Source organism: Podarcis bocagei (genome assembly GCF_964188305.1).
Source record: "Podarcis bocagei genome assembly, chromosome: 5".
NCBI lineage: Eukaryota > Metazoa > Chordata > Lepidosauria > Squamata > Lacertidae > Podarcis > Podarcis bocagei.
This window is the reverse complement of record NC_138129.1, coordinates 55,771,430-55,842,808: the sequence shown is the minus strand read 5'-3', so window position 1 is coordinate 55,842,808 and position 71,379 is coordinate 55,771,430. Positions and strand designations below refer to the sequence as shown.

At 44.1% G+C, this 71,379-nt stretch overlaps 3 protein-coding genes across 5 annotated transcripts in view; all 3 read left to right on the top strand.

Moving 5' to 3' along the window:
* Nucleotides 1-11,240, top strand: part of PDZK1IP1 (PDZK1 interacting protein 1) — an 11,593-nt gene extending 353 nt beyond the window's left edge. Inside the window, exons 2-4 of the mRNA XM_081193262.1 lie at nt 7,035-7,143; nt 8,231-8,341; nt 9,974-11,240. Of these exons, the coding sequence (XP_081049388.1) occupies nt 7,035-7,143; nt 8,231-8,341; nt 9,974-10,082 (329 nt within the window). The 3' untranslated portion in view covers nt 10,083-11,240. The remainder of the gene's footprint in view (nt 1-7,034; nt 7,144-8,230; nt 8,342-9,973) is intronic.
* A 17,992-nt stretch (nt 11,241-29,232) lies between these two features.
* On the top strand, nt 29,233-43,849 carry LOC308586519 (cytochrome P450 4A2-like). 3 transcript variants are annotated; one of them, XM_081193204.1, is made up of 12 exons: nt 29,233-29,449; nt 30,057-30,201; nt 31,781-31,825; nt 33,744-33,871; nt 34,842-34,972; nt 35,064-35,218; nt 37,259-37,365; nt 37,946-38,136; nt 38,859-38,992; nt 40,149-40,213; nt 41,478-41,560; nt 42,000-43,849. In XM_081193204.1, the coding sequence occupies exons 1-12, from the start codon at nt 29,264-29,266 to the stop codon at nt 42,046-42,048; spliced, it is 1,419 nt and encodes a 472-aa protein (XP_081049330.1). In that variant the 5' UTR covers nt 29,233-29,263; the 3' UTR covers nt 42,049-43,849. The 3 variants fall into 3 exon arrangements, with proteins under 3 accessions (XP_081049330.1, XP_081049328.1, XP_081049329.1); XM_081193202.1 differs by having other exon boundaries at nt 41,917-43,849; XM_081193203.1 differs by having other exon boundaries at nt 29,299-29,449; nt 29,990-30,201; nt 41,917-43,849.
* A 5,199-nt stretch (nt 43,850-49,048) lies between these two features.
* Nucleotides 49,049-71,155, top strand: LOC308586520 (cytochrome P450 4B1-like). Its single transcript, XM_081193205.1, has 12 exons — nt 49,049-49,264; nt 50,529-50,670; nt 52,312-52,356; nt 58,047-58,174; nt 58,732-58,862; nt 59,035-59,189; nt 59,600-59,706; nt 60,751-60,941; nt 66,134-66,267; nt 67,806-67,870; nt 69,494-69,576; nt 70,892-71,155. The coding sequence occupies exons 1-12, from the start codon at nt 49,079-49,081 to the stop codon at nt 71,058-71,060; spliced, it is 1,536 nt and encodes a 511-aa protein (XP_081049331.1). The 5' UTR covers nt 49,049-49,078; the 3' UTR covers nt 71,061-71,155.
* Nucleotides 71,156-71,379: the final 224 nt, after the last annotated feature.

Here is a 71,379-nt window from a genome sequence, read left to right as displayed (position 1 = left end):
TTAATGCTAGTCGTGTTTATTTGGACAAAATCTTCCATTGCTACATTCACTGGCCTGCTTTATTTCCTCCTTCATCATAGGCTTTTGATTTTTTTAAAAAAATCTGAATGTGCATAGCTGTCTCTTCACCCATATTCCCCTCATCTCATCTCTTTCCATCTCTTTCACCCATCCTTCTCCTTGGCTGTAGAAAAATAGAATTTGCAGAGTTTTCTTCCCTTCCTTTAGTTTACCACTGAATTTCCACAGCCAGCCTCCACTCCATTGGAGTTTGGGGAAGCTGCTAGGGCACAACAGACCATGACTTCTGGGCAGGCATGAGCTAAGATGTCTCTGTTAAGTAAACCAAAAGGAACTGTGGTTGTCCAGCATGAACTAATGAAGTAACGCTGGAGCATTCAGACAGCCTTATGTCCCTGGGCATGGTCTGAGGAGGGCACATGATGCAGCCACCTGCTGAACATAAGCAGCAGTTGCGGCCAGTGTCATGGGGGGCAGAGCTGCAAAGCCACCCTCCCAACACTGGGCTCACTATAGCTGGGCTGGGGTGGAGCAGGGTGATGGCGAGGTCAGAGCTGCTGCAGCACAGCATTGGGAGTGCCAGATTAGTTCCACTGCCATTTTTGTTTGGTCACTTGCTCTGTGCATTTGACAAGCAAGCGGAATCTCCAGGGGGTGAGGCTGCTTTGTGACACAGGTGAACAATACACCACCAATGCTTGTCTTCTTCACCCATGCCTGACCTCCCTAACACCTTTGAATGGCAGCACCCTTCATGTTAAGTGCAAAATTAATATGGGAGGATTTTTTTTTAAAACCCAAAACCTGCAGGAAGAGCATTCCCAACATCAACGCAGGCAGACTTCTGTCCACTTCTATTTTGCACTGCTGAGTGGAATGTAAGGATCCCTGCAAATACTTCTGAGGAAAAAAAATCTGCAGATATATTCCACCTGACCATGAAAGCTCTCTTCTTTCCAGCTCTGATGCATGTGTGGGCTCCTTTGGGAGGAAAGGTGGGATACAGAATTAATCAACAAATAAATGCATATGCAAATCAAGAAGGATGCCACACACTATGAAAGATGTAAGTCAGAAACATCAACTGCAATTATGTATGAAAACGTTTTGCTGACGCCATGTGCTGTCCAATGAAACAGCTAGAATGAAGCTGTGGAGTAAGACAACTTGCACTGAACACAGCCAGGCTGCAGTCTTTGTGCAGGATGTGTCCAAGCAGCAGTTTCTCATGCAGCTGGCTGGCTGTGTGGTTGAGCTACAAACTGGAAAGGCAGGGCGTTTTCCTGCTACAAAGAACTGCAAGATTGCACAGGTTGTGGCTCATTAGTACTTCCACAATCTAATAGTCAGACTGTTGCCCATGCTGGTCTTGACAGGGCTTCTAAAGTCCTCTTTGGCTGGGAGGAATTTGGCACAGAATTTGGCGGGTCTGCAGGTGCTAAAGCAGCACATCACATAGCTTTGTTTATTGCACTTTTTCACCTACCTTCATCATGAAGGAGGTATTTGCATTCTTTGCCTTGTAAATGCTGTTTCATTGAGTAGGTGGGCTGACAGGGCTGACACTGCCAACCCTTAAAAGGACTATTTACCTGTGTGCACTAATCAAGTAGAAGGCAGGTAGCTGCAGAGCCCACACTGCAGGGCACATGTCATTCTCTGGTTTGCAACTCCGAAAGTTTTTCATTTTTGCTAGAGTTGTGCTAAATTTACAAAAGGTTCTTTTAAAAAATAAATAAATGAGACAGTCTATCACAGATGGCATTTCATTCTTCCCTCCCTCTCTCCCTCCCTTGCCACACCCCATGCCTGCTCGAAGTCAATTTCTGTGACTTTTTAATTGTATGATCCATTCCAGTTAGGGATCACAGTGTGACATGATGACACCATGGTGCCACATAGACAATCAGCTTTAGCTACAGGACAGTGTCACTGAGAGCAAATGGATCCCTCTCATTGTCCTTACTCAGAAGGGGGCAGGGGATGTTTTCTTGTTGCACAGATTGCTTGGGAACACCCCCTGCCCTGCTCTACCACAATGCCAGTTTCATTCATAGCATCACCAGGAAAGCACACAGCAAATTTTCACTTTCTAATCAGACCTAGTTGCACATAACTAGTTGGGGAAAATGAGGGTGGGCAGACCCATGTAGATGCCTATGCAGATGCACATCTAAACGTGTTCTCCATCAGCATTCTGGTCTGCTGCACATGTCTAGGCGAGAGAAAGGAATTCTTGATTTGCTTTGCCAATGGTGGCATGTTCCTCATCTTTCTAGGCAGCCACCCCTCGCAGATAGCTTGCCACCCTTTCCCAAAAATATGTGGGAAATGGCCAAAAAATGGACCTGATTCACAATAAACTTTCATAAAAGCACCCCTTATTTCTGTTCTATATTTCCCCCTGCCCAGGAAATCTTTTGCTATTGTAAACCATGAGACCTAATTCCCTCCCTGGTTTCTGTTTTCCTCATGTTTGTCTGCTGCTACCTTGGGACATTGTGGGAAAAGTAAATGGTGGGTGGGGGCAGGGGCAGGTTATCCAGGACTGGCATCAGTAGCGAGTGCTGCAAGGAAACAGCTGCCCAAGGATACCAGGTGTTGATACTAACTTGGTGCTGTCTGCCAGTCACATAGCTGTTAAACGTATACGGGCTCTGCTAGAAGCTGGCAATCCTGCCACTGCTTCCCTTTAGGTGCATTTACTCAAAACCCAGCTGTTGTCCTACAAGCACCTCTGACACAGTGCACCTTTTCCTTTCCTGTTGAACATTATCTGGACATTAATGGATGATCTGTTAGAACTGTTGGGAGACAAAACAAGAGGGTAGGATTTCTATAGGATGGTGGTGAATGACGAATACCTCCAATGCCCTTTGATTTAATTCCAGTTCTATAATTCTGCATAAGGTGGCCAGATGCCAAGGAGAAGAGCTTTCTTTATTGCAGTGCATGTGTCAGTCAAAGGGCAGAATGATGTTCTTCTACTTTCTAAAGGAAGGCAAGATGTAAAATGGCAGGAGAGACCTTTGGACTGTCTTTCATCAGCTGCTGTAGTCCAGCATTAACCAAGGGAGAACACCAGTCCTCACGTAGCCCTGTTTGGAGCTTTGAACCTCCTCCCATGGAGAATTCCACAGATGTTTGAGGACTACTGAGAAACTAGGCTCCTGGAATCTGATTTCAAACATGGGAGGGGAGGCCTTTGCCACTTCAGAAGGTATTGACTTAACTGAGCATTCAAAGCTCAGCGGTTCCAAACTGAGGAGAGTCAAGTGAGTTCTGTAAGGAGATGTTTGCAAATTTTAGTTTCAGCTGAACATTCTAGTCTGGGAACATTGGCCCCACTTTTGACAGGCCTATTGTGTACCAAGTCACCATCCTCCTCTTTGGAACAACCTAACAATTAGTGACAGATTACAGCATGAGGAGAACACAGTCTGATTTCTATTCAGGGTGAGGCAAAGGTTGGGCATTTTCTGTTCCAGGAAAGTGGTTTTGAGAGGGCAGCAAAACACGAATGGGCTGGGACAGGTAGTCATAAGAAGCTTGTGAAAGGGCCACCTGCCCTCTTAGAGAAGAAAGTGTTTGTCAACACTGTCAGGGCCGGGGTTTTACCATAACACGGAATGCAAAGCACTTCCTTTTGGCAGAAAATTCTAGAGGAGGGATTACTTCCCTACCTCTGATCTTTTTATTTTCCTTCTGTGGCTGAATGGCTGCTTACCTGGGATATTGTAGTTGTACACTGGCGCCATTTGCATGAGCAATCATGGGGTGGAAATCAACTTTGAGCTATGATGAATGTTCCAACTGTGTAAGCATTGCAGCTTGCCAGGCTGAATGATCTGCCCTCTCTTTCCCCCCGTGTGCTATTCTGGGAGATTCTCCCAACACCCTTTAGCCAATTTCGGGGGGCACACATAGGGAAGAGGGGACAAGCCTGTTGCTCAAGCAGGCCTTCTGATCATGGGGCTCGTTAGATCAGTGTTTCCCAACCTTTTTTGGGCAAAGGCACACTTGTTTCATGAAAAAAATCTCGAGGCACACCACCATGCCAGATGGGGAAAGGTCACTTTTTACTTATGTAAAAAAAATTAAAAAAATAGTAACAGCATAGAAGGTAATGGTTAGGCTAGCATCCCTCTTCCAAATATGCTAGGTTTTTATGTGCAGGGACTGTTCTACATGGGAAGGGGAAAGGAAAGTTAATAGAAGGAAAGGCGGGTGGGAGAGAAAGAGAAAGAAAGAGGGAAGGAAGGAAGGGGGGAAGAGAAGTGGAAAAGAGGGAGACCGAGGCGGGGGAGGGCCAGCCCAGGCTGGGAGCCGCGCCATGGTCCGGGGGCGGAAGGCGGACCGTGGCTCCTAGGATGTGGAAAGGGGATGGCGGCGCAGGGGGAGGAGACCCGCACGGCTAGGGCAGCGCGCAGGGGGAGGGGAGCGGGCCGGAGGCGGGGGAGGGGGGCCGCGATCCTGCGCGCCGCGAACATGGCCTCCTTCCCCGCAGGCCCCGCCGAGCCCCCTGGCCGGGGAGGGCGGCGCGCCCCCACCGCCGGAGGAGAGCAGAGGCAGGAGGAGGAGGACGAAGGCGCTGCCGAGGAGGCGCGCCAACTTCTGCCAACTTCGGCGCCCGCCCTGTCGCCGCAGGCTCCTCCCGGCCGAGAGCCAGAGGACGGCGGCGGAGCAGGAGGAGGAGGATCGGGTTTGGCGACGGCTGCTGCGTCCTCTCCAAGCGCGGGGCTGGCCTCCGCCGCGCCCGATCCTCCGCGCTCGCCACGCTTCTCGGCGGAGCAGGTCTCGTGCGTGTGCGAGGCGCTGCTGCAGGCGGGCGACCCCGGCCGGCTGGGCCGCTTCCTGGGCTCGCTGCCGCCCGACGACGAGGCGCCGTGCCTGGAGGCGCAGGCGGGCGAGAGCCTGGCCAAGGTGCGCACGCTGCTGGCCTTCCAGCGCGGCGACTTCGCCGAGCTCTACCGCCTGGTGCAGAGCCGGCGATGGGATGTGGGAGGGAGGGAGCTTGCCGCCCCGCGTGTGCCTATGTGGGGCACGTTACAGCCCCGGGACGTCAGCGCCACGCAGGCAGCCAGCCAGGCAGACAGCGAGAGCCCCGCGCTGGGCGGCCTCTCCTCGCTGCCGCCGCCCCGCCTCTCGCCGCCCGACTCGCCCGCCTCCCTCCCACGGCACACCAGGCAACGTCTGGCGGCACACTAGTGTGCCGCGGAACACCGGTTGGGAAACACTGCGTTAGATGAATCTCACCCACAGCTTCCTCCAATGACTGCTGGGAACTGTAGTTTGTTAAGGGTGATGAGAGTTGTTCGGAGACACCTAATCACAAAGCTACAGTTCCCAGAGTTCCCTGGGAAGAGGAATTGGCTACTAAAGCATTCAGAGAACTGTAGCTCTGTGAGGGAAATAGGGACTTCCTAACGTCAGAAGGTCGATTGTTCGAATCCCTGCGATGGGGTGAGCTCCCGTTGCTCAGTCCCTGCTCCTGCCAACCTAGCAGTTCAAAAGCATGTCAATGTGCAAGTAGATAAATAGGTACCACTCTGGCGGGAAGGTAAACAGCATTTCTGTGCGCTGCTCTGGTTCTCCAGAAGCGGCTTAGTCATGCTGGCCACATGCCCCAGAAGCTGTATACCGGCTCCCTCGGCCAATAAAGCGAGATGAGCACCGCAACCCCAGAGTCGGTCACGACTGGACCTACAAAGTGTGCTGGGGTCCTTGCTTGCACTCTGTGTTGGTGCTGCTCCACCCTCAGGCAGCAAGCCCTGAAGCAAGATTCAACTGCTCATCAACTGTTTCTGTGCATGGAGTTGGTGGGGATGACCTTGTCCTTCCTCTTAATCAACAAAATACCTTGGGTCAGCCTGACTCTTACATACTTAATTCAGGGGGATGTAAATTTGGCTTTTCCCATGAAAGTCTGACCCAAGAGAATTTATTTAACACTCCCGCCCCCAAATAAATGCTTTTAGTTCTACTTAATATCAGAACTACTGGGGGAAGGCTGAGGGTGGGAAAAAAGAACAAACACCTCACAGGTTGATTCAGAATTAATAACCAGGTTTCTTGATGAGCATGATACCTGGTGGAAGATGCGATGTGCCTGCTTCCTGAGAGATCTCTGCCAGCTTAGAATATGGATTGCATGTTGCCACTGTATTCACCATATTCAATTGCCTGGGGACTTGTCTAGGGTGTGAAAATATAACAAGGGGAAGAAATGCATCTATGGCAGAGGAAGCATAGATTGTAATCTTTTTGATTTATGCACATATACCGCTATTTAGATACTGCTACTTCTATTTAATTTGATTAGGCAGCAGCAGTAAGTTTGTCGCTAAACAGAAACAGACCCTGCCCAGATAAATTACAGTTGGGAACATAAGAAGCTGCATTATAGCAAGCCAGGCCAATGGTCTATCTGGCTCAGATTTGTCTACACTGGAAATGGAAAGTCTTTTTCAACCCAGGGGGCACGTTTTTTCTGGCCAACCTTGCAGGGCCCACATGGTGAGTGAGGATTTAAAGTGGCTTGGACAAATTCATGGAGGACAAGGCTAGCAATGAGTCCTAGCCATAATGTCTATTCTCTCTGCCCTCATGGTTGGAGGCTGTAGTGCTTCTGAAGACCAGTTGCTGGAAGCCACGGGTGATGTTGTGCTCAAGGATTTCACACAGGAGGTTGGAACACAGGGCTGGTGAGGGAGATGGCCTGGGGAGAGTCCTGAAGGCCAGAGAAAGAGGTCCAGAGGGGCCACCTTGGTCCTGAGGTTTCCAACCCCCTACTCTACACTGGCTGGCAGGGACTCTGCACGGTTTCAGATCTTGCTAGAGATGACAGTAATTGTACTAAGGCTCTTCTGCATGCAAAACAGATGCTCCTTCAGTCAACTACGAACCCTTCCCACCAAGTTGGTGAGCATAGTGTTGCATGCCTAATACAGAACTAGCTAGACTACCAGTACTGGGAGCCACAATAAACTTGTTATAATCTCTTTTCTTGACAGTTCAGCGAAGCCTTCAGCCATGGGTGCAGGGCACCATTGCAGTTACTGTCTTCTTGGTTTTGGCAATGGTTGCCTTTGTTGTCAATCGGTTATGGTGCCAGGACAACGAGTAAGTATCACCACCACCATCATTATTCCAGCCAAATATGGTTGTATGGCTTTCTGTGTTGATGCAACCATTCTGTATCGGGCTGCTTTGGGACCAAACAAGATGCGATATCAGTAGATACCTGACGGGATTTCACCCTTTTAAAAATATGTAAAAGCAGGTGCATTTATCCCCCTCCCCCCAAAAAAATTGTGTTGGGACTGCAGTGCTGGTGGAGTAGGGTTGAAATCTTCCTTCTACTGTCCCCACTATGTTTAAATTACACCAACATTTATATTGGCTCCTTTGGGAGGAAGGAAGAGACAAAAAGTTAATAAATAAATAATAGTCAAATGTTTCCTTCCTTAAGTACCCCTTACCAGTCTGTCTGTATACTGAGATATTCCTCTGATACTTTTCTTCAGTAGTCCATGGCATCCAAGCTGAGGTGGGCAGTTACATGGGAGAAATACTTTCAAGTGATGGCCCCTGGCCTGTGAGATGCCCTCCCCAGAGAAGGAAAAATCTTTTCTACTTTGCAAGGCTTTTTAACCTTGATGTGTTCTTATACTGATGATAGTGTGTTTTCATTGCTGTGCCTTATTGTGATAGCTGCTAGACTTTTATTGCTGTTTATCATTATTTTATTATAATGGGGGTGCTTTTGGGTCCTGAAGGTACAGGTTAAATCTGAGAGAGAGAGAGAGAGAGAGAGAAGGGAGGGAGGGAAGAAAGAAAGAAAGAAAGAAAGAAAGAAAGAAAGAAAGAAAGAAAGAAAGAAAGAACATTAGGAAGAACTTCCTGACAGGAAGAGCTGTTCGACAGTGGAATTTGCTGCCAAGGAGTGTGGTGGAGTCTCCTACTTTGGAGGTCTTTAAGCAGAGGCTTGACAACCATATGTCAGGAGTGCTCTGATGGTGTTTCCTGCTTGGCAGGGGGTTGGACTCGATGGCCCTTGTGGTCTCCTCCAACTCTATGATTCTATGATTATATGATTCTGTTCTATGAAGAAAGAAAGAAGGTATTCAAGTGTAGGATTCGTGTGTTTGAATTGTACACAACACCTACCCTTCTGGTCTCCTAGTGCACCTTCTGATTATTTCCACAGTGATTCCTTTGAGGAGAAAAACAAAGCATTCTCCACGAGCGGCAACAAAGAAGATATGCCCGTTTCAAATGGGTCAGAAGGGAGGTATTCAACAACTGCAGCAGACTTCAGGTTAGTTTCATATATATATATATATATATATATATATATATATATATATATGGCATAACTAAAAGCGGGATTCAGATTACTCCTTCCCCACATTTGCAGATTGCACGAAGAGGGGCCACAGGGTCACCAGAGCGAACTCCTCCACCACCAATGCATGCAGCAGCCACACCCTCTCTCTCCACCTGTACATTTTAACAGCATGTGAAAGGGGTCTATGCACACGCTCACCACCTTCCATTTGCATGCAGCCTTTCCATAACAGACCATGCTCACGGCAGTTCACGGCAGGCTCGCATAATTCACTCACAGTTACAAGATGTAACGCCTTGCCAAATAGACATGGAAAACTGGCCTCTGAAAATGCTCCCCACTTTCTGCTCCGAGGTGCCACCCATTCTCATTGTGCTGCTGAAATCTCTCCACTGATCCTAATTACAACCCTCCTGGCTCACTTCTGAACACTTGGTGTTGACAGCTTTCCTTTCCCTTAGCTCCTGGTATCAATGGAGTTTTCTGTGTGAGGCCACCTTTGTTCCCTTGCACCTAGTATGGTGCCATAGCATGCATCCCAGACACAAGGATGTTTCCCAGGGTCTCTGGTGTCTGAGAAACCTTCCCCTACACAGACCCAGTAATCATTAAGCTCATCAGAGGAAACCTTGCTAATAACACTGTGTCTTACTGAGTGTCATGTGGCAAGTGGAAGTGGCTCTCATGCTGGTGTCTGCATCTGAACATCCTCCCCACTATTATTCAGAAGACACTTCCACTGTTTAATAAAAGCTTTTTTGTTGTTCAGGCTTTCTTGGAACTCTAGCACTGTGCCCTTCTGCCCTATTATCTCTGTGTTGGTTTAATATGGATTTTACTTCTGCAAACCACTCTGAGAGTTCTTTTAATTTAAGAACATTATGTTTTTAAAAAATCCCCATGTGTCACTGCTTTGTCTTTCAAAACTGTGGCCTCCTCCACCCTGCAAATCTGAAACAGCTCTGTAATCCATCTTGCCTTTCCCAATAACAAATCACCACACCTTTCCTCGTTCTCTTGTTTCCTTGACACGTGCCCAGCCAGTTTCAAGAACATGGAAGGAAAGCACACAGTATGAGCCACTTCTGACTCATTTTCTCTCTCTTTGTAGCCTGACTCCATTGGTTGACTCTGGACATCTGAAAAGAGTTTGAATAGCTTGGGGTGCAATAGGGGTGCCGTAGGCCACACTGGAAGTGGAACCCCAAAATGCATTGCTTGGCCTATGAGCCTCTTGTTTGACAGCCCTGCATTAGCACCATTGTTTCTAAAAAAGGATGAGTGTGCATAGCCACCCTAAGTGCACCTGTGCATCAGACTTCAATTTTATAAAACAGATGCTTCAAACATCATGAAAACCACTTTTACTTGGCTCTGACTGGAGATGTAACAGTTACTTCAAGGGTTCAAATCCCTGCTCTGCTAGAAAATTTAACTGTGTGAACTTGGGTCTGCTGGGATCTTTCAGCCTGACTGACTGCACAAAATTAGGATAAAAATAAGGAAGAAGAACCATGCGTACTCTGCCATTCTCCTTGGAAGCTGGGTATGATGCAGTGAAGTATATAAATAATATGTATTTTCTGTCCCTTAATATTTCAGGAGTGAAGAAGGCCCCCATGTTTACGAAAACAAAGTCGAGTTGGAGTGCAGGAACACAACTGAATGTCATAGTGAAAACAATATTCAAGTTCTTACCACTTGCATGTAGCATCTTTATCACCACCATCCTCACTTCTTGGTCTTTTCTTATCCTGCCCATATTATAAACTCCATACAAGAGTCCAGTTCTGCACATCAGTTATTGTGCATGGATTTAATCACTTTACTACAAGGCAATGGCTGCTGGCTGAGTGAAGCCTATGTTTCATTTCTTTTTATGTTAAAATTTTTCCACACCAGATTTCATGTTGCTGTTTGGGTCCTGTGCTAAGTTTTGAGGTCATCTGTGCACCTCTCTTGGGGGGAATAAACTGGCACATCATGTCAAGTTCAACATCAGAATCTTTACCAAACCTGATTGTTAATGTTATTCCATAATCAGCAGGGACATTCAGGGGGCCTGAAACCAAGTCTCTTGCACTAGGCCCTGGATCTTCTGCCCCTCTCCCTTTTGAGCCCCCCCCCCCGCAAAAAAAAACCATTTAGCTTACAGGGCACCTGGTTGTGCTGCAAAGTCACTCACCATCATCTGTGAAGACCTACAGGGTCCTCGGCCCAGAAGATCCTGCCTGGAAACCCTTAGAGCAAAGCAAGGAGCTGTGAAAACCAGTCTGAATTTGCATCTAACACATGCAAACTTCATACAGACTTTTGCCCCAAGTCTTCTAAGTACCAAGCAATGCCCCTGAGATTAATTATTATTTCTTCTTAGCAGCTATTGCTGGCTTGCCACAGACAGCAAACACAGACCTCCTTGAAAGTCCTCTGTAGCCCACTGCTATGTCCCACCTGGAAATTTCCTGGTGAGAAACTACTCTTTCTTCACAATAAAGCATCTACATGGGAACAGTAAATAGGTATTATCAACTCAAGCCTGTAATGCTCCACCAGATTGCTTCATTTGATTCTTGCTCTGCTATGGAATTGCCACAAGGACACACCAGCTACTAGGGCATGAATAAAGCCTATGTGACTCAGATGCAAGTCTTAGATGTGAATCATCTGCTTTTCTTTCCATGTATGTATCAAATGAGTGGAGGATTTGTTACCCGCAAGTGAGTGTTGGCTGATACTTATTGATATTTTTTTAAAAAGTCAACAGTTTTATTGTGGGAACAAAATCCCAGGTATAATTTTCCAATGTAAAATTGATTACTGTGTGTATTTTTAATTGTTTAAATAATCAATAAAGATATTTTTAATTACAGTATGGGTGTTCAGCTGGTCACACCAGCTAGCCTGCAAAGCAGAATGTAACAAAATCCTGTGTTTCAAAAGTTCTCAGGATTTCTTTCACCATTTCTTCCCCAGCGATTCAAACCCAAACCTAGTTACTATTCCTTCCTCAAAATGACTACAGTTCTGGCAACCCTACCAGATCATTGCTCTTTGGGTTGTCTCCAGGTTATCCCATAGTATGGGTGATTCTCTCTTCCTTAAGACCCAAGACTCTGTTGGTGCTGTCCACAACTTCTATCCTTGTGTGAAGCTGGGAGAGAGGGCATATAGATGGAGATGATGGACAAGGCTGCTGCCCATTCATACTGGGGACTAGAAGTGTCCTTAAAGCCTCTTTCATTCAAATTTTGTGCAGCTGAAAATGCAGTCAATGCAGGCAAGAATATGGGAGAGAACTATTTCTAAAGTCAAAATCACATTGCATTTGAATTAATGATGTGGAATCTATTAAAAATTGTGTTGGGGGGGACTTAAAATAGCTCAGGAACTACAGTCCTGCTCTATCCACTCCTACACTATAGCCTTTTGAAGACATGGCATGTCCCATTTTATGGGAATGCATGACCAAGATTCACCCTCAACTCATAGCCTGCAATTCAGCAAATTCTTCTTAAAGTGTGTGCTTAGCTGCGCTCTGTCAGAATAGCACTTCTGACTCCCCTGTCCTCCCTTTTGTTACAAAAGTAACACGGGATGATAGGTGAGAGCCAGAGTCAATTACTGCAAACAATTGATTTCTGTTTTGGCAATCGACACTTTTATGTAAGAAAAAATGTTTCCAATTGTCCTGGGTTCAAAGTTACACTTGGAAATGTTTCAGTGGTGCATGCCAAAGCCTCAAAAACACGACAAGGGGTAGATGGAAGAAAACTAGATGCTGTAGAGTACTCAGTTGTTAATTTGGATGGGAGGGTAAACAAGGTCACATTCTCTTACATTCTGTGTATTCTTGGTGGTGAACAAGGGTGGAGGGATCAGCCTATTTTCATTCCATGTCAGTTTTACACACACCAAATCATGGGTCCTTTGATTCAATTTTTGTGGACTTAAAAAAAAAGCATTTAAATTGCACCTGATAAATCTGATAAAAAATATACTTTTGTATTCTTTGCAGCGCATTGCCCCCATAAAATGTGCATTTTGTGCACACTTTAAACACGAAACACATGCTTTTGGTCATATTTTTAGAGGGATCCAAAACTGCATCACACAATACAAGGAAGCACATAAGCCAACTGATAGCTGCATCCCAGTCTACTGTACATAATAAGTTTGCGACCAGGCATCTGTTTGGCTTGCTGCGAAAAGTTGGCAAGACAAATTTCTCCTCCATCCCTAGCAACATGACTGACCTTTCCCCAGTCTCTGGAGTTTCTAACAGGCACTTTCTACTAGGCTGTTTATTAACTAGTTCTCCTATGGGAGACGTTTTATTGAACGCATTATGCTCAAGGGCATACTAGACATGACGCAGTCCTGGGACTAGAATTCCCAATCTTTTTTCTTGTCCAAAAATCAGCTGCGGGGACCCAAGATTTGCACCAGTACAAAGGAGATGGGTAACCCAGGGGCATAGCTAGCTGCTCCAGTACCCGGAGCGGTGGGAGTGGGGTGAGCTGCCCACGGGGGCACCGTGGTGATCCATGTAGGGGGGCGCCATGGCGATCCGCCCAGGGAGGTGTGCCATGGTGAGCTGCTCCTGGTGGACGCAAGCCCCATGCTGCCATTTTGGGCAGTGCGGGGCCCTGAGCCACCGTGTCACTCCCAGGAGAGACGCGCAGCTCGGGTGTGCCGCAGGCCAGGTCCTGCGGTAAGTGCTGCCCCCACAGTGTGCCATTTTGTCACCCCCTCAGGGATGACACCCGGGGCGGACTGCACCTCCCTTCCTATGCCCCTGGGGTAACCTTTAGCTCCTATGGAGATCAGTCCCCAAATCTGCAAAGGGGAAAGCATACAGGCACTTCCTGTGTCTTTGTGTGATCTATATATCTGTATCTTCATTGTGAAATTGGCAAAGGAAAAAAAGGTTATTCCCCCCCGCAACATGCTCTTGACCTATTTCAAACCAGTGAATTATGTGATATTTCATAAGCAATTTTCAAAAAATCTACAAACTTTGTGCACATCCCTGCCAGTCAATAAAGCAATCAATACTGCTTTAATTGCCTTGGTGCTGTTTTGCCCAAAGGGGCATACAAGTCTGTTAAACAAGCAAAAGAGTACTCTTCTCTAGCCCATGAAGTGGTTGGTTCTACTCTAGAGAAAGGAGCTGGGTAGACAAAGAGGATTCAAGTACCAAGGTGAGGTGGGATTTGCATCACAAATCACCAACTTTCATATATTTAGCCAGTTATATACAGAGAATGAATTATCATGTGAAGCTATGAAAAGGCCATATCTCTAAAGTTTTCTTTGTTTTTTGTAATCCTATGAGACAGAGTGGGAGGAAGTCCAAAGTTCATGGATGAAAAAATATAAATATAAAGAATATTGGGCAGCCCCAGCGACAACACCCAGAATCTTAAAAAGAGTGGGAGTGCTGCCCTCTAGAGGCCAGAAGGGTGACTGAAATATCAAGGGTGTTGATAGATAACATAGTTTATAAAAGTCGCAGGACTGAGACTAGGTAACCCGAAATGACTGATCATATATGTAGGTCAACTGTGGGCTGGGAATCTAAGTAAGTGTGAAGTGGGAGTTCATTGTCTGAAAGCCACATGCATGAATTTTAACTAACCAGCCAAGGTATTTGGCTTCAGGATTGATCTCTCTATCCCTGCTCTCACGTCTTTTGAGTGGGGGTGATTCCATGCCATTTCCTTGTGTGCCTCCATTTCCAACCATTTCAGAAAGTGGAAGCCAATGCTGCAATGCAGGTTAAGAACAATCAGAGTGGACCACGCAACATAGATACATTTACTTGGGGTGTTGGGAGAACTTGGCACATAACTGATTTTAGGCTCCTGAAGTCATTTAATGGCATTGGTCAGCATCTACATACATATTGCTTTCCTTTTTCTTACATTTAGATGAAGAAGCCATTTAAATAAAGAGGTTACAGATAGACTTGCCTGCATGTTATATTGCAACTACAAATGCCACTTGAGGACTGTAGCTGGAAGCAGTAAAAGACAGCAGAACTACATGGCGTGGCTGCACCACACTCCTCTCATCCCAGTGCTGTGTGCCAGTTACTGAGAAGAGAAAGGGAAGGCATGTGAGGTTGCAGCACTGAAGCCAGACCTATGTTCCTGATGCTGTGCTCACGGAAAGCCCACGCCCCTCCCGTTTCTTAACTCCCTTGCCCTTCTCCCTCTTGGTAACAGGCAGTGGTCCTTGGAGGGCAGGAGAGACAGGCAGACCCATCCGTGCAGCCCTGCCTGCTGCTACTGGTTGGAAGTAGGGATGAGGGAGTTATTTGCATTCTCAAGTGAACCCTCCTTACCCACACTTCCGGAAACAATGCACAGACCAAAATGCAACTATCCTTTGAAATTCATACTTCTCCAAATTTTGCAAAGCAGTTCTCCGACCAGATAGCATGCCTATAACAATGCTAGCTTAATTTTTTTACCTTGCTTAATAGGAGAGAAATTGGTGGTACAATATTGGGGCATTTCTTTTTCTTTTCTTGAAGATGTCTTCTGACATGGCTAGGATTTTACATGCTGCTATACCTTAAAGCAGCTGCCATTTAGAACACCCCTTTTTTGTCCTCCACTGCAGTATTTGTAGACATAATGACATTAATATAATAATAATATAAAATAACAATACTGTAATAATTTATTTCTACCCCGCCCATCTGGCTGGGTTTCCCCAGCCACTCGGGGCGGCTTCCAACAAAAGATTAAAAAAATACATTAAAACATCAGTCATTAAAAGCTTCCCTAAACGGGGCTGCCTTCAGATGTCTTCTAAATGTCAAATAGTTGTTTATTTCTTTGACATCTGATGGGAGGGCATTCCACAGGGTGGGTACCACTACTGAGAAGGCCCTCTGCCTGGTTCCCTGTAACTTGGCTTCTCACAGCGAGGGAACCGCCAGAAGGCCCTCGGTGCTGGACCTCAGCATCCAGGCAGAACGATGGGGGTGGAGACGCTCCTTCAGGTATACTGGGCCGAGGCCATTTAGGGCTTTAAAGGTCAGCACCAACACTTTGAATTGTGCTCAGAAATGTACTGGGAGCCAATGTAGGTCTTTCAAGACCGGTGTTATGGGGTCTCGGCAGCCACTCCCAGTCACCAGTCTAGCTGCCGCATTCTGAATTCTGAACCCATGGGGGACATGTTCAAGAGGTGGGGAGAGCCCTAATATTGTACCCCAGATTTCCCATGGAACCCACAAACCCAAACAATAATTTATTCACTAGATTTGAAAGTTGAGAGCTTTCCCACATTTTAAAAACAGTTAATTTAATATTTTAATGGAAAACATTCAGGTGGTAACTGCTTTATCACCAAAATGTCATGTTTGCCTACCTAGTCTTAACACTGTGCCACCTAGCAAGCATGGGGGATCCAATTGTCTCTGGTACACCAAATAGGAAAATCAGTTTGAACGTTTGCGTCTTCATAAACAAAAAGAGCAGTTTTGCTGCTGTGTGTGGTTGCCACTTTGTCAGAAAGCCTCTGCTGCTGGAGGCACATGAATCGCTCCCCCCTGCCCAATGCCATGGAAATGGGCAAGACTGCTGGTGGCCCAGGTGGTCTCTGGGCAAGAACTTGGCCAGCAGCAGTGTGTGTTTACAGACACAGAGTGGGCATGAAAGTTTTCCTAGTTTCTGCTCGTGCCAAGGAAAGACAGAAATAAAATGCCATCCTTTGTAGTTTGTACACCCAAAAGCAGTCAAACAAACATCCCCTGAGCCTCTCCTTATCACTTTATTACACCTGCTAGAATGAATAGATTAAAAAGCAGTGGAGGGAGTGGAGGCATAAGAATCCTGCAGAAAGACTGGCTTTTGGGATTGTTAATTATTCTCTGGGGTCTCTAATCTTTAACTAGCAAACAGCATCACTAACTGTCTTAAACCTCCTCCTGGAAGAGACTGATAATAAACCATCTGCATGAAGGCACCCAATTATCTAGCCCTCTGCAGCCGCCTCTGACATGGCTGCAGCAAGAGATAATAAATGCACAGTATGTAATAATGACACGCCGCTGACGATTATCTCACTGATACACGACCTTTTAGCTCTATTGTTTGCACCTCTAAAAAAATGAGAGAGAGAAAGAGAAAAATTGGCGCTAAGCACTCACACACGCACATCCATCTTCCTCAATCCTGTGATGTAACCTTGTCATGAATGCAACTGGAACCTAGCGAGCTTGTTTAGCTGGATTTATGGCCCAGCCCCTCAGACCTCTGTGAAAAATGGCTGCTTGAGTTGCAGCCATCGTTACCATGGTGATGCAGGGAGAAGGCGAAGAAGGTACAGAAATAGCACCAACCATGCTAAAAGGAGCCATTTGGGCCTAACACTTGAGTGATTAAAATTAGATGTCTATCTCCCATTCCAACCACCTCAATCTCTCACCCATTCCTTGCCCACAATAAGCAGAAACCTTCCCCTCAATTCTATGAGAGGGAAGGGGAAGGAGAGAAGCATTTTATGCCACTTCTGGGAGCAGAGGCTAGACCTGACAATTGGCTCGCTCTCATAAATTCTAGACTTTCAGCAAGGTAATAATAATAATAATAATAATAATAATAATAATAATAATAATAATTTTTATTTATTTATACCCCGCCCTTCCCGGTTTAAAAATCACGCTCAGGGCAACTAACAGCAAATACAAAACATTGATTAAAATGTGACTTTAAAACAACATAAAACAAAACATAAAATGCAGCATCAATATCAATAGAATTCAAAAATTCAGGGGTCATTTCTTTGGGGGGGGGCGAACAAAAACCAGTCAGTAGACATCAAATGATCACCAGGGCTAACTGGCCAAGTTGGTCCTACTAGGGCCAGCAAGGAAACCAGAGAAGAATTTAAATGTGGGGTTCCAGAAAGGGTTTCTTCATAGAAGAGGAAAGGGAAAAGGGAATAGAGGATCAGGCTAATTCAAATTGAATGCCAGGCGGAATAGCTCTGTCTTACAGGCCCTGTGGAAAGAGATCAAGTCCTGCAGGGCCCTAGTCTTGTGGGACAGAGCATTCTATCAGGTCGGAGCCATCACTGAAAAGGCCCTGGCCCTGGTGGAGGATAGTCTGGCTTCCTTAGGGCCCGGGACCTTTAAGCTATTATTATTCATGGACCTTAGGTGTCCTCTGTGGGACATATCATTTCCTAATGGAAATGACCCTCAGGATCCTCTAGTCTAATGCAGGAATATCCAGCTCTCCCATTACAGAGATCAAACCTACAACCTTGGCTTTATCAGCACCACCTTCTAACCAACTGAGCTCGGGTTGCTCAGGTTTTTTGTTTTGTTTTTTTAAAAAATATTATTCTCCATCAACTAATGAGAAAAGACTCAGCCAGCCAATGGCCAGGTATAAAAGCTAATTTTCTCATTAGATAAAAGGTATGGATGCACAGCATATGGGTGAAGGACCACAGCTTGGCATCTGCTTTGCATGAAAAAGGTCCCAGGTTCAACTCCCAGAATCCTCAGCGAGGGCGTGCCTTAAACCCTGGACAAAGGCAGGTGTTGCCCACCGCAATTTGTTAATCTCTCATTATATTCTTCCCCATCAGCTTTTCCAATGCTTCATTTTAGAAATACAGTGGTGCCTCGCAAGACGAAATTAATTTGTTCCGCAAGTTTTTTCTTCTTGCGATTTTTTCATCTTGCGAAGCACGGTTTCCCATAGGAATGCATTGAAAATCAATTAATGCGTTCCTAGGGAAACCGCTTGCCAGGCTGGCGGTGCGGAGAAGGGCTTTTCTCCCCACCGCAAGCCTTCAGGACAGGTACGGGAACAGAGGGGAAGGCGCGCAGCGCTTTCCCTCTGTTCCCGGGGCTTGCGTGGGAGGAGGGTTTTTCCTCCCCGCCACCAACATTCAGAACAGCATTCTGAATGTTGGCGGTGGGAAGGAAAACCCTCCTCCCACCCCAAGTCTTCAGGAAAGCCATCCGAAGCCGGGCGGCGGGAGGAGGCGTTCCCCCCCCCGCCCGGCATCGGAGATTCGTTCCGATGCCGGGAGGCGGGAGGAGGCGTTCCCCCCCCCGCCCGGCATCGGAGATTCGTTCCGATGCCGGGCAGCGGGAGGAGGCGTTCCCCCCCCACCCGGCATCGGAGATTTGTTCCGAAGCCGGGCGGCGGGAGGAGGTCCGAGGACAGTGGGGAAGACGCGCTGCGCTTCCCCGCTGTCCCGGAGATTTCCCTATGGGCTGTCGTCTTGCGAAGCAAGCCCATAGGGAAATTCGTTTTGCGAAGCGCCTCCAAAACAGAAAACCCTTTCGTCTAGCGGGTTTTCCGTCTTGCGAGGCGTTCGTCTTGCGGGGTACCACTGTAGCCAGCACTGCAAGTCCTACTGCAAGCAGGAATTCCTGGCTGCAAATTGACTTCCTTATCGATTTGGGAGCTGGCTTTTGGTATTCTTAAAGGCATGAATGTACCCCATAAGGTAAGGTTTGCTTGTGAGAATTTTCCAGCACCTGGATTCAAAAGAGCCTTTTCAGAAAGTCATAGTGCAGCCTTCAGAGAATGTCTCCCCCTCTGAGGTAAAAAATATCTTTACTAATATTGGTCAGCAATTCATGCCTCACATGAAATCTGAGGAAAAACAAAAAAAGATACCCTTCAAAGTTATTGGTTTTGTCGATGGGATTTGAAAGGAAAAACAGTACATTGACAACAACAACAACAACAACAACAACAACAACAACAACAACAACAACAACAACATAATTTATTATTTATACCCTGCCCATCTGGCTGAGTTTAAAACAATACAGCATTAAATATTAAAAACTTCCCTAAACAGGGCTGCTTTCAGGTGTCTTTTAAAAATGTGATAGTTGCTTATTTCCTTGACATCTGAATACATACTGAGGAACATTCTCATGCAGTGCAATCCTATGCATCTTTATTTAGAGGTAAGTCCTATTCAGCTCAACAGGACTAATTCCTAATAAGCATTTTTAGGATTGCAGCCTCAGCTGAACAGTGTATTCTAGTGGGTTGAATCCAGAGATCCAGTGAGCAGGGGGAAAGAGAGATTTTGGCCAATCCCGTTTCCCCAACATTCACTCGGTGGCTGCCCTAGGGAGCTGAAAGGGCAGCAAATTATTATTTAATTTGTTGGGAGAGGTGCTTGTGGGATTTCCTGCCTCGGGTGCCGAAGCAAATAAGCCAACCTTGCACTGTTATTTGTGGGGTAGGCTGCGATTCTCTGCTCTGCCTCAGGGAGCAAAATATCTTGGGACAGCTCTGTTTGATTGACTAGAAATGAAAATGTAATAACCCAGTTCCTCATTTGCATAGGTTTGCTTGGATTTGTCACTTATTAAGAGATCCAAACCACTGTCAGATTATAATATTAATGCTACAAAGAAGCAGCTGAGTTTGCTCTGACTGCATTTTGAATGTAAATCACAGGATTGTGCATTTTTAAGACGGCTGTATGTAACGTAGGCCTTCTGATCAGATTTTTAAGGGTGCTGAGAGTTGCTGGGAGACCCCTACTCCCCTCACAGAACTGCAGTTTCCAGAGTTGACTGGGATGAATGATTGGCTGTTAAACCACTCTGAGAGTTGTAGTTCTGTGTGTGTGGTGCAGAAGGGGTCTCCTAACAACTCTCACCACCCATAACAACTACAGGCCCCTGGATATTTTTGAGCTTGCCAAGCCATGGAAGTGTAGAGCATTTAAACCTCATTTTATGCATGCATGCATGCATGCATTTATTTAGAGCATTTGTGCCTTGCTCTTCAGCCAAAATGGCTCCCAGAGTGGCTTACATACAATAAAAAACACATATGTATAGTACAATATATACCATGGGTAGGCAAACTAAGGCCTGGGGGCCAGATCCAGCCCAATCGCCTTCTAAATCTGGACCACGGACGGTCCGGGAATCAATGTGTTTTTACATGAGTAGAATGTGTGCTTTTATTTAAAATGCATCTCTGGGTTATTTGTGAGGCATAGGAATTTGTTCATTCTTTCCCCAAAAATATAGTCCGGCCCCCACAAGGTCTGAGGGACAATGGACCGGCCCCCTGCTGAAAAAGTTTGCTGACACCTGTACTAACTAATAGTATATATGTTAGTAAATAAACACAGAACAGATACAGGCAAGTTAGAAAAGAAAGCTAAACCTCAGCATTGGAGAGAGAGAGGGAGAGATAGAGAAAGAGAGAGAGAGAGAGAGAGAGAGAGAGAGAGAGAGAGAGAGAGAGAGAGCCACACACCCCGACAAAGAAGGCTGAGAAATGAAAATAGTTAGCCACATGGTTAAGGATCATTGCAGGAAGGAAGCAGACATATTTAGCTGTTTACTTAAAATATTTTAAAGTCCAAATTTAAAAGATTATAGCAGCATTCCTGCTGGGATTTTGAGGTTAGATAGGAACAGCAGTCCTAACTATTAGGGCGAGAAGGTGTGGAGTCTCCATCCTTGGAGGTTATTAAGGAGAGATTGGATGGCCATCTGTCATGTATGATCTAGCTGAGATTCCTACATTGCAGGGGGGGGGGTGGAATAAATGATCCTTGGGATCCCTTCCAACTCTACAATATTTTTTTTATTAGCCTGGCTTTTTAAAAAATAAGTCACATTATTTAGCACTGCCTGTATCTGAAAACAGCTCTGAGTTTTCTGAGATTAACATATCAAAGCATATTATTTAAAACTTAACTTTTTAAAAAATTGCACTGCCAGCTGGTGTGTGTATGTTGATAATGAGTGTAAATAAAATCCATGCAATTTACAATCATCTTTGTTTATGGGGCTTAACTGGATTTTATATAGCAGTTATTATAAAATCTAGCCCAGAATTCTTTAAAGGGGAGAGAAAGGTGATGTGTGTGCTCATTGTATGGATCAGTCCAAATAATTTGCACAAACAGCAGGAGAGATATCTTCGTGTCTATACACAGAGAGTGGATGCAACAGAACCAGATTTCTCTTTATAAAAGAACTATATGTCAGACCTCTTAGGCTACATTTCCCCTCCAAAGCAGCTCAGCAGGAATATATCTTCAATAGCCCGCAGTAACGGAAATCAGTTGCCCATGGCCTCTGACTATGAAGCTCTTTCAAACACCTATCAGCCCCATTCTGCCTTGCTGCAGGAGTTGGGTACCATGAAAATGAACCAGGGAGGGAGGAGGAAGAAAAGGAGCAGCAAAGCCTGCAATTGGTCATTCTGTCACCAGGGAAACCACTACTATCTGCCGAGTTCAGTGTGTTGGAGAGTTAACACACTCATGTGGCCAATCTGAAAACAGGGAAGGTGGTAGGAAAGGGTGTGTGGGGGGGGGGGAATAAGAATGCAGTGCTGATATGAAAACTCTTCTCAGTCTGAATAAGCTAAGAGCATCTAGACCAGAGGCCAAGATGCGATGAGAGGGCCGAATGGTGATAATCATGGCAAGATGAGTGATGTGTCAAGCCACTGCACAGGAAAGCTGAAGTGATTCCAACCTCAAGCTCTGTCTCTCGACTAAGCCTGAGCTGCAACCAAGGTCTTGGTTTACAGCTCCTGATTAATCTGGGAGAGCTAAATCACAAGCCCACATTCAGATGACAAGCCATGGATTGACTCAGCTGACCAGCAGAACAACTGGGAAGGAGCAAAATGGCCACGATCCCCCACACCCCGAGAACCTGCCATATTTTAGTAAGGTGTGGACCAGGCCGCTATCTGATTGCTTCTTTAGTTTGTATCTAGCTCAGGAGCAGGGAACTTCTGTTCCTCCAGGCAGGGGCCAAACATAATTTTGTCCGAATACTTCTGTTTGAGGGCTGCTACCAGTCTGAACAGTGAGAACCTGTGAGAACCTGGTTACTGGACAGCTTGCTATGTTCCACCATCTCTTCCTCTCCCACCCATCTACACGGTGATTATAATTAGGAATGGCCTAACATGCCAGATTTTTGTGGTGCGACTCAACTTGCTAAGATAAAGCTTTGCATGGGGCAAAAACACACAGGGGAGATGTCCATTTCTAGACTGTCTCTGTTCTTTGATCTGTGCTGCTGACCCTCTTACATCTCTCTTCACTGCCAAACCCCTCCTCATTTCTTCATTCAGATCTCGAGATGAGAGGTTATCTTGGGGACAAAAGAGCAAGAATGGCTTCCTTGGATTCTGGCTTAACAGGTTAGCTTAGAAGCAGACAACTCTTTCATATCCAAGTTATGCATTTCCTATAATAAGCATATTTGTTACCTTCCCGCCTACTTTTCCAGATTCACAAGCTGATAATTTCCTGTTTCAATGGCTCAGTAGCAGTGCAGTTTTCTTATAATACTCTAACTCCGATATTATATCGGGAATGACAACGGGATGTTGTTACAGGAAAAGCATCTTACTCTGTCAAAGGTTCTGGAGTTAAAGAATAAATGAAAGGTAGAATGCAAACCCCAAATATATTTTAGGCTAGGGCACAGAGCATTTCATCGCCTGGCTTCACTAATAAACCTCGTATATTTTTGAAATCCCTTTGCTGCCACCTTGTGATTTGATTGAACATAACCACAATTCTACCAGCTGCTGGAAAATTAACTATGAAACTGAAAATTTAGGATCTCTACTGCCCCTCCTTCCTTCTCCCTCTCTTTTTGACAGGAGGAAACATAGAAAGCTGCTTTATACTGAGTCAGATCATTGGTCCAGCTAGTTGAATATGGCACACAGCCTGGAAGCTATTTTTCAGGGTTTCGGACAGGCGACATTTCCATATCTATGCGGAGATGTCGGGGATTGAATTGGGAATCCTCTACATGCAAAGCAAATGCTCTGCCCATGAGCTGCATCCTTTCCCTCCATTGACCTGGAGCACATTCACACAGAACTTTGGAAATGCATTGTTCTGAGCACTCTCTGAATTATTGAATTGCTTTAAGCTATTACAGAGTGTGAAAATGCAACCTTTACATGCTTTCAGACTGAACTGAATAAAAGTAAAATTTATTGTGGGAGAGAAACAAAACAAAGAAGCTGTCCCATGTGAGCTGACCCTTAAGTTTTCAGAAGCAGGCAGAAATTCCATAGCATGACAGGGACACACTTTTTCCCCTCAGTGACCCAAGATCCTATGAGCAAACATGGGGGTTTCAAACGTGTGGGGCTGCCAAGCCTCTTCTTTGACACCCGATCAACCCCTCCTCTCGTTCCACATGACTACCATTTATTTATTTATTGTTATATTTACATCCCTTTTAAACCGATGACAGCCAATCAACTGACAGCACATTACTGCTGAGTCTTTCTGACTCAGCACTTCCATAGAAGGCCGATTGTATCAGCCAGTTGCATTAGCTAGCAAACTCAAGCCTGCAGACTTACTATCTCACACAGCATTCTGTGAATCCCGACAAAGTGGCCCAAGGTCACCCAGTGAGTTTCATGGCTGAGTGGGGACTTAAACCTTGGGCTCCCACATCCTAGTCCAGCACTCCATCCATTACACTCCACTGGCTGAAGTGCATTGGCTGGATGTACAGAAAGCTTCCTCCTCCCCTACACCTTACCTTTCACACCCAGCTCTGGTTTAATCCTTCATTAAATGACTTTTCCCCATATTGCCTTCTAAGGAGCTATATTCTTCTCTTGCCTTTGATGAACAGACTTTTAAAATACGTTTTAAAAACAGGTGTGCCAAGTATTCCAGTAAACTGGATGAGTAATGCATACAGGGGTGGAGGCTTGCTTGGAACAAAGCCACACTGACAAAACGAGGACATCAACTTTCACCTAGAAGAACATGAAAGATACATTGATGTATGACTATAGCGGCCTCACCACAGTATCAGGGACAGCCTAGGGACATGGACAAACCATGCATATTGGCTTAGATGGCTATAAAAGGGAATTAGACAAATTCATGGAGGATAAGTCTATCAGTGGTTAGGTGTCATGATGGGGTTTCCAACTTCAGGTATGCCACTAAATATGAATTGCTAGGGAGCAACAGAAGAAGTAGGCCAGTGCTGTCATCTCCTGCTGGTGGCCTTCCCAGAGGCATCTGGATGACCACTGTGGAGAAATAGGATACTAGACGAGATGAACCGTTGGTCTAATCCAACAGCGCTTTTCTTATATTTTTATGTACTCGTTCTTACAGCCGCATCGTAGTGACTGTTTTTGCACTGGTAGATTAAAATGTGTTTCAAATTTAATTAAGTGCACCAGTTCCAGAATAGTACCATCAGCTCTGTAGCATGAAGGTATCACAGCTGATGCAATGCTACATTCTGTCAAGTTACAAATAAATTAGGGCTGTGTACTAGATTGGGTGAGGGAAGCTGGATTGGGTATGGATGCAGGTTGCGCTGTGGTCTAAACCACTGAGCCTCTTGGGTTTGCCGATCAGAAGGTCGAGAGTTTGAATCCACGCAATGGGGTAAGCTCCCATTACTCTGTCCCAGCTCCTGCCAACCTAGCAGTTTGAAAGCATACCAGTGCAAGTAGATAAATAGGTACCACTGTTGCGGGAAGGTAAATGGCATTTCTCTGCACTCACCATGGTCCTCCATGTGCCAGTAGTGGTTTAGTTGTGCTGGTCACATGACCTAGGAAGCTGTCTGTGAACAAGCGCTGGCTTCCTTGGCCTGAAAAGTGAGATGAGAGCTGCACTCCATAGTCACCTTTGAATGGACTTAACCATCCAGAGTCCTTTTACCTTTTACTCAACTGGGACAAAACTGGAATCCAAACTCAGTCGGGGGACGTAGGCTTGACCCAAGTTGGGAAGGTGCTGGTGAAGGAGCAGGATCAAATCCTCCTCACACCAGCTGGCGATTGGACGATTTGATCCTGCAGGCTGCAGCTCCTTGGCTAGGGCCTTCTCCATTCACCAGTCTTCCTTCTGTGAGAAAGAGAGAGAAAGGCATGAAGAAGCTTCTTCCCATCTGCACCCCAGGTAGCAGCTCTCTTTTGCACTAGGGCGAAGGGGGAGTCATGGCAGCATTTCCTCACTACAGAAGCTCTTTTTGCTTAGGTTGTTTCTCACCTCAGAGTCACTGCTGTCTTCCTAACAGAGCCAGGAGTAGGAGTGGTCTGATCGTGCAGGGTGCTGCTCCTCCACATGGAAGGTGCTTGTGAAGCAGCAGCACCCTACAGGATTAAACCCTCCTGCTCTTGGTCAGGTGTGTGGGGGGGGGAACAAAGGATACACAGGGTCTCCTCCTTCCCCTGCTACATCCTGACCGCATGTTTAATTAGGGTTTTTAAAAACCCAACTTAAACAAAATAAAAAAATTCCTTCCAGTAGCACCTTAAAGACCAACTAAGTTAGTTCTTGGTATGAGCTTTCGTGTGCATGCACACTTCTTCAGATACACTGAACACTGAAGTTCAGTGTATCTGAAGAAGTGTGCATGCACACGAAAGCTCATACCAAGAACTAACTTAGTTGGTCTTTAAGGTGCTACTGGAAGAAATTTTTTTATTTTGACTATGGCAGACCAACACGGCTACCTATCTGTAACTGGAACCAACTTAAACAATTAGCCTTGCTCCCAAATTGATTCAGGCCTGTTCCATGTGTCAGCTGGCGGGCAGCGACTCCCAGGAATGAGCATGTTTTGCACTCCAAGGAACGACCATGCTTTCCCCTTCCCTTTGCAATGCATTCAAATGCACAAAGAAACTCTGTATGTGACTCAGGGTGACTCAGTTTAACAGATTAATTCAGGCTCACTACACACATGCCGTATTTGTGGATCTAGGAAAACAAGCAACCCAAAGGTCAAATGCTGCAACTTTCCTTTAAAATCCTGACTCAGGTGGAATACTTATTGGAATACTTTCTTGCAGTTGTTTATGAGCTGCTTTCCCACAGTTAGAATTTAAATCCTATGCAATGGAATGAAAGTTACACAATATTATTATTATTATTCAAGCCAACACAAGATCCAAGGTTGATCCTTGGGTTGATCTCTCTCTCTCTCACGCACTTGCATGCACACTGATTTCATATATACCTCTTCAAATGCTCTTGAGCCTTTCCCCTCAGTTAGTGTGCAGGTGTGAAAGACATAATGATCCTGTTCAGTTTTTTTAATTCAGTTTCTTTTTTAACTGAATAATGGCTGTAAATAATGTTGGCTCCAGAACCCAGCTGCAGCCCTCCTGCATATTTTGTGTCACCCATGAACAGATGCATTCTATCCGAAGCACATTTTTAGTCTTCCAACCATCAGTTTTTCATATGGCTTTTTCATGTCTTAACGTTGTCTTCCTTTATAGAAATAAATTTAATTACCACTGCTAACAAGACAAATCTACTTTACCCAATTTCTCCTTCTCTCCCCTGAGCATAGCTGCCAGGGCTGGTTCCTTCACCACCACCAACTTCCCCTTTTTATGGTCTCCTGTGCAATTGACAAGGTTGGGGGAAATGTCTGACTATTTTACTGACAATATTTTATTATATTTTTAGATATGTTGGAAGCCACCCAGGCAACCCAGATAGATGGGTGGGATATAAATAATAAAATTATTATTATTATTATTATTATTATTATTATTATTATTATTACTATTACTATTGAATAGGACACCCCTGTTTTCATCAGAGAAATGTTGGAGGGTATGAGTTCTGGCAAGCAGAATTGAAAGCAAAAAAATATTTTCCCCAAATCAAAATATATCTCAAAGCAGCGCTCTTTACTGTCCTCAAAACACTCACACCCTTCCATCTGAAGTTAGAGAGACTCCTGGAGATATCTGAGACAATTTCTTCTGGCTAATCAGCTTTCTGTACCACTCAAACGATCCCAATCCAAAAGTATACTGCTATGGGCAAGAGGTGCATCCTATCTATCTCCAGACATTTAAAAAAAAAATTCCAAAAGCTTGGAAATTAACACCTGTTCAGGACTGCAGTCTATCAGTGCTATGGTCCTATATACTGTACTCTCACCTGTGTGTAATTCCAGTTGAACTCAGTTGGACTTTCTTTTGAGTAGACATTAGTATGGGGCTGCACTGTAAAACTACCACCCTTAACACACTTATAGTGCAGCCCATATCATGTCTATTCAGCTTTGTTGAATTCAAAGCGGTTTACTTCCAGATAAGTGGATTTCAGCCTTACTAAGGAATATATTTCATGGAAAACAGTGGGAGTTGCTTCCTTTGAATGAACAGATATGGGATTATGCTGCAAGACTGAAATCCTATGTACAATTACCTGGAAGTAAGTCCCATTGAAGTTACTCAGTCAGACATCTCAAGCTACAGTGTGAGACAGCCAGTGTGGTGTAGTGGTTAAGAGCGGTAGACTCGTAATCTGGTGAACCGGGTTCGCGTCTCCACTCCTCCACATGCAGCTGCTGGGTGACCTTGGGCCAGTCACACTTCTTTGAAGTCTCTCAGCCCCACTCACCTCACAGAGTGTTTGTTGTGGGGGGAGGAAGGGAAAGGAGAATGTTAGCCTCTTTGAGACTCCTTCGGGTAGTGATAAAGTGGGATATCAAATCCAAACTCTTCCTTTTCTTCTTCACAGATGGAGATGCTTAAATATTTCAGTTCAATTGATTTGCAGATTGCACCCTTTAAGTATTTCCCTAGGGTTAAATAACCACCTACTTATTCCATGCAAGTCATCGCATGGGTGTCTAAACAAAGAACAACTGTTTTGACTATTGGACACACTTGTATGAATCACCACTTTCTCAGTGTTATTACTTCAATGAGTTGTGGGTACAGGTTGAAAGCACACAGTTCAGGGTTGTAAGGCAAGAAATGTGGGCCTATCTTTATAGCCTTCTGATAGTAAGTTCTTGTGGCACATAGACTCCTTGCTTATTGAAACCCGTGGTGTGACTGGCAAGCAGATCTTTTGCTTGGAAGATATCTTCTAGAGCACAGAGATGAGTTGTTACCTGCCTTGGAAGTTATGGCATGAAGGAACCAAAGCATGTTGGCTACTTTTAACAAGTTGGATGTTGGAAAAGTAGCTTGCAAGAGTCAGGACATGGGCTTATATTACATTTCCAGTGAAGCACATTCATAGAAATGAAGCAAACACATCAAAGGATTGGGAGACCTAATGTAAAAATCTTCCTCTGTCACTGGCTTATTGTATGCTGTTGTACTCATTATTCTAGTACCCTTTCAATCCAAACTACCTAATAGGCTCAAGGTTGCCCACCAGTGATCCAGATTTCAAACAGGAGGTAGGGGATGATCCTTGAGCTGGCACCAACCCTCAAGGAAGGACCAGAAATACTGTGAAATGGTTTATCCTCTGCCCATTCCCATCATGAGAAAGATAACACAGCTGAAAGGTCCAGCAAAACCCAGAAGGAAGTACTCTCCGTGTTCAGATCTCTTGATGTGGATTGTCCAACAAGGTGACCAAAGTTTATGTTAGTTCCCAAATCAAATCTGAATCCAGATTGAAATGGATCTATGTGCTCATCTTTCAACTGAGATTAAAATCTGTGACCTGTAAGAAGCCAAGGGAAGCTCAGTATTCCAACTGGGTGAAGGTCCTCCTTGTGAATCCAAGAATGTGATTCATAACCATGGAATGTATACATATTTCTGTAATTGATATCCAACATACAATGAAGTTTCACCTTTACTCTATTTAATAAACTCTCTTAATTGAAACAGGTCAAAGGCTAGATGAGATGAAAATTTTCCTTCAGGGCTTCTTCAAGTCAAATATTATGAATGGGGTGATTATTATGGGAGAAACAGCAAACAAGGTTGCAACAGGAGGCTTATGCAATAGCAAGTGTGTGCTTGTCATCTCCCTGACTATTGGCTACAGTAATTATTCTTGGAAGAATAAAAGGAGAAGGTGACACAAGACATCTCAAGCCACAGCTCTAGAGACGCTACCACCATGGTATTCACAACAGAGAAAATGGCAAGTCTCACTTTCCAGATCGTGCAACTATGTGCTGGCTTCTGTCTGGTTTATGTGGTGATTAAATCCACCCAGTTATATTTCAAGAGACAAAAATTGCTCAAAATTTTGGAGAGTTTCCCAGGTCCTCCCAGCCATTGGCTCTATGGTAATATCCACCAGGTAAGCAAAAAGATACAGTATATGTGCGTGGACAATTGAGCTTGGAAAAGATGCTAGATTTGGGTGAAATTTGGGTATAATGGGGACACAGTTTGACTTGTGTTTTAAAGACTTTTAAATTGGTCTCTTTTAAATGTATTTTTTGGTTTACAAAGTGTGTGCAATGTCTCTTTTTTCAAGTTACATTTTCCGCAGGTCAGTTTCATCTGTTGAGACATTAGTGTTACATTAGGAAGAAAAGGGGGGAAGAGGTAGAGGGGGCCATGGTGGGTGGGGGTAGGGCCAGGTGGTGATGTTTCTATTTTAAATTGGTCCCTTACATTATTGGAATTGTTGTTTATGAGTGGTTGTGGCTTCCCTGAATCTATCAAACGGAGAGGCTTCTTCAAACACTAGCAAGCATTTATGAAAAAAAACACACCTGTATACGGAGAGACTGTGCATGGAAACTGGCAGACCTCTTTGAGATGTGCTTGGCACCCCATTCATTTCCTATTGAAGAGAATTAGGTAGATGAAAGTTCTCAAATCATTTCTCCAGCTTAGGTCACGTGTCGCACTTGAAAGAGATGGGAGTGCAACTAAAAATGGAAATCCTATCACTGCAGATCACTAGTCATGCAGAGGACCAGAACATGATGGAGAAGTGGGCTGAAAAATTCCCTTACGCTTTCCCCAGATGGTTTGGGGGTTTTGTTCCTGCTGTAGTTATCACTCACCCTGATTACGCCAAAACTTTATTTAGCAGAAACGGTAAGTGTGTTTCATTGAGGATAATTCATTTTTTATATGTAGGGTGGCCATTTGTGCATCAACAAAAATGAGGACATGGATAAAACTTGCATGTGCAACTTTAGAAATAATTACTATAATTTAAATAGAAATACATTTTGCCATAGTGGGGGAAAATTGTGACCAGGAGAATTATGTGTCTGCTCAGTCTGCTATCCGGGTGCCAACTAATTGCTAACTTCCTGCTCTCCCTTCTCAAGATTCTTTGTCCTTAAACCACATTTGGACCAGAGAGCTGTTTAAACAGAGCTTGCTTTCAAATAGAGGACTATCCTCTGTCCACGTGGCCATTTTATTAATAAGTTTTAATGTTTGTTGTTTTTTATTATTATGTTTTTAGTATTTTGTTGGAAGCTGTCCAGAGTGGCTGGGGCAATCCAGTCAGCTGGGTGGGGTAGAAATAATAAAATTATAATGTTGTTGATGATGATGCACCTATAGATATAGAATGTTCTAGAGAACATGCTCCAGACTCTGCTTCATTTTATGAACATGTGTCTATAATACTAATAATTAATTTATACAGTAAACACCCCATTTATGCACATTTGATATGTGTGCAACTGTGCACATGCACACTGCACCGAACCTAGAAGTAACCTGAGAATATCACAAAACGGTCACAAAAGGGGTGGTGTGGAACGGGGTGTTTGCTGTTTCAAAGGTACACAATTTCACTTAATTGCACAATGCCTTGGAATGTAACCTCCATGTAAATGGGGTGCTTGTGCGTCTTTTGCCTTACCCCACCTTTTCCCCTGATCAGTAAGTTCAAGGGGACTTACTGATAAAAACAAAATCCGATATGAATCTTAATCACAGATAAAAGATTTCTAAAACCTTTCTGTGGTTAGATTAATGGATGTGGAATTGCCATGATAAGGAAATGTCTCACAAGGCAAATAATGAAAGGTCTATAGTTTCTTGTGGTATCACAGAGGAGGAATACCACAGGCCTTAGACATGGATTGCCATAGCACATAAAAAGGTAAAGGGACCCCTGACTATTAGGTCCAGTCGTGACCGACTCTGGGGTTGCGGTGCTCATCTCGCTTTATTGGCCAAGGGAGCCAGTGTATAGCTGGTCATGTGGCCAGCATGACTAAGCCACTTCTGGCGAACCAGAGCAGCGCACGGAAACGCCATTTACCTTCCCACCAGAGTGGTACCTATTTATCTACTTGCACTTTGACATGCTTTCAAACTGCTAGGTTGGCAGGAGCTGGGACCGAGCAACGGGAGCTCACTCCGTCGTGGGGATTCAAACTGCCGACCTTCTGATCGGCAAGCCCTAGGCTCTGTGGTTTAACCCACAGCGCCATCCGCATCCTGCCATAGCACATACATACATCTAAATAATACTGATTGCCATGCGAAACGTGTAAATTTTTGTGGCTCAAGTTTACTGTGTCTCTCATCTTTTCATTAAAAAAACACACAATTTAACAGATTTCCAACATGAGTGCTGAAAATGTTAACTCTTGCTGTAAATTTAAATTTGTGACACTGATTGGTATGTTTGACTTTTCTAATTTTCTAGATCCTAAAGCTAAAGATATCTATGAGCTCTTGCTTCCTTGGATTGGTATGTGTACGAGTTACTTGTCTACGCCTCATTGTCATTTACAGAATACAAGGGTGTTGCAATCTTAACTGTCACCCAAGCCTTAACTTGATTTAATTTCAGAGAGTTTTAATTCTTCTTTCAGGAGAATGGCTGGGGAAGTGAAGCATTCTCCTCTTGACAGCCGTGTCACCGCCACTTAGGGGTATGGTACCATGGTATGGGGCATGGCGATGGCATTGTTTGGGTTCCATGGGTGTTCCTGCTGGTCTGGGTATGCAGTATGAACTTTACTGCCCCGTGCCTTGTCCCCATCCCAATACTGTCCCACATGACAAAGATTTTAGTCATATGGTACTGATTTTATGGGCAGTTGCACCTAGGTTTGTAATGTGCTACTTGTCTAAGGGATGAATTTAAGGATTATCCCATATAGCCCAATGGTTGCCATCAATTTGATCTGAATTAATTTTATAATGAAATGATTTTAGAATGTTGTATTATTTTATTGTTGTTAGCTGCCCTGTGCCCGGCTTCGGCTGGGGAGGGCGGGATATAAATAAATTGTATTATTATTATTATTATTATTATTATTATTACATGGCACCACAGCCTAACATTAGCTAATACCAATCCATTCATCTCTTTTTCTGAATAATAATAATAATAATAATAATAATAATACCTTTATTGTCATTGTACAACCTGTGTACAATGAAATTAAATGAGCCTCCCCACAAAACACTCAATCTCTTATCAAACAACACACCACCTTGCAAGTCAATTTCGCTATGTTAGTTTTCATTCAACAGCCTAACAGCCCACGGATAGAAGCTATTTTTTAGCTTGTTGGTATGGCTGATTATACTTCTATATCTCCTGCCAGAGGGTAGAAGAAGAGGTGATGGCTGGGGTGTGAGTCATCCCTGAGAATTTTTCTCACTCTCCTAAGGCAGCGATCCCTTGCGATGTCATCTGGTGGACTCAAGGGACAGCCCATGATGCATTTTGCATAGAACATAATGGATTTATGATATTTGGATACTATCTCTCTATTTATATTTAAATGTAAAGTATCTCTTCTCTCTGCAATTTTTTGTTTCATAGCTCTTATTGGTATTTTGACGACAAACCTAAGTTTCTTTCTTCTGGCATTTCCTACATCTCTTGTTATTGCTGTTACACAGTTCTTGGAGTCATTGGCTTTTCCCCACTGATGAATTCTATAGTAATTAAACAGTATTCCACAGATCAGTGGGAGGTTCTTGCTACTTAGTACTATGCACTGCATAAAGGTGCAAAGGAAAATGACATTTTCTTTATGTTAACAAAGTTGACTAGAATCAATCTGTGAATATGCTACAGCCCACAAATTGCTTTCTTAGGCTGCGATCTCATGCACATTTCCCATGAGTAAGACCCACTGAACACTTTGAATTATGGTACTGGAGGAGAGTCCCATTGACTGCAAGAAGATCAAACCTATCCATTCTTAAGGAAATCAGCTCTGAGTGCTCACTGGAAGGACAAATCCTAAAGCTGAGGCTCCAACACTTTGGCCACCTCATGAGAAGAGAAGACTCCCTGGAAAAGACCCTGATGTTGGGAAAGATTGAGGGCACAAGGAGAAGGGGACGACAGAGGATGAGATGGTTGGACAGTGTTCTCGAAGCTACTGTCATGAGTTTGACCAAACTGTGGGAGGCGGTGGAAGACAGGAGTGCCTGGCGTGCTCTGGTCCATGGGGTCACGAAGAGTTGGACACAACTAAATGACTAAACAACAACAACAACAAACATACTGAGCTTTGCACTGTGCAAATATCTTTGCAAGAGGATTTGAAAAATCAAAGGGGACAAATCATGGCAAGAGTGGGTGTAATAACATGAATCCTTTGCTATGTACACTCTAACTAGTCTATTGCTATTTGTACCCATAGGGAGAGGACTGCTTGTCTTAAATGGACCCAAGTGGCACCAGCACAGGCGATTGCTAACACCAGCTTTCCACTATGACATTTTGAAACCCTATGTGGCACAAATTGCAGATTCAGTCCAAGTTATGCTGGTAATTAACCTATTCTCACATTGCAAAAGAAATGATATTATAAACACTCAATTCTGTATCAGTTATTACTGGGAAGAATTACCCCAGTCCGGTTTGTGTGTGTATTCAGCCAAATGGTAGCATGTTATTCAAAATACTGAGCTCTGTCAATGAAATAATGGAGACTATGCCTTATCACTTCCATCAGTTCTGTGCCCAGGCGCCTTAGACATGACCCGCATTCCTCCACATGGTTGCCAGCAGAGAAGTCTGTCTTTGCTTTGAATTTTCAAAGACTCATCTGTACCATGTGTATTGCATGATTTCCCCCCCCCCCATACATTTCATATACAGTGCAGTAGCAATTTGTGCACAAGTAGCCCCATGGTCATCCTGAAACATAGTTGCACAAAAGAACCTAGAAATCTGTTGCACACATCTATAATGAGAACTCAGCATATTGCATTTTTAAAGCATTAGGAGTTGTATCCCATGAGATTACCTTACAGTGCTCCTGACATGATATATATTATCATAGCAACCACCAGTCACACTCATCTGTGGCACAAATCCAGTGGCATTGCTGTACACTAGCGCACAGGCGCATGGCTTGGTGCATGTTACACAAGGGCACTTCACATTGCTACACAGGCACAATGAAACTGAAGAAGGGATTTGGGAAATATCAGATATGATGGTTTCAAAGCACTGCCACCTTTAAGGAAAAGATACAGAGCTTTCAGGCGGTGGGTGGTACTCAATGGAGTGCAAATGCAAATATTCTGCCTACACAAGGATTTCTCCTAGGGCAATGGAACGTTCTCATCCTCTCCACCCCTGCCTTAAATTCCCCCAACCATTTGTAGCAGACTTGGGGATGATTCAGGGAATGTACAGGGGGAAGAGTGTAATTGTTGTTCTAGCATGATTATTTACTTGAATACTGCCCAAAGCAAGCAACTTAAGCTTCCTCACCTGTTTCTCACATCAGGATAAATGGGAGAAGCTGATTGCAGAGGACCCCACAAAGTCTTTGGAGATGTTTGACCATGTCAGTTTAATGACTCTTGACAGCATCATGAAATGTGCATTCAGTTACAAGAGTAGCTGTCAGACGGACAAGTTAGTACTGTCAAATTAATACTATTGAAGATTCTTGGTGGCATGGCCCATATCTGTTTGTCCAAAATATTCCTTTTTTCTTTTTCTCCAGAGAGCAGGATTATTATGTCAATGCTGTGCAAGATATGACTCTCCTAGTGTTTCAGAGAGTCACCTCAGCATTTCTGCGGAACCAGCTCATCTATTCATGCACCCCGTCAGGACGGCGCTTTAAGGAAGCCTGCATCTTGGCACATCATCATACAGGTATCTTACAAACATTGGCAGATTCTTCTCTTCTTCCTATGTGAGCTTTACCGAAATGGACTACTATAAGCAAGTCCTTTGGTTCAACAGGATATCTAACTGATAATGAGTGGCATAGGAGCCAACTCCTAGGAGCTTCCAATGAAATCTCTGAGGGGGCTCCCCCACCAAATACATAGGCATCACCATTCAAGTGGTGTGCGTGAGCCACATCATGTGACTGATTATGTGCAGCGGGGCTTACCTGTCCCCCCCCCAATATTTTATTCAAGTTGGCACCCATGGTGAGTGGTGCCAAGGGTGGTCCCAACTGTGCAAGAGCTAATAGTTCTGTCCTGTATCCATTGGCACATCACGTGTGGCACATTTTACTGTTGAAAATCAGTAGTGTTGGGATTCAAGCAAACCTGCCTGAGAGCATCTAAGCTGAAAGTTCTGGAATCTCTTCCTCAAATACTCTTTCGTATAGGGTCACTAAGTGCAGGAAAAGGGTCTCTGCTGGTGTTCAAGAGCACCTCTTCATTGTTGCTTTATAAGTTCTCCTTCAAAATTATGCAGAAAGACAACTCAACCTTTGTAACCAGTATAAATTATGCAATTTAAGGACATTGCCATATTTTACTACTTTTGCATAATTTACACTGCAATCCGGTACATGTCTACTCAGAAATAAAACCCATGGCATTCAATGGGATGCTATCAGGTAAATGAATATAAGACTGCAGCCTGATTTTCCTTCTGGTACTCATGGGACAAGCTTTGCTACTCCTTGATACACACCATGAATATCTAGCACCCTCTGTGCTTCTTCAGAGGCTTCAGTGTCCAGGGTGATTATCTGCAATCAGATGGCACCTGCTAAATTACGATTGGACCTAATGCAACATTTTAGGGTGCAATCCATACCCTCATGCTGGGAGAGCTGGATGGGACAGAGGCCTCCCTCCACCCTTGGAGGGGTGTAAGCATCACTCCACTGGTATGAGGCTCCTTGTCCTGTCCACTGAAGGTCCTTCTGGGAGATCTGGATGGGACAGAGGCCTCCCTCCACCCTTGGAGGGGTGTAAGCATCACTCCACTGGTATGAGGCTCCTTGTCCTGTCCACTGAAGGTCCTTCTGCCACTGGTAGCCTGTGGAGGGGTTGAGCTGGCATAGAATCCACAGGATCCCATGCCAGTCCCACTTGATAGCCTCAGGCCGAGTCACTAGGTCAACTGCAGTCAGGTGTAACCCAAATCAGGCTTCTGCCTTGTGCTTGAAAGATGGCTGTGGATACCATGGTGGCTACATGACTCTCTCATGCCCCTCCATTGCCTGATTGCACTGCCAGTTGTATAGTAGCTGCATCAGCTCTCTATATTGGACAAACAGGCCAAACCTTACGCCAAAGAATAAACGGACATAAATCTGACATCAAGAATCACAAAACAGAGAAACCAGTAGGAGAACACTTCAATCTCCCAGGACATTCTATACAAGATCTCAAAGTAGCTGTTTTACTACAAAGGAATTTCAGAAATAGACTGGAAAGAGAAGCTGCTGAATTGCAACTCATTACCAAACTTAAAACCATGGAGAGACCTGGTCTTAACAGAGACATTGGATTCTTATCTCATTATACATGACTAAGCCATTTCTCACCTTCTCACCCCTTGCCTTTTCCTGTAAGACCTATTACAGTCATTAAGATTCGTCAACAGGCTCATCTCAGCTATCTGCCAATCTGCCATTCCCACCACCCTTCTGAGTAATACCCCTCCCCACCTTCTCACTATATAGAAGGATCTGGCAACTTCTGTTTCAGTGTATCTGAAGAAGTGTGCATGCACACGAAAGCTCATACCAAGAACTAACTTAGTTGGTCTTTAAGGTGCTACTGGAAGGAATTTTTTTATTTTGCATTTTAAAGTAACCTTCATTTTGGATATTTTAAAATATTTGCCACCTGCCCTGAACTCAAGGGGTAATATGGGGTTAAAGAAATAATGAGAAAGAAATGTGATATGTTCTTGCTGATGTAATTTTATTTTGTAATGTAGAAAAAGTAATTGCAGAGAGGAAGGAATCACTTAAGAATGAAAGGGAACTTGAAAAGATCCAGAAGAAGCGACGCTTGGATTTTTTGGACATTCTTCTTTGTGCCAAGGTAATAATTTATATGAGGCAGTTTAGCATCCTCTACCTTACACATCTTTTACAACTGGCTCACAAAGCAAACAGCTGGCCAGATATTTGATTAAATATAGTTCACCTTGATCTTCTCTTTACAAATTGCACAGAAAGGACATCTTTACCAGGTCCATTACTGTAGTACTAATGATGAGAAAAGGTGACAACTCTGCCCCTACTTTTCAGGGGACTACAGAAGTGTCAGCTTCCCCTTTGTCATCCTTTTGTATCATTTTATGGGCCTTTTGAGTCCATAAGAGTTACAGATTAGGGGGAAAATGGACAGTGAGGTTGAACTGCAAAATTGTTAATCATGGCAAAATCCGATGGCTGTGGTCACTTCCTGCTCAAGACACAGAGGAATAATCCACTATGTGGGCCACTGAAGCAGAAGCCAATCTGTAGAACAAATCTAAAAATTCCATTACTGTGACACTTTTTGGTCTGGTGTTTTCATTTACATTTCCTCTTCATGTCTATTGATATAAAACACAATCACGATATTTTTCTTTGAATTCTCGAGTTAGCTGCTGATTACCTATCCCCTACTTTGTCAGGATGAAAACGGAGTTGGGTTGTCTGATGAAGACCTGCGTGCTGAAGTGGACACTTTCATGTTTGCAGGCCATGATACTACGGCCAGTGGAATCTCCTGGATCCTACATTCTATGGCTCAGCACCCAGAGCACCAGCAGAAATGCAGAGAAGAAATCAAAGACATTCTTGGGGATCGAGAGGACATCCATTGGTGAGATCAATATTGTTTGCCTTTGATCCCCCACCCCTTAGTGACTTAAATTGAGGGCCAAACTTGAAAACCTTGAGAAGAATGTTATGGAAAGTCTTCCTACTCTTTTTAAAAACAACAGCAGCAGCAGCAGCAGCAGCAACAACAACAACAACAACAACAACAACTGAAAAGCAGCTGGGGGAGGCTGCCAGTTTCAGAGAAGGAAAGTTGGATGGGAGGCACTTCTTAATTCATGGGTGGGGAATTTCCCACCTATGGGCTTTCCAATTTGGCTTTTGAAGCCATTCTGCCTAGGCCAGATCAACCTGTTACTCACCTGACATCATCCCCCAAATCCCCAAGAACCCAACTAAGATATGTGATATGAACTCTCTCCAGTGACCACTTGCGTTAGTGGTTTTTATTCCTATTATACAAGGTGGCAGACATAGCTGCCAACTCCTTGGGGCCCTGGGTGCCTGATCAACCATAATATTCCCCATGAAGGTGCCAGGCACCCACAAATTTCGGTGCTAGGGCCATGCATGCTGTATGGCACCCATGGCCCTTGGCACCTATGGTCACGGGGCCAAGCTGCCACTCCTGGTGGTAGAAGGGAAAAGAAAACCCAAGCCTGGACATTTGATAAGGTTAACAGAATGCTTTCCAGATATTGCACTGCTATCGACACCCAGTGTTTTGCCAGCAGAAAGATGAATGGCTTTATTTGCAACTTTCAGGGATGATCTTGGTAAGATGACCTATACCACAATGTGCATAAAGGAGAGTCTCCGACTAAATTCTCCAGTTCCGGTAGTGTCCCGACAACTGAGCAAACCCATTACTTTTTTCGATGGACGCACTTTACCTGAAGGTTTGCATATTTTCTTTAAGAGCGAAGTTCTGTTTTTCATTCCCTTTTACTCACTGTAGAACCTCTAACCCTGAAATTAGATTGCAGCTCAGAACTTCAGTATAAATCCAGGGTGACTAGGCTGTGAGCCTTCAGATGTTGCTAGACTGCCAACTTCCATAAGCTGCATCCATTATGGCCAGCCATGATAGGGGTTGCAAACCAACCAGAACTGGAGGATCGCAGATTAGCTACTACTATCATAGTAATACTGACTGAACTTCAGCAATTCCAGCTGATTTCAGATATCCCCAAGAAGCACCAAAAGAGGAAGTGGAAATAAATATAGATCATTTCTTCAATCACTACTTGGTTGGGAACATAGCAATGGACAACTTGTCTAAGGCCCTGTCATGGACTGGGCAGAGGAGGAATGGTGGAGACCGCTTCCCCATCCTGAACCTTCCAGGGAGGAGGAAGAGGACGACAGTCTAGATTTACAAAAAGGGTTTGAGGGAGGAGATGATGAGAATGACAAATGAGGAAGTGGGAGAGACTGGGGGTGGGTGGGTGAAGAGTCACCCGGACACCACCATTATCCAAGAGGCTGGGTTCTATAGCCTCTGTAAAGATTGAAATAAAAAAGATCTGTAAGAAACTTCCTCTTGTCTTTATACTTTCCTGGGCAACCAGCTGGGAGCCACTGACAGCATCCTGACAGTCCCTTGCAGGGGGATATGTGCACATACCAATACAAGGGCAGAAGAAAGGCGGCAGAGGCAGGTGGCTTCCTTTCCCTGGAAAGGGGCAGGGGTGCCTTCAGCTACACCAGCATCCTCCTTGTGAGGAACCATATATGTGAAGCACAATAAAATGAGGTTTACCCATATTTATTAGTTTGCACTTTGATTGCAGATTTGCTAATTAACTGCTGATCCGTGCAGTTTGCATGGGAAATCCATTGCTGAAACCACTGTATGCACATATAATCATCAACAACAGAAACATAGGTAAGAATCTGAAGAGCTATTTTAATTAAGCCCCTCGATGATATAAGGTCCAAAACTCCTTGGGTGCATTGCATTAGTTGTTGGTCTGTGATCTTTTGGTGAGTTCCAGTTCGCTCACAATTCTAAAATGATGTAATCACTGTATTCCCCTGTTCTTTCTTTTACAGGATTTAGAGTTTCAGTTGCCATCCATTGTGTTCATAAAAACCCAAGTGTATGGCAAGACCCTGAGGTAAATAATTCCTTTTATATAAGGGAAAAGAATAACCACAAAACCTACCAATGTCCGGGGGAAAAGAGACATCTTGTTTTTCCCTGCAAGAGCACAGTGGCCATTTTGGGCATGATCTCACGCCATTTCACGCTGAGATCTTGCACCAAATAAGCATTTTGTGGGGCTGTGATCTTGTGTGGTGTCCCAAAATGCATTTTTGGGGAGCTGTGAGAGCACAGCCCCCCCGAAGCACATCTTTTGGGCTCCATGGTCTTGTGAGGGTCACGTGACATGCATGGGAGCACATCCTGGTTTGGGGTCTCAACCTGTTGGAGGGTATGTAACTATATAGTTAAATTCAAGCATCCAACTATGTTCTGAAGTTCTACAAGGCTCTAGGATGCACATGGGCCTCTGTGTGATGCCGCAAATGCCCATTCACATAAATCTTATTGTATAGTTTAATTGTGGATGGTTTGATTTTAATGTTTATATAACTGGCTTTTAGTCTCTGTAAACCATATGGAAGCCTATATTGCCATTAAATAGTGGGCATGCATTTGGTATCTACGTGCATTTCAAACTGCACTTCCCACAAGCTTGCTCTCAATTCTTTTTAAAGGTAAAGGTAAAGGGACGCCTGACCATTAGGTCCAGTCGTGGATGACTCTCGGGTTGCGCCGCTCATTTTGCTTTATTGGCCGAGGGAGCCGGCGTACAGCTTCCGGGTCATGTGGCCAGCATGACTAAGCCGCTTCTGGCGAACCAGAGCAACACACAGAAATGCCGTTTACCTTCCCACCGGAGCGGTACAGTTAATCACTAAAACAATAGGTATGCTGCTGTGATTAATGAAAGAGATTTATGTGGCAAAACATTTTGGCTTCCACCTTAGCAGTTGACAAAGGCGGAAGCTGAAGCATTTTGCCACATAAGTAAACCTGTTTTGTTAACCACAGTAACATATATCTAGCTGTGGATATAGATCATCATAAATATGGGGAAGTTCTGCGTGTTTACTAGCTTTTCAGATCAATTGATCTTGCTCTTACTTTAGGAAGCTCCAACAGCTGCCTACAATGGTGCAATGGAAACCTAGAGGATGCAAATATATACACTTCCCCATCGCACTTGGAACAATGGTGTTTCTTTTTTATTGTTCCCTGAACAATATGCGTTGTTTAGCTCTCCTATAAATCCATCTCCTCTCGTGTCAAAAGTAATGCTGCAATTTAGCAAGCAACAACCATTAATAACGTACCCAAAACCATGTATACTTTAGGTATTTGATCCTACAAGATTCTCTGCAGACAACCCATCTCAAAGACATCCTCATTCATTCATCCCTTTTGCAGCTGGATCAAGGTGAGTCTGAAACACACCCTTTTTAATAGCATTGACTTTTTTTGAAAAGGAGAAGAAAAGTTTGTGTTTTGTCCCCAGGCAAGGTCTACCAAGCATGACTTTAAGAATTATAGGAAGAACATGTGTGCAACAAATATAGAGAACGTTTTGTCTTCCAGAAAGCTTTACAACTCATACAGCTCTTTTCTCAGGTTAAGTGTGGGATTCGCAAGTTACGCAGAAAGTAGGTGTCACCCATACTCAGTGTGCAAAAATCACGGACTACTACTTTGACCTCATTTAGTATAGACAGAGATGCATTTGAATTTGATCACTTGATGATATTCATAGCCACTTTCCTTTTCCACTCTGATTAGGAACTGTATCGGGCAACAATTTGCTATGAATGAGATTAAAGTAGCTCTTGCTCTAACGCTGCTTCGCTTTGAAATCCTGCCAGACCCATCAAAGCTGCCCATTCCTATCCCTCAGATGGTCCTGAAGTCTGAGAATGGGATACACCTCTTCTTGAAGAAACTTGACTGATATATCAGAGAATTCTATCAGGAGGTGCTTCTCCCCCCCTTAAAAATGATCTTTATTGGTTTTAGAGATTTTCCAAATTTCGCCATCATAATACATAATACATACCTTATTTCTTTTAACCTTAATACTTTAACTCAAAACAAAATTGTACTTCCCTCCCTCCTTCTTCTAGTTTCTCTATATTTACTTTATATTTACACATTTGTCATGTTTACATTCTATGTATACTTAATACTATGGAATAATACTATTCAAAATTTCATTAATGAAACAAAAGACGAGGAGGTGAAATCAGTTATGATTAAATGGGCACAAGATATAGGCCATAACATAATGTTTGAAGATTGGGAAAGACTGTGGAAAACTGACTTAAAATTTACGGGTTGTTCTTTATTGAAATAAAATTATATGAAAATAATGTATAGATGGTATATAACACCAGTTCAGATAGCAAGAATGTACAAAACTGGCTCAAATGTATGTTGGAAATGTAAGGAAAAAGAAGGAACTTTTTATCATATGTAGTGGGATTGTAGTGAAATTAATTTTTTGGGGGAAATAATATATAATGAATTGAAGAAAATGTTCCAATTAACATTTGTAAAAAAGCCTGAAGCATTTTTGTTAGGGATTGTAGGAAATGACCTGCCAAGGAAACTGAAGAACATATTTATGTATGCAACAACGGTGGCAAGAGTCTTAATTGCACAAGGCTGGAAGTACGAAGAAATCACGACAAAAGAACTGTGGCAAGAAAAACTGATGGACTATGTGGAACTGGTGAAACTGATGCATAAATTACACGACAAGGACAACTGTGATTTTAAAGAAGAATGGGAACCTTTTACAAAGTACCGGTACTTAAAGAAACAACAAAATGAACTGAACTCATTGGCAGGTTTTGAATAAACAAATCCAAATTTACTATTGGTAACATATAGATAGATAAATTAAGGATCATGACAATTTTAGAATATGCAGAAAATAACATGTGCTCAAAAACCAGAGAGAGGAACTGAAGGAAGTCAGGGAGGGTGGGTTCTTTTTAGGGAGGGGAGAGGGAAATTTATGGGGGGAAATAAGGTTGATATGTTTTTGACAAATTGTTGTGCTGAAATGCTTAATAAAAATTTATAAAAAAACAAAACAAAAACAAAACAAAACAAAATTTCATTAATGTACATCCTTCAATTGTTGTAATATGTTTGTTCAGTATTCTTAAATCCAAAACGAATGATTTCTTTATTTGTGTATAGTTCTTTACTATGTATGTTGTAAATTTCATCCAGTCTCTTTGGAATGCTTCGTCGCCCTGTTCTCTGATTTTTCCAGTCAATTTTGCTATTTCTTCGTACTCCATGAGTTTCCACTGCCATTCTTCAACTGTGGGTATTTCATGTTTCTTCCATTTCTGTGCAAGTAATATTCTCGCCGCGGTAGTAGCATAAAGGAACAGTTTCTGGTCACTCTTTTTTATATCATCTCCAACCATACCTAGCAAGAATGCCTCTGGTGGTTTTTTTTGGAAAGTGTATCTAAAAATCTTTTTAAACTCATTATATATATTTTCCCAGAAAGTTTTAACTTTTTCACATAACCACCACATGTGGAAAAAGTTTCCTTCCTTCGATTCACATTTCCAACAGTTCTTATTTTTCATTCCATACATCTTTGCTAGCCTGGCTGGCAAAATATACCACCTATGCATCATTTTTAATATAGTTTCCTTCAAGGTCAGACAAGCGGTAAGTTTTAATCCTATGTTCCATAGCTTTAACCATTTATCCTTTAACAGACTACCCTTCAATATGTGGGGCAGGTGATGGCGCTACTTCCCCTCTTCCATCTTCAGAACTAAACCAATGCCTAACCGCCAATACCCAGGAAGTTGTGACAAATTGCTACGAGGTAGGCGAAAACCAAGTGGCTGGTGCCAGTTTGCCAAGTGGAAAAATTCCTACCAGGCCCCTCAACGGTGACCAACCAAGGTCCATAGCAAGGTCAAAAAGAAAACCTTATAGGGCAGGAGGGTGGGAAAAAGCAGGAACAGCTGGCGGGCGGCAAAGAGGGAGATCCCGGGCCTTGTCCTGCCTTTATAGGGCAGGCTCCGCCCCTGAGCCAGCCGATTGGCCAGCTAGGGAGTGACATGGCTGGGAATCCCCGCCATCGCGTGGGGCTGCCGCATACATGGAGGGGCCGCGAAGCCCGCAACCCCACCTTCTGCTTAGCGCGGAAGTGGCTCTCTCATAAGCCACTATTGTGATTTGCTTTTCAGTTGCTTGAAGCATGGAGTGCATTCACCAAATCCTGAGAGGGCTAAGGTTATCCAGCTTCACATTTTTAGTTGATGGAGTCGGGGAGGTTTTTGCAGCACTGTGGCCTAGGAGCAATCCCTAGAGCAATGTGACTAGTTAGATCTTGCTGGGAGAATGTGGTTGAAACTAAGACGGTGTGGATAAGCGTGTGTGTGTGTGTGTGTGTGTGTGTGTGTGAGAGAGAGAGAGAGAGAGAGAGAGAGAGAGAGAGAGAGAGAGAGAGAGAGCTGCCAAATAGATACCCCCAACCCCCAACCTTTGCCACAATGCCGATTGGCTAAAGGCCAGTGGCATAACTGTGGCACCACCAGCTTGGAGCGGGGCAAGGCCCACCCACAAGCCAATTAGGGAAGAGTTTCAGGGGCTGAGCACAACTCTGTTAGGAGGATCCAACTTATCTCCAGATAGCATGGAAAGTAAACACAGTCTGGGGCCCATATACTGTAGATTTTTTGTCTGGTAATGGTGCTGAGTTCAAAAACCACTGAATCCCAAAGTTTGTTTACATACACACAATTCCACCACAGGTAGTAAGAGCCTTACATGTTGCAACCCCACCAACAAAAGGGGGGACATCCTTTTGGTATGCGAGGTTAAAAACCATTTATGTATTGTTTTAATGAATTTTCCCTAAGCAGGGCTGAAACAGAAATAAACGGTTTAGAGGATTAGATTCTAGACCACTGAAGGATCGATCCCCAAGACTCGATCAGCCTCCCATGCTAGTTGAAGGTTTTTGAAGGGGGGAAAATTGCAAATCTAGAAACAGAGCATAAACTGACCCTTCTGAGAACCCTTGGGCACCAGAGGTTCAAACCCATGGATTGGGTTGAGCATCTTCTAGTGAAGATCTTCTGGGTAATGGCAGCCTGACCCAGCATCTCCAATACACATAGTTGAATGACTGCTAAATAAAAGCATTCTCCTCCTCAAATTTGTCTTCAGAAAGGTAATGTCATGGGAGATGGTGGGTCATAAAAGTAAGCTGGTTAAGGAAGATTTACAAGAAGCATTGGAAGCTGATTGCCTGGTGCTGTTTGAAGAGATTAGGAAAGATGACATGATGTCTGGCCTTCAGCATCAGAAAGGAGTAAGGAAAAATGGAGGATTTTATAAACAAATTAAGGAAGGTTTCAGCAACAGACTGGGCTGCAGCACTGCAGCTCTTAGAAGCAAATGAAGCCCTTAACATGACTTTATCTACTCAATCAGAATTGCAACTATTGCAAAAGGCAAATGAAGATCTTGAACTAAAGTGGAAGGAACATTCAAACTGGGACGGAAGAGATTTTTTTCCTCTTTGTGCAGTTCCGGAACAGGAGGAGGGAGCAGACATGATTTCTTTTATAGTGGAATGGAAAAAAAGTTTAAATATAAATGTATCTATTTCTCTGACTGATACAGAAAGAGCATACAGAACAGGTGGGCTATGCTCTCCATCAGCATTACCTAGAAACACAGTAATCCACTTTGAGAAATATCAAATGAAAGATGCAATCTTTAAAGCCATGCACAATTCCAGGATTCTGAAATATGGCTTGGTCACCCTAGAATTGTTTCAAGATCCAGAGACCCTCTCTCAATGGAAATTGTTCCTTATATATTGCTGCTCTAAGACAGCGGGGTTTCCTTTTAAGTTGCTGGTCCTAATAAATGGCAAATACCAGGCAGTTTTGATGAGCAACAAGTGGAGAGCATATTCAGAGATCTGAATATCCCGATTCCAGAAGCAACACTCAAAGATGGTGATGTCCCCACTTCCTGTTGTTTGGCAAACCCAAAGAGGCAAAGGCAAGATAAAAGCTTCCACACTTCAGGCCTGTAATAAAACCTGGCAAGACCAAGCAAATAAATAAATAAATAAATAAATAAAATACATCAGTAGTCATTATAATTTTTAAACAAGACATTAGGCTACCTTAATGCACCCCGGAGGGGGTGGAGTATGTGAACAAACCCCCACCTTCACTCCCAATTTTGTTTCTGGTGCACCAGGGGAGAAGGTTTTCACAGCCCTCCCAGCTCTGAGGTGTCGTGGGGCTATGCACTTCAGACTTTTTGTTTTGTTAAAGTTGTTATACTCTTTTACTTTTGTAGTGTCCTCTTCAAAGCAGTATAATGTAATGCATCTCCCCAGATTCGGCAATGAAGTATGCAAAAAGTCAAAGGACTCATGTCTCAAATGCCAGTGATATTTGATTGCCTACCCTTTGAATAGTTTTGCCCTTCTGAATCAAGGCAATATTGAAATGTTCCCTTTTCCGTAAAGCTTCAATTCTTGCTCTCTTAACTGGTGATCCTAAACTTCTGGCATTAAGTGACATATTTTTTACACTCATCGGCATTATGTTATATTGCTTTGAAAAGCTGTGCACTCATTCAATTAATGCTCTTTTTTTTACATCCTTCCAGTGTGCCTTGGATTCTGATGATAAAAGATGCACTGCATGAATTAATGTAGGGTATTATCTTCCCCTCCCTCCTATCCATATCCTTTCCCCCCTTTGGTATCAGTATGTTTGATGATGTTTGTATTTTGTCTTTATTTAAATTTTTTAAATAAAGTTTCTTTTAAAAAGAAAAAAGATCTTTGTTACCTCCCTCTAAGTGCTGCCTTTCATAAATAATTACAACTGGTCAACTATGACTGAAGGTAACAGCTTAACACTGTGATCCATTCATTGAACATAAACTTACTCAAGTTATTGATTTCTCAGAGGTCATCAGAATCTTTGGTACTGAAAAACACGCGCTAAGTAATTTAGTCATATGTTGATGCCATTTGATCTACTTGGATACTGCTCTTTTTCAGAAAGATATAGGTATTGCTGAATATTGCTTTATTCATAAAGACTCCTTATTTCCCTATATGAACCCAGTTTGAACAGTTTGTTTGGCTGCTGCCATCACTTTTAAATGCTACTTTAATATATAAATGTTATTAACAATGAGTTGTTATATGCTCATGGTTTTTTGAAGTATTTACATGAAAGGAAAGTTAAAAATCTGTTCAATAAATACATCTTAAATTAAGACTGCAGTTTCAAAATAACTGTCCATATTGATAATATATGAGTACAAATAGCAGTTTAGAGCCAGGGTGGTATTCACATTTCCCAAAACAAAATGCAAACCAGCAAACAGGCACTTGATCGAATTTTACGATGCAGTTCTTCAATTTAAATGCATATGGGTGCACAAAAGTGTATTAGCAACATGGTAAAACTGCCTGCAAAAAATGTGTATATTACACAAAATTGCATATATAAAAATATGAGCACTAAAATGCTGATGAATTTCTGTGAGGACTTTTAAAAAATAATAACAATCACAAACTGGTGCAGAAATGTGGTGAAATGGAAGTGACATTGGGAAAAAGAGAAAGTGATCATCAACCTGTAAGTGAGACCCATTGAACTCAATGTGACTACATTTTTGAATGGACATGTCTAGGATTGTACTGCAGGATTTAAAACCTTTGCACACTGACCTGCCCATTTCTCCCACTGAAGTGGGAATGAACATGCACAGCGCTGGTATCAGTTGCACCAAGTATAGGGGGCGGAAGTGTCACCAGCCCCTTCAATATTCCTGAGCAGGGGGCTTAGCCCCCTCATATTGAGGTGGCAGAGGAGTCCAAACCACCGAGCCAAGTAGCAGGCTCCTCCTGAGCACGAGATAGGACAAGCATGTGATCTGCGTCATGTGTGTGCCATCAGAGGTGCACGTCACCCATTCCACATGTAACCTCACGCACACGCCATGACATTGGCCCCCCAATCTTCAGCTCAAAGCAGTCAGGTATCACCTTACCAACACAGGCCATGGTACGTAAATATTTGAAGTACCAATGCTTTTTTTTAATTTATTAATATTTTATTAAGTTTATCATTGAGAAAATTCAGAAAAAATACAAAAATACAAAAACAGAAAAATACAAAGTCAAAATACAAAAATACAAACATTAAGCACAAAAAAGAAGAAAAAAGAAGGAAAAAAAGAGAAAAACACAAAGAAAAAACAAAACTCCCTCTTTTTTAATTTCTCATCTTTAGTTAACTTATTTTCCCGACTTCCTCACGCCTCCCTTTTTTGTATCCCTTTTTAAAAATTTGTTCAGCAAATTCATATCCAATTAGTTTATCTATTATCAGTCCCATCTTACATTTTACCTTGTTGCTAGAACCCCTTCAATTCATTTCAACATCCTCAACATTCAAAAATTTTGCAGTGTTTCTGTAAATAAGTTTTAAATTTTCTCCAGTCTTCTTCCACCAACTCTTCTCCCTGGTCTCGGATTCTGCCAGTCATTTCCGCCATTTCCATGTAGTCTATTAATTGCATTTGCCATTCTTCCAGAGAAGTACCAATGCTATTCCAACTCAGGATGTTTTTTGGATTAACTAGGTGAAATGTTGTGGAATCACCTTTGTCCCTCCAAACTACAGAAGATATTTTGCAACCTTGCACAATTCCCTCTCAAACACTGGAGGGAAGCACTGGAGCGTTCTAGCCCACAGTTGTTACCCAAGAAGTGTCTCTGTGTGCATGTTAAATAGGAGGTTGCTGGTTACTTAAAGACAGACTCTATTCCTAGACATAACAAGGCAACACGAAGGCTGCTGTGTGCATGTTAAATAGGAGGTTGCTGGAAAAGGGCAGAGCCTGCTGAAGCATTATGCTTTCTCTGCTGGAAAAAATGGATACCCACTTTCTACAGGTCTTGCATCTTTTTATAGGGCTCATTATTCTTTTTGGGCTCCTGCAAATCATTAAGTTGTACCGGAGGAAGAAAGAACTTCTCAAAAACTTCAAGAGTTTCCTAGGACCATCCAGTCACTGGCTTTATGGTCATAACAGGGAGGTAAGGAAGAAGGCTTGGAAAAGGGAGGGGGAATATTTATTTGCAGTTGAAGGGGCAGATGCAAACAAAGATGGGCTTTCTTTCTACTTGGCAGGCAGATATAGCTTTTCTCAGCCTTGAAATGGATGGGAAGCTTCACTTGGCAGAAAGAACCCCTCTCCTCCAGCACAAGTGCAAAATCACAATCTCCCTTTGCATCTGATCACACTATTGGTGAGAATTCAAGGAGAATGCCGTACTTTTCCGTGTATAAGACAGGCGCCTTATACACGGGGTGTGTGTGTGTGTGTGTGTTATATGAGAAAATACGGTATTGGGTTAAAACACAGAATGAGAATTGTGATGGCAAATGTAAGAAGAGAGAGAGCGTGTGTTCGTGTGTCCGTGTGCATAAGTAGAGTGAATAAGAGGTGACTCTTCTTACTGTCCTATTCTCCTTCTGCTTTTTCAGCAAGTCAGAACAAGATCACCTTGAAACATTTCCAGAATATTCTCCTTGAATTCTCACCAGTAGTGTGATTACAAGCTAGTTCAGGCTTTCATCAGATTTACTGAAAATATATTTCACTTGCCACCCATTTCTCTGTGCTTCTGTGTCTGATGTGTGTTTTCTTTTGCTTGTGTTGGTGCGTAGCTATCTTTTGTTTCTTCATCTTTGTATTAACAACAACAACAACCCTTCCTCACACGTAAGTTGTGCAATATGGTAGATGAACACCTTATAAAGGTGGTAGGAGGGGAAGAGGAGAAGAAGAGAAGAGTTTTGGATTTGATATCCCGCCTATCACTCCCTTTAAGGAGTCTCAAAGCGGCTAACATTCTCCTTTCCCTTCCTCTCCCACAACAAACACTCTGTGAGGTGAGTGGGGCTGAGAGACTTCAAAGAAGTGTATGACTGGCCCAAGGTCACCCAGCAGCTGCATGTGGAGGAGCGGAGACGCGAACCTGGTTCCCCAGATTATGAGACTGCCGCTCTTAACCACTACACCACAGAGAGAGGGCAAAACCAGCACCACCCATAAGAGGCGACCATTGCAATGTCATGTTGATAAGATCTTCAGTGTACTTTCTGGGAAAATTTTGACTACTAATCTTATATGCCGTGCAAGTGCCTTCTTGTAGAACTCTCTTCAGAAACAAAGTGAAAGATACATTTTCATTCACTGAATGAATGATTCTCCGGGATGGGTTCTCAGCCATAACATCTACACACCCAGGACATGATTTAATAAACATTTTATATGGTTACTTTCTGTCATTGCAGACCCATCGAGGACAGGAACTGAAGAAAAGTTTGGAATGGGCAGAAAAATATCCTTATGCCTACCCTAGATGGTTTGGTGGCTTCGTGGCTGTTTTAGTAGTTAACCATCCAGATTATGCAAAAACTGTGTTTGGTCATGGAGGTAAGCTTACACACAGCTGCAAATTTCCCCTTACAGATGCCCCCAAAGCACAAATCCCGACTGCCACAGCCCACAGCTGCCTCATGCCCCATTCTCCCCATGGGACCCTCAAGGGAAGCTTCCTGCTTTTCTTGAGGAGGAGCATTTTCCAGAAGTAAATAGGCAGGACAAATAGCAGAGGCTAGGCTACCATATGCAAATAGCAGCTACACTCTTAACACTTCACAGTGAACTGGGCACAATATATTTATTTCTAAATTGTACACTGATGCCTATTTCACACGAAGCTGTTTGTTTATAAAGACTGGCTCTTAGACTTTAAGGCAGTGTGTCAGGCGGCAGAGGAAGCAACTCCCACTGCAGGTTGCCAGGAACAGATAAGACAAGGAAAAGTTCTTAAAATCTGCTTTTTTATTCAATATTTACAGCCTCTTGGAATAATGGCATTGTCCCGAGTGACTCTCCACCCCCTTTTTCTCCCACTTACTCATTCGTCATCATCTCCCCTATGGGTGGCGCTGAGGGCCCTTTGTTTCTGAGCCCTGTGCTCTCCTACTTTCACTGCTTGCCAGTTTCTGGGAGGGAGGGGTCTGGAATGCTTTCTAAAGACACAGTGTCTGTCAGCTGCCACCCCTATGGTACTTCTTCTTCCCCCTCTTCCATTATTTCTCAGCTTTCCCCCTCATCTGCCTCTGAGCTGTGACCTCCGTCAAACCCCTGTTGTAATTCTGAACTGTCTTCTTCTTCTCTGGAAGGGTCAGGCTCCACCATTCCTCCTCTGCCCAGTCCCTGACACAGTGGTTGCTGGGGGGGGGGGCACTTTCAGCCTGGAGGCCATATTTCCTTGTGGGTAAACTTCTGAACACCAGGTGCCAGGAATGGAGATGGGGCCATGTGCAAAAGTAGATGCAGCAGCGAATGTAAAATTCCCCTATTGTAAAATAGACTACATTCTGCACCCCCCTTCTACTCTCCATCCAGACATGTAAGAGGCAAAAATACTGCAATGCAAGATCAGTGAGGAGCGTAACCTGGTGAAAGGGGTTGAGGCCTGGGGAGACTGAGATGCCATAAGGGCCCAGCCTGATGTTTCCACCCCTGTTTTAAGGTTTCAGTTGTGTTTCCTTTGTGGTCACAGTCAGTTTTTAGTCCTATAGGTCATGTCCTGAAACGGCTGGGCTGGATTTGCGCCACAGCACCTTTCCCTTAATGATTATTCTTTTTGCAGCTCTGGATTTTGCCGGTCATCATGATTCAGCACGCTAGAGAGAGGCCAAAGTCCAAGCTAACTAATAACAAGCTACTGTGTCGGTGATGTAATACCAACCTAGAGATATGAGAGCAGTCAATTGCGGCATCAAAGAGGGTGCCCTTCAAGCTGGATTTGGCAAGGAGCACAATCTTAAAGAAATAAACAGCACCCTTGTCAGTTTTGTACAGGTTCATCAGTACCTCTTTGAAAACCAAATGCCATCTCAAAACAGATTGGTCTGCTTAAAATTTAAAAATAGACAAAGTTTGGAATATTCACTATAGTTTACCTTTGATTCCATCCTGTTTTTGTTTTTGTCTTGCTTTGAGCAATGAGTGTGTATAGGATTGCAACCTCAAAACAATATTTTCTGTTATATATTTTTTCAGATCCCAAGGCTATGACGACTTATAAGTTCTTCCTCCCTTGGATTGGTAGGTAAAATGATAATTCATCATATATATATATATATATATATATATATATATATATATATATATATATATATATGTCAGGGAACTGCCATCAGAGCATCAGGTGGTGGAGGGACTCAGGCAGGATGAAAGAGACTCAACTGCTGAAGCAGGGACCAGCAGGGGGAGGAGTGGGTCTCTGAGGGAATGCGAGCAGGAGGGAGGGCTCAGGGAGGCTTCCAGCGAGAACAGTGGGGAGGTATCGGAGCCTCCCATAGGGAGACCCATACCTCGCAGGAAACTGTCACGCCGTGAGTCCAGGAGACGCGTTTCCGTTAAGGAACTTCTTTGCTGGAAACGCTTCCGCAGACAGCCACTGTCGGACTCTACTAGTGACTAGAGCAGACATGTCTGAGGAGCTCCGTCACACACGGAGGTTTGTGGGGGCGCACAAACTCTGAGGGAGCACGTTTTCACGCACAAGCAGCTAATCAAACCCTCACAGCAGTCCGACAGTCTTTGTACGCTGCCTGTGCAAGAGAAGGCATCATGAGCGAACCAACCGGAACCGGAGGAGCAGGGGCTGGAGCTGGTCCAAGCTTGGAAGATAGATACCGAGCGTTGGAGGTTCAACTGGCCCTGCAGACGGCGAGGCTGGAGGAGAGAAGGGCTCAGGATGCAGACAAGAAGGGGAGAGCCACTCAATTCCCCAGAAAGGTACCAGGATTGGTGCAGAAATTTGGGGGGGACCCCAAGGACTACCATGCTTTTAGGACAGAGATGCAATATGCCCTTAATGTGCAGTTCGATGAGTTCCCTGATGAGGAATCGCGAGTTGCTTTTGTAATTGGGCATCTTGAGAAAGGGGCTAGAGACTGGGTTCGACCCCTAATGGCAACGCACAATGACATACTAAAGGACACAATGAAGTTCTTTCGTGCAATGGATATCATGTTTTCCAGCGATATTGAGGAAGGGGTGGTGCGCAGACAGCTAATGGCTTGTAAGCAGGGGAGCCCAGTGTTCTTTGTGGACAAAAAAAATGCGGACAAGCCGAGACTTGTATGTGATTTTAGGCGGCTGAATGCAGTGACTGAACCGGTGGCGTTCCCTATGCCCAGAATTGATGATATTTTGACCATGGTGAGGAAGGGAAAGATTTTCACAAAGCTGGATCTAAGGGGGGCGTACAACCTGATACGCATAAGGAAAGGGGATGAATGGAAAACCACCATGTTTACCCCTTTGGGGGCGTTTGAATACCTCGTTATGCCATTTGGATTACAAGCAGGCTCCGCGTGTTTTCAATCTTTTATGAACCACGTGCTGGGCCCTTTGCTCTACAAGAATTGCGTTGCCTTTCTAGATGATGTGTTGGTGTATTCTGAGAATGAGGAGCAACATGTGAGAGACGTCAGAGAAGTGTTGAGCAGACTGCAAGCCAACAGGCTGTGGGTCAAACTGGAGAAGTGTCGGTTCCATACCAAGGAGGTGGAATTCCTGGGGTACCGCCTGTCAGACAAGGGATTGGCCATGGATCCCGGCAAGGTACAGGCAGTGCTGGAATGGAAAACACCCAAAACCAAGAAGGATGTGCAGAGGTTCCTAGGGTTTGGAAACTTTTATCGTAAGTTCATCCGCAACTTCGCCCATCTGACGGCGCCCATCACTGACTGTCTCAGCAGTAAGAAGAAGTTTGTATGGACGGCGGAGGCGGAGCGAGCGTTTGAGGAACTGAAAAGGGCCTTCGCCTCTGAAGAACAACTTCTGCATGTGGATTTACGAAAGAAGCTAAGGGTTGAAACAGACGCATCTGACAGAGCCATAGGGGCGGTGCTTCTTCTGCAGCCGGGGAAGGAGGAGTCGGAGTGGCGTCCGTGTGCCTTCTTCTCGCGGAAGCTGAACAAATCCGAGAGGAACTACACGGTGTACGACCGAGAACTGCTTGCTATTCATGAGGCGTTCCGGAGATGGAGGCATCTGCTAGTTGGTGCACAACATAAAGTGCAAGTGTGCACGGACCATAAAAATCTAGAGTACTGGAGAACGGCGCGAGTGCTCAACCAAAGGCAGTTGAGATGGGCCCAAGAGTTCTCCAAATTTAACTTTGAGATTTGTTATGTGCCAGGCCCAGAGAATGTTAGGGCGGACGCTCTCTCACGCAAACCTGAATATTTGGAGGGGGAGGGAGCACCCGAAGAAACCCATATCATTCCAGAGGACTGCTGGGTGTGTGGGGCGACTTTGGTGGGGCAAAGGGAATTGGTAGAGGGTACGGTGCAGGATGCATACGCCCAGGGGAAACTCAGGGATCTCAGAGGGGAGGAAGACAAACCCGGTGGTTTTGAGGAGAGAAATGGGGCATTGTATTATAAGGGAGCGTTATATATACCTGAAGGGGAATTGAGGGAGAAAGTACTCAAGCAGCTGCACGATAGCCCCACAGCAGGGCACTTTGGGCAACACAAAACCATGTGGCTGGTTACCAGGGAATTTTGGTGGCCCAAGGTCAGGGAAGATGTGCGGGAGTATGTGAGAGGGTGTGAACAATGCCAAAGAGCCAAGGGGGAGAGGCAGGCGCCGGCTGGTTTATTAGAACCAATGCCCACACCTGAGAGACCGTGGGAAGCAGTGGCAATAGATTTCATGACTGATCTGCCAAGGTCTAGAGGGAAAACAGCCATCATGGTTGTAGTAGACCTGTTAACTAAAATGGCCCACTTCATAGCCTGCTCACATGCGGTTACAGCAGAAGAAACCGCCAAATTGTTTGTAGAGAATGTGTTTAGGTTGCATGGCGCCCCCTTGAGGGTGGTTTCAGACCGAGGGAAACAATTTACTTCCAGGTTCTGGAGGAAGCTCATGAGCTTACTGCATGTAGAGGTTAATTTCTCGACGGCCCGTCATCCTGAAACCAACGGGCAGGCGGAAAGAGCAAATGGGGTTCTCCAACAATATTTGAGGTGTTATGTTAATGACAGAGAGAATGATTGGGTGGAGAAGCTGGCGTTGGCAGAATTTGCCTACAACAATGCAGAGAACGTGTCCACGGGGATGAGCCCCTTTTTGGCTAATCACGGGTGCCATCCCAGAGCCTTCCCAGGGGGGGAGGGGGAGAACTGGAGCGTTCCAGCTGCAGAACAGTTCGTGGAAGAAATGGAAGCGATCCATCGCCAGCTCCAACTCAACTTAAACAGGGCTAAGGAGGAATATAAGAGGCAAGCAGACAAAAACAGAAGGGAAGGTGAAAGCATCAGGGTGGGGGACCAGGTGTGGCTGTCAACCCAAGGGTTGCCATTCAAAGGAGGTTGTAAGAAATTAAGACCCAAAAGGCTGGGTCCGTTTGAAGTCATACAGCAGGTCAATCCAGTGGCTTTCAGGCTCCGGTTACCGAACCACATGAAGCTGCACCCAGTTTTTCACAGGTCGTTGCTGTCACCGTATAGAGGAGACAGTGAGGGGAGGGTCACTAGGGGACCAGCAATGGAGGAGAAGGAACACAGCTACCATGTAGCGGAGATCCTCGATTCCAGGTGGAAGGGAGATCAAGTAGAGTATTTGGTAATGTGGGAAGGGGAACCGGAGTCGGAAAACACCTGGGTTAGGGCAGAGGATGTCAATGACGAGGTTTTAATAGAGACTTTTCATCAGAGGTTCCCACGTAAACCTCAGCCTGTAGCGAGGTTCCGAAGGGAATACTTTGCCACCACCGACGAGGAAGAGGAGTTGGAGGGGTTCCCAGATTCTGAAGAGGAGGAGGATTCAGCTGGCCAGGACGACGATCGATGGAGAGAATTGTTCGAGACGTCAGAAGATGAGGAAGATTCGTTTCGGGGTTTTAGCCCTTCACCTCCCAGGGGGGAGGAATTGGGAGGGGGTGAGGGGGGCCCTGGAGGGGAGGTGGATGTCAGGGAACTGCCATCAGAGCATCAGGTGGTGGAGGGACTCAGGCAGGATGAAAGAGACTCAACTGCTGAAGCAGGGACCAGCAGGGGGAGGAGTGGGTCTCTGAGGGAATGCGAGCAGGAGGGAGGGCTCAGGGAGGCTTCCAGCGAGAACAGTGGGGAGGTATCGGAGCCTCCCATAGGGAGACCCATACCTCGCAGGAAACTGTCACGCCGTGAGTCCAGGAGACGCGTTTCCGTTAAGGAACTTCTTTGCTGGAAACGCTTCCTCAGACAGCCACTGTCGGACTCTACTAGTGACTAGAGCAGACATGTCTGAGGAGCTCCGTCACACACGGAGGTTTGTGGGGGCGCACAAACTCTGAGGGAGCACGTTTTCACGCACAAGCAGCTAATCAAACCCTCACAATATATATATGAGAGAGAGCGCGCGCGCGCTTGGCTAACTGCATCTTGGGTATCTTGTTTCCTGAACCTCAGTCTTCCCACATATCTGATGATCTCAGTTCAACCTGTCATCTGAAGTTGCTTCACATCAGTATAAGCAAAGGCAAAGAGCATTTATCCCAGGTTTTGCTTTTAAGTGTGTCTCACACAGGATATGTAGTTAAATAAAGGATGATGTTTTGCTCTTTTTTTTGTATAAAGAACAATCCTGTGCCTAAATATTTCAGTCTCAAGCTTGCTTGAGCCACTATCCATAGTGCTTGTTCATATTATGCAGTTCCAAGCAGAATTTCATTCAGAACCTTTTACCTTGCTTTTTTTTTAGCTGAATAGTAAGGTAGAGATTTTAAACAAATTGAACAAATCAGATGTGCAACTTGGAGGGTTCTCCTGTCGAAAACGAGCATTTTAAAGTGCTGTTGCTTTCTATGGAAGCATTTATCACATGGTTAATTCTCTTTTGTTAAATCAGTGAGACTTAGAAGTGCTTGACAGGATCCTGTCTCTGGGCTTTCAGTCCTCATTAAGGTTGCATTCCTAGCTAGTCCTACCTAGGAGTAAGTTCCACTTATTTTGGACTTATTTTTGAGTAGACATGGTTCATTCTTAGTCCTGTCAGAGAGGTATGAAAATGTACAGAATGAGTCTCTGATTCAGGAAATATGGCTCTAGTCACCCCATACCTGCCAATATTTCTGCCAGTATTTCTATTCTCAAAAAGCTATATGGCTCCTGAAATGGAACCTCTGTATATCCCCACCCACCCAAACCCTTCCCACAAAAAACCTTTCAGATTATGTAAACAGGTATTTTTGACTTGCAGAAACTGACATAAGAATAGTGCTGGTTTCTCCTTTTGCTTCTAGAGTAGTCCTTTTTGAAAAACCTGGTTGGACTCCAACTCCCATCAGCCCCACCCAGAATGTCCAACAGTCAGTGATGGCTGGCATTAGAGCAATATTTGGATGACCACAGGTTCCTTACTCCTGTTTAAATCTTGCATTCAGGTCTTTGTCTACCTATTGATATTCCTAGCACTTTGTCATTGCAAAGTCCTTCCCCAGTGGCCTCCTTCCCATTGCAAGCCTCTCTGAATATGTACGTGGATAGCTCAGTTGGTTAGAGCACGGTGCTGATAACGCCAAGGTCACAAGTTTGACCCCCATTTGGGACAGATGCATATTCCTGCAATGCAGGAAGTTGGACTAGATGATCCTCAGGGTCCCTTCCAGCTGTACAATTCCATGTCTATAAACAGATGATTTTATTAGGAAAACTTGCATCCCAGAAATCCTGAGCTCTCTTTGGATCAACAGTCCTGCAATGTTCTGAATGGAATCTTGTTCTTTGTGCCCACAGGAAAAGGACTTCTGCTCCTGGATGGACCAAAGTGGTTTCAGCACCGCCGACTGTTAACTCCAGGGTTCCACTATGATATTTTGAAACCTTACGTAGCACTGATTGCAGATTCAACCAAAGTGATGCTAGTAAGTAGGATGACTGATGCTGCTAAGGTGCTTGAGATGCTGGTAAAATGTTGATGATACTAATGGGATAGTTACCTCTCTCACAGTTGGGATTGGTCATAGTTCAGTGTAAGATGGAATAAGGGGCAGGTAAATGTTATGGTCTAATACTGGAATGCCCTGCACTTGAATGGCAAAATAATAACTGGTGATTTCTATATGCAATGAGTGGGCTCATCCAATCCATTCTTATCCCTTCAAAACAGAGGGGGCAAGTTCACATTACCCACTGATGGTTAGCAAGGATAAAGGTTATGGACACGTCATAAGTTAGGCCCTGTCTGCACTATACATTTAAAGCAGAATCAAAGTACTTTAAACAGTCATGGTTTCCCTCACATAAACTTGAGAAGTGCCGTTTGTTAAGGCTGCATAAATGTATAGTCCAGATGGAGTCTGCACTATAGAACTGTTCATATGATAAGAAAACTCTGATATTTGACCTGGGACAGCCATTCAATAAAATGATGTTCAGGATCTGGGAAGTTAACTCTCCTTATCTTTGCTTCCTGTTCTAGGATAAATGGGAGAAGATGATTGACAAGGATGCCACAAAATCACTGGAGATGTTTGAACATGTCAGTATGATGACTCTGGAAAGCATCATGAAATGTGCCTTCAGTTACCAGAGCAAAGGGCAGACTCACAGGTTGGTGTCTTGTTTTATTTTTAATTCCCCCCCCCCCTATAAAGCTAGCCTATACAGTAGATTTTTTTTTTACGATGCCCATTTCCATTTAAACTGAAGGTGTTTTCACAAAACTGCACAAGCAGCAACAGCAGCAGCAGCAGCAACAACAACTGTCTGCTTTTTCTTTCAGAGAGTTGGATTCTTACATAAAAGCAGTTTATGACCTGACCTATTTGATGTCACAGAGAGTCCGTACCTTGTTGTATCGGATTGATTTCATTTATAGATACACACCAGCTGGGCGCAGTTTCCTGGAAGCCTGTAGAGTGGCACACCAACATACAGGTAATACCCCACCATCAGTTTCCTCCTTCATTTACAAGAGAACTAGCTAATGACAATTTGAGAGATATACTTTCCTCTAGCCCTTTGAGAAGAGTCACCATGGCTGCCTGGAGACAAAACACTCACTTGCAGAGGCAGATGAACTTGACAGCAGCAAGACAAAGGAACAGTATCAGAAGGTTCTGGGGTTGGTAGTGAGCAAGGTGGGTGGGGCAAGGAGCCTTGGGACATGCCAGCTCTTGATAGAGGCCCTGAATCACTCCGTATTTGTCCAGTGACTTCTGACATGTATGGAGTCTATCATACCCACCCAGTGTTTACTTCATCTGATTGTTGGGAACTTGGGGCAGTATTGCCTTTGCAGAAGTGTAAAGTCTCAGAGACTTAATTCCTTAACATTTGTCACACAGACAAAGTCATAGAAGAAAGAAAGAAATCTTTTAGGAAGGAGAGAGAACTTGAAAAAATCAAACAAAAACGGTACTTGGATTTTCTGGATATTCTTCTTTGTGCCAAGGTAAGAAACTTCAAAATGGCAATGCAATGGACAGTTTTTGCTATGTGGCATCAGTAGACACATGAATAACACTGACACTAACTATCCTGCAATAGAACATGAAGCATGACATCCAACCGAATAACAAAAGTATGTTTAGAGATAATATTGAGAGCTAAAATTTAGAAACATTTAGCTGCTAACCAGCTCTAGAAGTAACTACATTGACTTCCTTGTCTTCTACACTGGCTTTCTGGTCCTCCCTGTTCCCTTATAATCCTTGATGATGTATTAGTTTGAAGTAGGGATGCATCTGAAACTGCACCAATCACATAGGAATCTTCCAGACTGGCTGTTTACTGCAGCATTCCTCAACTTTCGGTTTCCAAATGTTGTTAGCCTACAGCTCCTATCCCTCCAAGTTTGCTTAGCCATTGTTTGGGGATGACGGGAGTTGTAGACAGGCAACATCTCTGGGGAGCCAAGGCTGAAGAAAATTGATTTATTGAGCCTTCATGCTGATATGTTCACAGACAAAAAATAAAATAAAATAAAATAAAAGCTCTGTTATCCAGTGTTACCTGTTTAATGGGCATTCATCCTGATAGGTTCATGTGGACGTTATACATCATTGCCTCCTAGTCAGGCTTTTGCAGTTTGAAACATTGAACCATTAAATTGTAGAGTTGGAAGAGACCCTGAGGATCATCTAGTCCAACCCCCTGAAATGAAGGAATATGCAGCTGTCCCATATGAGTGACAGGCTAGTTTCACCAGAAAGTGCAGAATAACTAGATTTTATATGAATAAAATTTTCCAACTGGAAGCACATGGAAAGAGTGTGGGGTATCTCAACTCTAGCAGCAAAAAGCATATGTAGGTGAAGAGCGATGAAGCCTTCCATCATCTGTGAATATTATACTCCTGATGAAGAAATAATCAAGTAAACGAGTAACAGGGTTCTTTTCTTTTTCTTTTTTAAAAAAAGTTTCTTAAGTCCTTAATCTTTTAAATCTCTAACCATTTCTAACTCATCAAATAGCTAATCTCCTTTTTTTCCTTCAGGATGAAAATGGTGTTGGGTTATCTGATGAAGATCTGCGTGCTGAAGTGGACACTTTCATGTTTGAAGGCCATGATACCACAGCCAGTGGGATCTCTTGGCTATTATATGTGATGGCCCAGAACCCAGAACACCAGCAAAGGTGCAGGGAGGAGATAAAGGACACTCTGGGAGATCGAGACACAATTCAGTGGTGAGACCTCTAACTCTGCTTTTTCTATACTTGTATGGCCAGTTTGGCGGGGAAGGATAATTGCTTTCTCATTCTAGAATCAGAAGATCAGTTTAATAGGCCAATCACAGAGAGTCCTTTATCATTTCCCTTTTGCTCCTTTCTCTCCGACAAACACTTAGACCCCCAAGTTCTAAGTATGTTTACTTTCAAAAGATACAGGTGGGAGTTAGTAATTGTTGAGTTTTTCCATATTATTATTTTTTGTCTATTTATGTACTTAGGTATTTATTAATTTTATATCCCGCTCTTCCTCCCATTATTACGTGATGAGTCTGCTGGGATCCTGATTGTCCTTCTGTTTATGTGCTTCCAGCTTTGATATGTAATGAAAAGCTTCCTTTCTGGGGGGGAAACTTGACTCATATAATTAGAATGCTGATAAAATCATAACATCTACAGTGGTACCTCAGGTTACAGACACTTCAGGTTACAGAAATAGTACCTCGGGTTAAGAACTTTGCTTCAGGATAAGAACAGAAATCACGCAGTGGTGGCAGTGGGAGACCCCGTTAGCTAAAGTGGTACCTCAGGTTAAGAATGGTTTCGGGTTAAGAACAGACCCCCAGAATGAAGTTCTTAACCAGAGGTACTGTACTGAAATGAGTGGGACAAGTAAGTCATAACTAATTTAGTGCATTGGTTTCAAAGGAACTAAAGCATCATTCTCCAGGTGCCCTTCAGATATTTTGGACTACAACCATGCTAACTGGGGCTAGAGTTGTAGTTCAAGACATCTGGAAGGCACCACGTTGGTGAACGCTAGACTCAAGTATGACTAACTGACTTTGGATCCAACTCACCATTTCCACATCTAGAGACCTGTTTAGGCAATCAGTATCTGCTGGTACTGCAGTGGCAAGGGAAAGTCAAGCCCATGATTCCTCACTATTTTGTTGGAATTCTGCCTGGGTCAGAGGAATGTGCCACAGCGTAGGCACCGGCAGATATTCCTGTCGACCTCCCCGCGTCTCCACTCTGCTGATAAGCAGGCGAGGTCCCGGCGATTCATCTCAGATGTGTGAGAGGAACACACCGTTCTCCCTCTCTCCCCTTTGGTGTCCCCAAGGAGGGGAAAGAAGCAGACAGAAAACTATTTACATCTTTTATTTCTGTCTCTCATATCAGTACAGAGAAACACGTCTGCACTCGACAACAGCAAGAAGAAACTCCACCCATGTACTTCCAGTACAGGTCATATGACACACACACTGAGCTAACATCCGGTGCTCAGTACGGATTGGACTGCCCCTTTGTTTCCATGGCAACAGTCACAAACATCCTGTCTGGCTTTCCAGCCACAAGCAGCTGACTGAGCTGCTGGAGCCTTTGCTTGCTGCAGCATTGGTGCTTTATGGTAACATACTCCCCCTAAAGTATCAATGCGTGCCGCGAGCAAAGCGTCATCCAGAGAAGAAAACAAACAGTTGTTATACTTATAACATTCCCCTGTTGTTTCAGTTCCACCCTTGGAACTACCCGCCACTGGTTTAACCAATGTACCTCTCTGGTTGTGTGACTTCACATTTCCTTGGTTAACAACTCTCTGTTGTGCCTTTGTCTCTGACTCAGACACAGCTTCAATCTGTCCTTGATCGTTTACAACAGCAACATATGCAAGGTTAGCAAACTCCTTTGAATACCTCTTGGGTGGTACACCCTTCGTTGCTCTCTCAGACCTTCGTAAGAGCTGCTGCTCTTCTCTGCTTTCTGGTTCAGCCTCTGAACTCTCTGGAGAACCAGTAGTAAGCTTAATCAGTGGTTTATCCTCCTTTTTTGAGGGTCTAGTCATTATTTGAGATTTCCTCTCAATAACTGTGACAACAGAGCTGTCTGAGCTATCAGTGTCATCATCATCAGTACCACTGAACTCAATAAGATCAAACTCATCATCATCATCATCAGAATCATCTGTGGAAAAAGTGTGAACAATCACTCTCTCCCGTTCAGGAGCACTCTCTAGAAACTTTGTGAGAATCACCTGACCAGATTCAGACAAAATTACTCTGTAGAGACCTTTTTCATAACCCACAAAGATGCCTCTGGCATTCTTTACCCCACTTGGAGCTTCTGTTCTCACTTGAGACCCGAAAACCTTAAAATAGGCAACAGAAGGTTTTCTATTAAACAGCTTCTCAAAAGGAGAACATCCCAACTCTGTTGAGACTTTTCTCAACCACACATGAAGATAGGACGCTAGCGATTCGGCCCAATATTCATGTGGTAAATGTGAACTTAGCAATTGCGCATGCATCCCCTTTTGCAATTCTTTGTTCACCCTAACACAGACACATTTCTTCCATGCTTCTTCGGAAGTAGCAAGTTTGTGCCTTATCCCTTTCTCATCCAGGAACCTCTGGAAATCCTGTAAAAGAAAAACTGGCTTGTCATCTGTGAAAAGACAATCAATGTTAGCATCATGCATACTTTTAACCTTGTCACAATACTCCTGAAACTTTTCTAAAGTTTCCTGCGGTTTCTTCATCAAGTAAACCCAAGAATAATTAGTGTAACAATCAACACACACAAGGTAATATTTTGCACCGCCTCTAGATGGTTCTAGAGGACCAATCACATCAGCATACACCCGCTGAAAAGCTCTGTGGACCTTCTTGGCCACCTTCTTGGTGTCCACACTGGTCAGACCTGCAAGAGAAATTTCGTTAGAATCAGAAGTATTACATTTCATGTAATCACTTTGATCAAAAGTCAACAAATACAGTCCATCTTTCTCTTTGGCAGTTAGAAACAGTTCTCCATCTTTGTAGATCTTGCATCTTTTAGCATCATAGTACAGTTTTAGTCCCTTCTTTGCAATCTGCGAAGCACTCAGCAGACTAAATTTCAGTTCTGGAACCAGGTAAACATCGTTTATAGTCAAGTTCAGACTCTCAAGATACACAGTTCCAATTCCGGTCGCTTCCAGTTCTTGACCGTTGGCTTGTTTCACAGTGAAGCTTTGCTTCTTCAACGTCGAAAACAGTCCTCTGTGTGGGCAGAGATGCTTCGTGGCGCCCGTATCGATTATGAATGCGTTCCCAACTTCTGGCGTGGTTTCTTTCGCCATCATCGCCTTTGCAGGTTTCATCTGGCAGTTGGTACGGCTTTTGCTTGACGCCTCAGGCTTCGTAGAGCTGTTCTTGGCTCCTTTTGACTGTCGCGGCTTCTTACAGTTTCGCTGTAGATGCCCAGTCTGTCCACAATTATAGCATCGGACGGCTCTCAATGCTATGGCATGCTCTCCAGTAGCATCAGCAGTGGGAAGATTTGAACTCTGTTCTTGCCTCCCTCTGTCTTTCACTTCCAGTGCAGCAAGTCTGTCGTGTTCGTTCAGGACGACGGCACACACCCTTTCCGCGGTCAGATCCTGAGCAGGTAGCAAACCAAGCTGACTGGCAACAACCTTGTAGGTGCGGTTCAGGCTGTTTATCATCATGAAGCAAAACACTTCCTCCTGTAGACGGAAATTGCGTTCCACCATCTGTTGACGCAGAAACTTCATCTCTGTCAGGTGCGCTTGAACATCTCCATCAGGCGCTAATCTCAGATTGGTCAACTTCTCAAAATATAGCAACGCTGAAGAACCAGCATCTCTCTGATGCGTTGTACGCAGCGCGTTCCAAACCTCTTGCGCAAATTCCAAATGCTGTATATGCACAAGCTGCGCATCTGAGACACACAGAATTATAGCAGTCCTAGCCTTCACATTCTGTGACTCCCAAGCACGCGTTGGTGCTGCTGGGATGGGATTCTCAATCACCCCAAACAGTCTCTGATTCTGCAGCAGGGCCTTCATCTTTACAGACCAAGATGAATAATTGTCATTGGTCAGGAGGGGTGGAGAAGGCAAGCCTCCCCCCTTCTTAGCATCCATTTTGAGTCCTTGCATTGACTCTAAAAGACAAGCCTCTAAAATCCAATAGCTGGCTTGTTTACACTCTTGACACCTGGCAACTCTGACACTGGCTGCGTTGGAAAGTCCCTTCCAGCAGTTCGTGAGGACCTAGTCATAACAAAACTTTGTTTACGCCTCTCTGAGGCATAGTCTGACTGTCCAGCCCTCTCGAGTAGCTTTCCATTTCTCCTCTCTGAGGCACAGCCTTCTGAAGGACGTTGCTTAGCAACAGCGCATTCCTTTCCTCGGACAGGAAACCACAAAAATGCCTGGTATGCAGGCCTCTTCTAAGTTGGAGCTGCTTTCCCACACTCGCTCTCCGTGAAGCAGAGAATGAATCAATCTGCATTCACACTTTTAAGCCCTTAAAATCTCATACCTTGAGCATCGGCTTGGCTGTCAGCTTCTTCTGGTCAGCTTCTGGCTGCAGAGAATCAGCCTCTCAAATCAGGCTTCCATGGAGCAGAGGAGGACAATTCACCAGCCTCTCATGCAGATGTCCGATGGATCGAAACCATCCGAAGGCTGCCACTGTTGGAATTCTTCCTGGGTCAGAGGAATGTGCCACAGCGTAGGCACCGGCAGATATTCCTGTCGACCTCCCCGCGTCTCCACTCTGCTGATAAGCAGGCGAGGTCCCGGCGATTCATCTCAGATGTGTGAGAGGAACACACCGTTCTCCCTCTCTCCCCTTTGGTGTCCCCAAGGAGGGGAAAGAAGCAGACAGAAAACTATTTACATCTTTTATTTCTGTCTCTCATATCAGTACAGAGAAACACGTCTGCACTCGACAACAGCAAGAAGAAACTCCACCCATGTACTTCCAGTACAGGTCATATGACACACACACTGAGCTAACATCCGGTGCTCAGTACGGATTGGACTGCCCCTTTGTTTCCATGGCAACAGTCACAAACATCCTGTCTGGCTTTCCAGCCACAAGCAGCTGACTGAGCTGCTGGAGCCTTTGCTTGCTGCAGCATTGGTGCTTTATGGTAACATATTTCTCTCATCTGTTCAGTACACCTAGGTACCAAATATCTGAACAGGGCTTAGGTCTTCTAGCCATCAACTCTATTAGAGCAGTGTTGTCACTGGAGATTTGTGATAGAGAGAGAACGAGAACCAAGGTGTATAACACTGTGATATATTTCACACCCTTGCTATCTTGTTTGACCGGTTGCACAGCTGCTGAAAGATCCTATCATATTAGTTGGAAATGTTGTTGCTCAAATGTGGTTTCATCTGAATTTTTCAGGGATGACCTGGGGAAGATTCCTTACACCACCATGTGTATTAAGGAGAGTCTCCGTCTTTACCCTCCAGTGCCTGGCATCTCCCGGCAGCTTAGTAAACCCATAACTTTTTGTGATGGACGCAGCTTACCTGAAGGTTAGTTCAGATTGGCCCTTTTCTGTTGCCCATAGTCTACCTTAGATTGAATAAAACATTTGGCACAAGGTCCAGCCCTAGGCTCTTTCAGCTTTCTCCTGTTGAAATCAAGGAGACTTAAAAATGTTGCATTGTGTTCTTTGTAAACTGACTCAAAGTCAAAATTTGATGGTGAACTTCAGGTGTCAAAACTACATTCTAGATTACAGTAATGCTATGAAATTTTCATTTACAATGGAAGGTATTATTTGCAAACCAAAACAGAAAGGTTTGGAATATGTGCATTTGACCATTGTTTGCCCATTCAGAACTTACTGCAATGTCTCTTTCTAAATCAGCGTGGTGAACCTCTGGCCGGCAGACTGAATTAGGGTTATCAGATCCCAATTTGTCAGCGAGTCCACCTTTGCCAGCTTGCAGCTATGGCTTGAATTCAAACCACACCTGCAAACTGGCTGCTGATCAGCAGTTACTGCAAGCCCATTTGAACTTTGACAGATGGGTGCCGGCTGGATCCAGTCTGCCCTAACCCCGTTATAAATAAAACCACTCTACTAGCTTCCTCCTGTCACCTGTATATCTTCACAGAGAATATACTCAGTGCAGTTTTGAAATTAGTTTTGAAATTAGTCATTAAAATCTCTCTGTTTTGAAATGTTCGGTCCACTATCTTGATTCAAAATTGCATCAAATTACATCTAAGCAAAAACCAAAACCTGCTCCTTTCCTTGGCACCCAAAATTTGGTTACTACATCTTAAGAGGCTCCATATGCAAAGTGAACGAACAACTTCCCAAAATATATAGAAGATAAGGATGATAACTTTCAGAACTCATGCCTGAGCTAGTTTTCCCCTCTTCCCTCTCCACCCCCCCTTTCCTCTCATTTCATGAATTTATGAGGGCAGGTCTATGGATTTTTGTAAACTCTGGGAGCCTTTTCAATTAATGAACAGGGTAAAAATGCTTTAAATAACTAACACAGAAATGAATGCAACATTGACCCCATTTACTAATAGAAAGCAGCTTCAGAAAGTGCTCCTGTGAAGTGAAGTGAAGGCTACAATGGGAGGGTGCACTTAAAACTTTTCCTGCCGCCATCTCTTGACTCTGAATTGCCCTCCCAAAATTTCTCCTCAGGTTTCCAAATATCAGGCTTGTTTGAGTAGAGTGCAATTTGGAGCAAAGAAGTGGCAAGACAGGAACATGTTAAGCATATGTGTTGCAGCTTTATATTGCCTTTACTTGGTGTGGCTTTTTTTTTGCAGGGGAACTATGGTTATTGGTGTGTTGTGTAATCTCTAATTGTGTACAATGTTTATGTGGGCCCTCTCAGAGGTGTGGCTAATATGTTCCATCAATTTGAGTAGGACATACATGCAAGTCCATATGGCTGGATCAGAACCATCAGGTCCTTCTGCCCCCAACATTGCTTCTTTGTCTTCCTGCTCTGAGTTGAAATGCTAGCTCTGAGATAGTTCTTCGCTAATGGCAGTGCTTGGATATTGAAATTAATAATGTTAACACTTTATGTTACAGGTTCCCTGGTGGCAATTAATATTTATTGTATCCACCGAAACCCTAGTGTATGGCAAGACCCAGAGGTAATAATTTGTCGTTATAGATAAAGGCATGTGACAACATCTGCAACTAGTTTCAGAGCTGGAATACATAGCTGGTGGATTTCAACCAAACTGCATTTTTAAAAATAAAGGTGAAGTGATTGCATGACACAGCAATTAGATAATCTCAGCTACTGAGGACGTTGCCCTTTGAGTCATACTAAGAGCTCATGCAGACTTTCTTTTGTGCCACTTTCCAGGCACAGGTCAGGGCTATAAAGCTCCATGTCTGTGTATGTGGTTTTTTGTCCTGGCGCTTTCCCTGGGAAAACCCATGTTTTACTGCTGAATTGAAGCAAATGGCAATCTGTGGGGAACCTGACTACCATTTTCTCCAATTAAAATGGTACAATGTGGGCTTTCTTAAGGAAAGTGCCAGGACAAAACACAAAACAAAACAAAACAAAACATCTACTCGGATACAGAGCTTGAATGCCCAGACCTATGCCTAGAAACATGGCACAAAAGGATGTCTGGATGAGTACCAGTTGCTAGACAGCAACGGTGAGAGAGGGCTGTTGCCTTCAAAACCTGCCTGTAGGCTTCTCAAAGGCATCTAGTTGGCTACTCTGCAAAGCAGGATGCCGGATCTTTGGTCTGATCTAGCAGGCCTTTTATGTTTTGAAAGCATGAATAAGGGAACAATTTGTAATCATGTTCCCCCTTGCCATTTTCTGCTAAAAAGAATCACTCCTAAATGCTTTTTGACTGTTGGTGTGAAATTGTGTGCAAAATATGTGTACATAATGATAATGCAGATAAATTTTCAAGAGGACTCTTTTGTGTTAATGGTGTACAAATGTGGAGAACTAAACTTAAAATTGGGAAACTGAGGGAAATGGTAATGGACAGATTTGTCCATGCCTTCTCTTACCCACACAAAATGTGGGGAGAATGGATGACAAGCAGACAGGATGCACCTGCTGCTGCCCTGTTGCTTGCCACCAGAAACAGATTTAGGGCTGTGAGGGTGGTGTGCATACACTGGGCACTGAGCTGAGGGGGCGCCCTCTCAAAGCCTGGTATGTGAAGTGTTGGGCTTTGGGAAAGAAGTATGAGACTCTTAAAGGGTCCTAGAGCCCCCGAACCTCCTTCTCAAAGTCAGACACCTCCTTACCTGCCTTTGGGAAGGCAGTGCAAAGGCAGGGCACCAAATGTTGGCCTTGCACAGGGACCATAGTAGCCAAGTCTGCCACAATTGCCAAAATGTTGCTGTTGTTACTGTTGCCAAAATGTGGGGTGACCAGATGGGCATGCCACTGCTACCATCACCATGCTCTTCCTCTGCCACTACTGCACAACTCTACTTCCTGCTCACCTGCCAAGCCAATTGGGAGAACTAGAGGAGGTGGGTCAAAATGACAAAGAAAGGTGCAAGTGGGTGGCCTGGAAATTGGGCCATTGGCCCAGAGACCTGAAGATTGGATATTGGTGCATCCAAACCTACAGTCGAAATTCTGGCAACTTTATAGGAAGCATCAGAGCATTTTAAACATATATGTCTTAAGACTGGGCCCAAGATTATATAAAAGCTTCCAGACTGTGAAGCAAGACTATCAATTGCTAGAGATGCTAATAAAAGACATCTGCCTTCTTTTCCTCCAGGTGTTTGACCCCACTAGATTCTCATCCGAGAAGTCATCTCAGAGGCATTCTCATGCTTTTGTGCCTTTTGCAGCTGGACCAAGGTGAGGATATAGACAGTTCAGTGTCATGGTCTGATTTACTCTCAGCTTAATTAGGCAGCAAGCAGATACTTTCGGTGTTTCAAACAATTTATGATGTACGGTAATTGCTCTCTGAGCCGTTCATAGTGACTGACTGTCATTAACACATTGAGGCATCTGAGCTATGTCCTCGCTTCCAACGTCATATCCTCCAGGAGCCCCCTCCCTCCCTTCTCTTTGATTGACGCCTCTCTTTAACCCTTGTGAACCTATGAGCGTGAGCAGATTCATACTGATATACTGCCCCTTCCTCTGATGTATTTTCCTCCTTCTCAGTTGCTACCTGATACTCCTTATCAGCGTCTGGGCTTTCTGCCAGCCCTGGTTCACTTGTCATGAGAAATTGTCTCTTCCTCTCTGACATGGGAAGCCAAGGAGGATTGAGGGGGGCTGGATTCAAACTGCTGTGGAAGAATGAGAGGTTCCTTGCTGCCTCTCTGAAGATCCCTGTCTCTGCAGATCTCCTCTTTTTCCTCCCCATTGTCGCTCTGGGGTGCCATATCTCTGACATTCAGGCCAGATGAGTGAGAGGTTGCTGATGAGCAATAGGGAGGAGAGAAAGAAGCTTGTCTATGGAGTCTGGTGGAGAATCTGTTGATGGGCTAGAAGTTCCATTGCCTCTGACCACTGGTCATACTGCTTGAAGGAAGCTGGAGTCTAACAACATCTGTAGGGCCACAGATTCCCCACCAATGACCTAGAACATATTTGCAGGTGGCTACAAAAAGATTACATTAATTGTCACATTTGAGTGATGTATTGCTACAGGAAGTTAAAAAAAAAAAGCAGGGGCTTGGAAAGGGGCATGTATTTCTGTCCCACCCCTTCTGCTGGCTGGAGGCAATGTCCTCAAGAGGCCTGACTTGCTTTTTGGGAGAAACCAAAGCTATGATAATGGAGAGCCTATTGGGTTGTGGGTTGTGAGTGCTGCGAACCTTCCGCTACTGTAAAAAACAAAACAAAATAACACCTCACATTGCAGAAGTGCCATAAGTATCCTGTGACCTTCATTCCAAGGAAACCAATCCTGGAGCACATTCAGGAACCCCTGAAACCTTTCAACACACTCAGGGATTGGGGGAAGCATTCCAGCATGGATCAAGGTCCAAGGCTCCGAGAGGATTTGGGTTTCCTTGTTAATGGTTGGGAACCTATCCAGGCTGAAAGTTGGAATGAAAGTATTTTGACAGGCAGAGTCAGCATTTTCAGGTAAAGCTCCTGCATTATGATTAACTGCTTCATAATAGATTTTCCTGACGTTTCTCTCTTTCCTCAGGAATTGCATTGGGCAGCAGTTTGCCATGAACGAGATGAAAGTGGCCCTTGCCCAAATCCTACTCCGGTTTGAAATCTTGCCAGATCCAGCAAAGCCTCCTGTTCCAATCCCCCAGGTTGTCTTAAAATCTCAAAATGGGATACACCTGTTGCTAAAGAAACTCAGCTGATAGCATATACAATTGTAGGGTTGGACAGGACCATGGGTCATCTAATCTAACCCTCTGCAATGCAGTAATTAATAAAATGACATATTTAAAGGCAAGCTGTGAATCATTTCAAACTTCTCTCAAAGAAGTGGGGGGGGGGTTTCTGATGGAGCATATTAGGAGAGTTAATGAAGTAAACACTCAGTTACGAAGAAGGAGCCCTGGGGTCAGCCATGCCTCCATCCTCTGTCTCCAAAAACCCATCACCAGGACTACCTCCCAGTTCAAGAGGGCACCACTGCTACTGTGCCACTTCCAGGGGCATCAGACAGGTTCCCAG

Coding starts and splice junctions, on each gene's coding strand:
- LOC308586520 (XM_081193205.1), top strand. CDS start 49,079: ATGCTTTCTCTGCTGGAAAAAATGGATACCCACTTTCTACAGGTCTTG. Junction 50,671..52,311: donor AACTGTGTTTGGTCATGGAG/GTAAGCTTACAC, acceptor ATATTTTTTCAG/ATCCCAAGGCTATGACGACT. Junction 60,942..66,133: donor GATCGAGACACAATTCAGTG/GTGAGACCTCTA, acceptor TGAATTTTTCAG/GGATGACCTGGGGAAGATTC.
- LOC308586519 (XM_081193202.1), top strand. CDS start 29,264: ATGGTATTCACAACAGAGAAAATGGCAAGTCTCACTTTCCAGATCGTG. Junction 37,366..37,945: donor ACATTCTTCTTTGTGCCAAG/GTAATAATTTAT, acceptor CTACTTTGTCAG/GATGAAAACGGAGTTGGGTT. Junction 38,993..40,148: donor TGGACGCACTTTACCTGAAG/GTTTGCATATTT, acceptor TTTCTTTTACAG/GATTTAGAGTTTCAGTTGCC.